Source organism: Mesoplodon bidens (assembly GCF_964165515.1).
Source record: "Mesoplodon bidens genome assembly, contig: HAP1_SCAFFOLD_390, whole genome shotgun sequence".
NCBI lineage: Eukaryota > Metazoa > Chordata > Mammalia > Artiodactyla > Ziphiidae > Mesoplodon > Mesoplodon bidens.
This window is the reverse complement of record NW_027671366.1, coordinates 154,169-226,257: the sequence shown is the minus strand read 5'-3', so window position 1 is coordinate 226,257 and position 72,089 is coordinate 154,169.

Genomic DNA, 72,089 nt, shown 5'->3' with positions numbered 1-72,089 from the left:
GCTACATAGATCACGTCTCAGACAATATCTGGGCTCAGTGGGGAAAGAGAGAGGTGGGTCCAGGAGGGGAAATGGTGGGTTAGGTTACATGGATGAACTTTGAAAGCCGCCCCATCTGGTCACTGGGAGAAAAAAGCACATCAGCAGATGTTGGTCACCAATATATTGTATATTCCCAAGTAGTGCACTCCTGGAAATTTTCCAGTCCTGGAAACCAAGACAATCTAATATTAGTTTTATTTCTTGACTCTTCTTTAATCTAATTGTTTCTCAAGGTGTGTCCACCTTGATAACATTTATCAGAGTCACCTGTAATTTTTGCCCAGAATGATATTTCCTGGAGCCTATTCCAAATGTAGTGAATTAGAGCTCTGAAAAATGGAGCCAGGAATCTGAATTTTAAATAAACATTCTGGTGGTACTTACTTATGCATAATAAAAATTTAAAAAAACAACTGCTCCAATAATTTGGTCCAGATATCGCCTGCCTATCAAAATATAGAGACTAGTGATAGACCTAATTTGTGGAAATGTAAGAAGTCCATGGCTAATGACTATTTTTATGTATCATTAGAAAAATCCTTGGACACTCTTTGACCAAGGTGGAAAATTCAACATTATTCCTCTGACTGGGTCTATATCTTATATCCAAATTCTTTCAAGTAGGTCCTTGATTTACCCCCCAGTAACCAAGTTCCTGGCTTATTGTTTTTATTCTTTTTTTGGGAGAAGTGGCAATCCTTAATCTCATGACTGTAGTTCAATATAACTCATTGTTTTTTTCTAACTAATGATCTATTCTAATATTCTTTATTAGCTGAATTCAAACCCTTATGTATTCATTATTTCAAGACACTTCATCACAGTATTTCACAGGTCTGATAGGATATGTCACTGTAATTCCTTAGTGAATTTTGCTATCACACATTGCCTGGTGTGCAACCTATTACCTGCTCCTGTATTCTGGGGATACTATGCCCCACATCTCAAAACTGGTCTTCTCTGGACTGCAGCTGGGTCTTCCCTCTTCCGTGTCCATATTTTACCCTGAAAGATATGGATTTTGTTTAAGATTCACCTACCACTCTGCATTCCAAACATACGAATCCTGTATCACACGCAGTACTTGGAACCAAAATAGACCCTGCTCAGACATACTTCATTATATGATAGGGTTGGTGATCCTTCCTTTAATACTTCTATTGATTCATTGCTTCTACATACAACTTTGTGTTCTCTTCACTGCCTTCCTGGATTACTGCAATAATTTCTTCTGAACCCTATTTCCACCTGTGCTTTTCTTTCCATAGGTTGATTCCTATGCCTGGAATGATGCCTTTTTGCAGAACACTCATCCTTGTGGGACAGGATTATTTTTTAACATAAAGGAAGTTTAAAAAAACAAAAAAATTTTGAGAATTAGCAAAATCAATCACGACTATATAAAACAGCTAAGACCAAAACAATGTGTCAACATGATTTTCTTAAATTGAATTTTATTCTGATGTTGGTCAATCCATGTACCTTTCTTCTACAAAACCCTGAGCAGCTTAGGACAGGGATTGTTTTCACTCATGTTTATATTTATGGAGCCTCACTCAATGACTGCACCCCTGAATGAATGCAGTTTAGCATCTGATACTAAATAAAACACTTACCATCCTTTAGTTGTAAAAACAAATGCATAAAATCCATCAGATTTATTAACACTTTATCTGAATTATTATTTTTCTTTCCTACCCAAATTCTAGATTGTACCAATGATCTGGTAATTATGCTTTGTAGAATTAATATTCTGTACAATTATACTTAAAATAATTTGTTTCAAATGGACATTTCTCCCATGATCATGCCACATGCCACCTTGCCATTTCTTTAGTCTTTAGTGTTCTATAATTAGTTAGATATCGTATTATCTATTGTGGACTTGTCTCCAAGTTTCTTTTATTTCTGGCTGGTTATTTAAATTTCTTAAATTAGTTGGAACTAAAGTCTTTTCACATTTTAAGTCTTTCCCCCCCCCTCTTTTACTACTAGTGTTCTGTGGTTTATTACTTCTGGGATTCTGTGATCCATAACATTCCCTGAGGATACCTTTTTTAATCATTAAATTCTACATATGTAAGTTAAAACACACCTTTTGGAAATAGAATTGTGTGATAAATTTCTCACATCTTCTTAAAAGAATATTCAAAACCTGTTAACAATGTTAATTCTAATTTGAATAAATACATCTCCTTTAAAAAAAAAAGTAGAACACAAATTCCCTTTATTCCTACTTATTGTTGAAATGCATATCTAAAGCACACAAGGGAAAAATGTGTCACAGATGACAAAACCAAAGCACTTTGGAATCAGATGGAAAGATTAGTTTTCAATAACACTGGAAAAGGCAATCAAGGAAGTATGGATATTAGCTAAAGGTATTGAAAGTTGCCTGTTGTCTGGCCTCAGTATTCAAATGGTTGGGACGTTCTCTTTCACTAGCATGTTCCCTGGGTTGCTTGTCTACCACTTGACAATCACTGAAGTTCTGTAGCCTCAGCATCCTGCACTGATTCTTGCTTTTCTGAAGATTGCTAGTGCTTATTCCACTCTACTTCACTTTAGAGCATGGGCCTTCCCAGGCTCACTCTGAATTTCTTTTGTAAAGCTTCACATTTTGTAACATAGTGCAAATTGTTTTTATCTAAAGTGATTTACTCTTTCAGACAAATATCATATGATATCACTTATATGTGGAATCTAAAAAATAATACAAATCAACTTATTTACAAAACAAAAGCAGACTCACAGACATAGAAAACAGACTTGTGATTGACAAGGGGGAGGGGGTTGGGGGAGTGATGGATTGGGAGTTTGGGGTTAGCAGATGCAAACTAGTATATATAGAATGGATAAACAACAAGATCCTACTGTATAGCACAGGGAACTATATTCAGTATCCTGTGATAAACCATAATGGAAAAGAATATGAAAAAACTGCATATATATGTATAACCGAATCACTTTGCTATACAGCAGAAATTAACGCAACATTGTAAAATACCTATACTTCAAAAAATAAATTTTAAAAAATGTGAAGTGGTTTACTCTTTCACTATTTCAGCCTCTCTGCCTAAGGAAATAGGAAATTCCTCTCTATATGTATAGCTGATTCACTTTGTTATAAAGCAGAAACTAACACACCATTGTAAAGCAATTATACTCCAATAAAGATGTTAAAAAAATAGACAAGGGAAGATCTTAAATAAGTAGTCTGCAAAAGAAATTTGCCTCTCTCCATGTGTTATCCATCTTATTTGGAAAATGTTCAAACTTTTTAAAATTTCTTTACATCCATTCAATGTGAGTTTCTACCTCTTTAGGGGATTACCTGACAGGCTCTGCAGTAGTTTTTTTTTTTTTTTCTTTGCGTTACGCGGGCCTCTCACTGTTGTGGCCTCTCCCGTTGCGGAGCACAGGCTCCGGACGCACAGGCTCAGCGGCCAAGGCTCACGGGCCCAGCCGCTCCGCGGCGCGTGGGATCCTCCCAGACCGGGGCACGAACCCGTGTCCCCTGCATCGGCAGGCAGACTCTCAACCACTGCGCCACCAGGGAGGCCCTGCAGTAGTTTTAAGATCAACCTTGATGCAGAAACTCAGTCCCTGGCAATTCTGTCCCTACCCAAGGGGATAGATGTTTGTGGAGACTCATTGAGAACTTATGTAAATAGAAAGCTATTATCCTGCCTGATAAACAGAAGAATATAGCAGCATATCTATAAATTATTGCCAATTCTGTGGTCCTATAAATGAAGTTTGAGCCTTTAGCTAGCACAGAACAGATATTAAAATAATAAAAGCACAAGAAGTTTTGACGTGTCACCTTGAGCTGAAAGTTACAATTCATTTTCATATGATTTAGGATCTCAGCATCTTTAACTTACTGTGATATTCTTTAAATGTTTTTCCTCAATTATTCATTCAAGAAAAATATTACTGGGTGCCTACTATGTATGCTATATTTTTCCATGCTTTGGGAATACATTAGTGAACTAAAGAGAGGAAAATCTTATACCTTATGAAGCTTACATTCTAGAGGAAACAGAAAGAAGATATAAAATAAACATAGCAATTAAGTCAATCACTTAACACTTTAGAGATTGAAATTACATTGTATGTAATGTAAGCTTAATACATTATTTCACTGTTTTTACATGTATTTAATATTTATAAATATTCGCCAACTTTTATAAACAGTTGTTGAATCCGCTATAGGAAAAATTTCAAAAAACCGATATGTTGCTTGGTCAAAGAAATACAAATCTACTTAGCACATTGGAGCTATGTTAAAACTCAGTTAACTTTCCACCATTGAAATCATGAATAGGACATTACAAATTTATTTTAATCACAACTTCATTTAATGCTCTTTAACTAACGTTTATTGAATATGCCCCCTTTTTCTCAGCAAACACCTACAAGTTCATTATTGGATAAATAGACACATCCTGAATCTAATCTGTTCAAATGAATGAATCATTGCTGTACCATCATTATCACTTCCAAAATGTTCTGAGCTTTTTATTTGAGATATAAATTACCACATGTGTTTTACAAAACACTCAGCTCACTTTATGAATATATCAGGATAATTATGACTATGTATTATTTCTGGGGAAAAAGTTGTATCATTATCCTAAAAAATTAATTAGCCCATTTTGACATATACCTTTAGAAATATTCAAAAGTGTTCAATAGAAAAGTTTTGTCTTGAAGCACCTGTAGTTATTTTCTTAATTAGTAGAATATTTTCTTAAAGGAGTATTTAGCCCTTAATATGAATATTAGTCATAATATTCTTCCTCCGTACCTTTCTCACAGCCAAAAATAACAAATAAAAATATTTGAATTACTGATTTCTGAAAACAAAATAAATGTCTTCATGATATAAGTAAAAGTAACTGATAAAAAGACAGTGACAAATTGGAAATATACTTGCAATACATGGCAAAAATATTAATTTCTGTGAGGAGAAAAACCGAATTTATAGGACACTAAGAATACAACTGGACATTAGACATGAAAACTTAACTTTGTTTATAATAAGATTAAATCCTACATTTCAAATTATTTTATCTAGAAAAGTGTGGGGAGGAAGAGTAGAAATGGGTGGAGATTGTAATAGGGGCGGGGCAGGCGTGAACCTACCCCTGTCCCTGCCTCGGTGACCTAATGGCAGCAGCGGTCCCCATGGGTCGTGGTGCCAAGAGGCCTCAGCACCTGGAGCACACGGACACTGTCATCCAGGTAAGAGCTTCAACCGGCTTCAGACTCTCTGCTCAAGTTTCAAAACTTGGGCCAACATGGACAAATTCTTAGAAATGCACAACCTGCCAAGACTGAATCAGGAAGAAATAGAAAATATGAATAGACCAATCACAAGCACTGAAATTGAAACTGTGATTAAAATCTTCCAACAAACAAAAGCACAGGACCAGATGGCTTCACAGGCAAATTCTATCAAACATTTAGAGAAGAGCTAACACCTATCCTTCTCAAACTCTTCCAAAATATAGCAGAGGGAGGAACACTCCCAAACTCATTCTACGAGGCCACCATCACCTTGATACCAAAACCAGGCAAGGATGTCACAAAGAAAGAAAACTACAGGCCAATCTCACTGATGAACATAGATGCAAAAATCCTCAACAAAATACTAGCAAACAGAATCCAACAGCACATTAAAAGGATCATACACCATGATCAAGTGGGGTTTATTCCAGGAATGCAAGGATTCTTCAATATACGCAAATCAATCAACGTGATACACCCTATTAACAAATTGAAGAAGAAAAACCATATGATCATCTCAATAGATGCAGAGAAAGCGTTCGACAAAATTCAACACCCATTTATGATAAAAACCCTGCAGAAAGTAAGCATAGAGGGAACTTTCCTCAACATAATAAAGGCCATATATGACAAACCCACAGCCAACATTGTCCTCAATGGTGAAAAACTGAAAGCATTTCCACTAAGATCAGGAACAAGACAAGGCTGCCCACTCTCACCACTCTTACTCAACTTAGTTTTGGAAGTTTTAGCCAGAGCAATCAGAGAAGAAAAGGAAATAAAAGGAATCCAAATTGGAAAAGAAGAAGTAAAGCTGTCACTGTTTGCAGATGACATGATACAATACATAGAGAAGCCTAAAGATGCTACCAGAAAACTACTAGAGCTAATCAATGAATTTGGTAAAGTAGCAGGATACAAAATTAATGCACAGAAATCTCTGGCATTCCTGTACACTAATGATGAAAAATCTGAAAGTGAAATCAAGAAAACACTCCCATTTACCATTGCAACAAAAAGAATAAAATATCTAGGAATAAACCTACCTAAGGAGACAAAAGACCTGTATGCAGAAAATTATAAGACACTGATGAAAGAAATTAAAGATGATACAAATAGATGGAGAGATATATCATGCTCCTGGATTGGAAGAATCAATATTGTGAAAATGACTCTACTACCCAAAGCAATCTACACATTCAATGCAATCCCTATCAAACTACCACTGGCATTTTTCACAGAACTAGAACAAAAAATTTCAAGATTTGTTTGGAGAAACAAAAGAGCCCGAATAGCCAAAGCAATCTTGAGAACGAAAAACGGAGCTGGAGGAATCAGGCTCCCTGACTTCAGACTATACTACAAAGCTACAGTAATCAAGACAGTGTGGTACTGGCACAAAAACAGAAATATAGATCAATGGAACAGGATAGAAAGCCCAGATATAAACCCATGCACATATGGTCAACTTATCTTTGATAAAGGAGGCAGGAATGTACAGTGGAGAAAGGACAGCCTCCTCAATAAGTGGTGCTGGGAAAACTGGACAGGGACATGTAAAAGTATGAGATTAGATCATTCCCTAAAAACATACACAAAAATAAGCTCCAAATGGATTAAAGACCTAAATGTAAGGCCAGAAACTATCAAACTCTTAGAGGAAAACATAGGCAGAACACTCTATGACATAAATCACAGCAAGATCACTTTGGACCCACCTCATAGAGAAATGGAAATAAAAACAAAGATAAACAAATGGGACCTAATGAAACTTAAAACTTTTGCGCAGCAAAGGAAACCATAAACAAGACCAAAAGACAACCCTCAGAATGGGAGAAGATATTTGCAAATGAAGCAACTGACAAAGGATTAATCTCCAAAATTTATAAACAGCTCATGCAGCTCAATAGCAAAAAAACAAACAACTCAATCCAAAAATGGGCAGAAGACTTCAATAGGCATTTCTCCAAAGAAGATATACAGACTGCCAACAAACACGTGAAAGAATGCTCAACATCGTTAATCATTAGAGAAATACAAATCAAAACTACAATGAGATAACATCTCACACCAGTCAGAATGGCCATCATCAAGAAATCTAGAAACAATAAATGCTGGAGAGGGTGTGGAGAAAAGGGAACACTCTTGCACTGCTGGTGGGAATGTGAATTGGTACAGCCACTATGGAGAACAGTATGGAGGTTCCTTAAAAAACTAAAAATAGAACTACCATATGAGCCAGCAATCCCACTACTAGGCATATACCCTGAGAAAACCATAATTCAAAAAGAGACATGTACCAAAATGTTCATTGCAGCTCTATTCACAATAGCCCGGAGATGGAAACAACCTAAGTGTCCATCATCGGATGAATGGATAAAGAAGATGTGGCACATATATACAGTGGAATATTACTCAGCCATAAAAAGAAACGAAACTGAGCTATTTATAATGAGGTGGATAGACCTAGAGTCTGTCATACAGAGTGAAGTAAGTCAGAAAGAGAAAGACAAATACTGTATGCTAACCCATATATATGGAATTTTAAAAAAAATGTCATGAAGGACCTAGGGGTAAAACGGGAATAAAGACACAGACCTACTTGAGAACGGACTTGAGGATATGGGGAGGGGGAAGGGTAAGTTGTGACAAAGTGAAAGAGAGGCATGGACATATATACAGTACCAAACATAAGGTACATAGCTAGTGGGAAGCAGCCGCAGAGCAAAGGGAGATCAGCTTGGTGCTTTGTGACCGCCTGGAGGGGTGGGATGGGGAGGGTGGGAGGGAGGGAGATGTATGAGGGAAAGGATGTGGGAACAGATGTATATGTATGACTGATTCACTTTGTTATAAAGCAGAAACTAAAAAAAAAAAAGACACAGACCTACGTGAGAATGGACTTGAGGATATGGAGAGGGGGAAGGGTAAGTTGTGACAAAGTGAAAGAGAGGCATGGACATATATACACTACCAAACGTAAGGTAGATAGATAGTGGGAAGCAGCCGCAGAGTACAGGGAATTCAGCTCGGTGCTTTGTGACCGCCTGGAGAGGTGGGATGGGGAGGGTGGGAGTGAGGGAGATGCATGAGGGATGGGAGGTGGGAACAGATGTATATGTATGACTGATTCACTTTGTTATAGAGCAGAAACTAATAAAATAAATAAATAAATAAATAAATAAATAAATAATAAATGGGACATAATGAAACTTCAAAGCTTTTGCAAAGCAAAGGAAACCATAAACAAGACCAAAAGACAGCCCACAGAATGGGAGAAAATATTTGCAAATGAAGCAACTGACAAAGGATTAATCTCCAAAATTTATAAGCACCACATGCAGCTCAATAGCAAAAAAACAAACAACCCAATCCAAAAATGGGCAGAAGACTTAAATAGGCATTTCTCCAAAGAAGATATACAGACTGCCAACAAACGTATGAAAGAATGCTCAAGATCATTAATCATTAGAGAAATGCAAATCAAAACTACAATGAGATATCATCTCACACCAGTCAGAATGGCCATCATCAAGAAATCTAGAAACAATAAAAGCTGGAGAGGGTGTGGAGAAAAGGGAACACTCTTGCACTGATGGTGAGAATGTGAATTGGTACAGCCACTATGGAGAACAGTATGGAGGTTCCTTAAAAAACTAAACATAGAACTACCATATGATCCAACAATCCCACTACTAGGCATATACCCTGAGAAAACCATAATTCAAAAAGAGACATGTACCAAAATGTTCATTGCAGCTCTATTTACAATAGCCTGGAGCTGGAAACAACCTAAGTGTCCATCATCGGATGAATGAATAAAGAAGATGTTGCACATATATACAGTGGAATATTACTCAGCCATAAAAAGAGAGAAAACTGAGCTATTTGTAATGAGGTGGATAGACCTAGAGTCTGTCATACAGAGTGAAGTAAGTCAGAAAGAGAAAGACAAATACGGTATGCTAAAACATATATATGGAATGTAAAAAAAATGTCATGAAGAACCTAGGGGTAAAAGGGGAATAAAGACACAGACCTACTTGAGAACGGACTTGAGGATATTGGGAGGGGGAAGGGTAAGCTGTGACAAAGCGAAAGAGAGGCATGGACATATATACAGTACCAAACATAAGGTAGATAGCTAGTGGGAAGCAGCCACAGAGCACAGGGAGATCAGCTCGGTGCCTTGTGACCGCCTGGAGGGGTGGGATGTGGAGGGTGGGAGGGAGGGAGATGCATGAGGGATGGGAGGTGGGAACAGATGTATATGTATGACTGATTCACTTTGTTATAGAGCAGAAACTAAGAAAAAAATAAAATAAATAAAAAAAATAAATAAAAAATAAACAAATGGGACCTAATGAAACTTCAGAGCTTTTGCAAAGCAAAGGAAACCATAAACAAGACCAAAAGACAGCCCTCAGAATGGGAGAAAATATTTGCAAATGAAGCAACTGACAAAGGATTAATCTCCCAAATTTATAAGCACCTCATGCAGCTCAATAGCAAAAAAACAAACAACCCAATTAAAAATGGGCAGAAGACTTCAATAGGCATTTCTCCAAAGAAGATATACAGACTGCCAACAAACACATGAAAGAATGCTCAAGATCATTAATCATTAGAGAAATGCAAATCAAAACTACAATGAGATATCATCTCACACCAGTCAGAATGGCCCTCATCAAGAAATCTAGAAAGAATAAATGCTGGAGAGGGTGTGGAGAAAAGGGAACACTCTTGCACTGCTGGTGGGAATGTGAATTGGTACAGCCACTATGGAGAACAGTACGGAGGTTCCTTAAAAAACTAAAAATAGAACTATCATATGATCCAGCTATCCCACTACCAGGCATATTTCCTGAGAAAATCATAATTCAAAAAGAGACATGTACCAAAATGTTCATAGCAGCCCAATTTACAATAGCCCGGAGATGGAAACAACCTAAGTGTCCATCATTGGATGAGTGGATAAAGAAGATGTGGCATATATATACAATGGTATATTACTCATTCATAAAAAGAAATGAAATTGAGCTCTTTGTAATGAGGTGGATGGATCTAGAGTCTGTCATACAGAGTGAAGTAAATCAGAAAGAGAAAGACAAATACTGTATGCTGACACATATATATGAAATTTAAGAAAAATAAATGTCATGAAGAATATAGGGGTAAGACAGGAAAAAGACACAGACCTACTAGAGAATGGACTTGAGGATATGGGGAGGGGGAAGGGTAAGCTCTGACAAAGTGAAAGAGTGGCATGGACATATATACACTACCAAACGTAAGGTAGATAGCTAGAGGGAAGCAGCCGCATAGCACAGGGAGATCAGCTCGGTGCTTTGTGACCGCGTGGAGGGGTGGGATAGGGAGGGTGGGAGGGAGACGAAAAAGGGAGGGGATATGGGAATGTATGTATATATATAACTGATTAAATTTGTTATAAAAAAAAACTACAGATAGAACTACCATATGATCCAGCAATCCCACTACTAGGCATATACCCTGAGAAAACCATAATTCAAAAAGAGACATGTACCAAAATGTTCATTGCAGCTCTATTCATAATAGCCCGGAGATGGAAACAGCCTAAGTGTCCATCATCGGATGAAAGGATAAAGAAAATGTGGCACATATATACAGTGGAATATTACTCAGCCATAAAAAGAAACAAATTGAGCTATTTGTAATGAGGTGGATGGACCTAGAGTCTGTCATACAGAGTGAAGTAAGTCAGAAAGAGAAAGACAAATACTGTATGCTGACACATATATATGAAATTTAAGAAAAAATAAATGTCATGAAGAACATAGGGGTAAGACAGGAAAAAGACACAGACCTACTAGAGAATGGACTTGAGGATATGGGGAGGGGGAAGGGTAAGCTCTGACAAAGTGAAAGAGTGGCATGGACATATATACACTACCAAACGTAAGGTAGATAGCTAGAGGGAAGAAGCCGCATAGCACAGGGAGATCAGCTCCGTGCTTTGTGATGGCCTGGAAGGGTGGGATAGGGAGGGTGGGAGGGAGACGCAAAAGGGAGGGGATATGGGAACATATGTATATTTATAACTGATTAAATTTGTTATAAAGCAAAAAATAAAAAAAATAAAAAAAAAGACAAAGACCTACTTGAGAATGGACTTGAGAATATGTGCAGGGGGAAGGGTAAGCTGTAACAAAGCGAAAGAGAGTCATGAACATATACACAGTAACAAATGTAAGGTAGATAGCTAGTGGGAAGCAGTTGCAGAGCACAGGGAGATCAGCTCGGTGCTTTGTGACCGTCTGGAGGGGTGGGATGGGGAGGGTGGGAGGGAGGGAGATGCATGAGGGAAGAGATGTGGGAACAGATGTATATGTATGACTGATTCACTTTGTTATAAACAGAAACTAATAAAAAAAATAAAAAAATAAAAATAAAAAAGACACAGACCTACTTGAAAATGGACTTGAGGATATGGGGAGGGGGAAGGGTAAGCTGTGACAAAGCGAAAGAGAGGCATGGACATATATACAGTACCAAACGTAAGGTAGATAGATATTGGGAAGCAGCCGCAGAGCATCGGGAGATCAGCTCGGTGCTTTGTGACCGCCTGGAGGGGTGGGATGGGGAGGGTGTGAGGGAGGGAGATGCATGAGGTAATGGATGTGGGAACAGATGTATATGTATGACTGATTCACTTTGTTATAGAGCAGAAACTAATAATAAATAAATAAATAAATAAATAAATAAATAAATAAACAAATAAACAAACGGGACCTCATGAAACTTCAAAGCTTTTGCACAGCAAAGGAAACCATAAACAAGACGAAAAGACAACCCTCAGAATGGGAGAAAATATTTGCAAATGAAGCAACTGACAAAGGATTAGTCTCCAAAATTTATAAGCAGCTCATGCAGCTCAATAGCAAAAAAACAAACAACCCAATCCAAAAATGGGCAGAAGACTTCAATAGGCATTTCTCCAAAGAAGATATACAGACTGCCAACAAACACATGAAAGAATGCTCAAGATCATTAATCATTAGAGAAATGCAAATCAAAACTACAATGAGATATCATCTCACACCAGTCAGAATGGCCATCATCAAGAAATCTAGAAACAATAAATGCTGGAGAGGGTGTGGAGAAAAGGGAACACTCTTGCACTGCTGGTGGGAATGTGAATTGGTACAGCCACTATGGAGAACAGTACGGAGGTTCCTTAAAAAACTAAAAATAGAACTACCATATGATCCAGCAATCCCACTACTAGGCATATACCCTGAGAAAACCATAATTCAAAAAGAGACATGTACCAAAATGTTCATTGCAGCTCTATTCACAATAGCCCGGAGAAGGAAACAACCTAAGTGTCCATCATCGGATGAATGGATAAAGAAGATGTGGCACATATATACAATGGAATATTACTCGGCCATAAAAAGAGAGAAAACTGAGCTATTTGTAATGAGGTGGATAGACCTAGAGTCTGTCATACAGAGTGAAGTAAGTCAGAAAGAGAAAGACAAATACCGTATGCTAACACATATATATGGAATTTAAGAAAAAAAATGTCATGAAGAACCTAGGGGTAAAATAGGAATAAAGACACAGACCTACTTGAGAATGGACTTGAGGATATGGGGAGGGGGAAGGGTAAGCTGTGACAAAACGAAAGAGAGGCATGGACATATATACACTACCAAACTTAGGGTAGATAGATAGTGGGAAACAGCCGCAGAGCACAGGGAAATCAGCTCGGTGCTTTGTGACCGCCTGGGGGCATGGGATGGGGAGGGTGGGAGGGAGGGAAACGCAAGAGGGAAGGGATGTGGGAACAGCTGTATATATATGACTGATTCAGTTTGTTGTAAAGCAGAAACTAATAAAAATAAAAAAATAAAAAAAATGCAAAAATAACCCCAAAACCTTGGTCCAGCTTTGATCAGTTGTCCACCCCAGGAGGAGGCCAGAGTTCAGGGTTCAGTTGCAAGGACTTTGCACATCATTACTTCAGGTCTGCCTCTGTGGTTGGTCTGTTCTCGAAAAAGGGCAGTCGTTGGCAGCTGGGAATTCACCTGACTGGTATTTGCCACAAATGATTCTCTCCAGTTTAAAGGAAAAGCCTGAGGGCCGGCAGGGTCCTGGGCGCCTGGCTCCCTCAGTGATGAAGGTTGGGCAGGGTCTGGGGACCTGGCCTGGAAGGCACCACCACCTGAGATCTGCTTCTTCAAGCAGGCCTGGGCACTGGTGGGCGGACCCAGACTGGTTGATGGACGGACACTCCCGGGCAGAGTAACTAGCCGGCACACAGACCCCTTCCTCTTGGCCAGGACCTGGACCCTGGAGAGCAAGAGTTGAGCCTTGGGACCTTGCCCTTTCTTGTCAGTACAGAGAGTAACATTTGTTTTGATGGAGGCTTACAGGAACATCGTGACCTGACCATGACCTGACCTCAAGAAAAAAGGATCTGACCTTAGAAGTTTGAAGCAACTAACCACACCTCTCTCTTACCTTTCCCATGAAAGGGCTTTGCTGAAAGCTTTTGGGGAGTTCAGGGTTTTCTAAGGCATGAGCCGCCCGTCTCCTCACCTGGCCCTGCAGTAAACCTTTCTCTGATCCAATGCTCCAAACTCGACATGTTGGTATTGTTTGGCCTCACTGTTTGTCAGGCACATGGACTTGCGTTCAGCAACAGGATGATATTTCCGTCAAGAATAGAACCTCTTTTTATTCTCAACGTGTTACCTTTGTCCAACTTCACCCTGAAATGTACACTATCAACTGTATTTGGGGGGCTGATCATTTTCTTCCATATAAATTATTTTCTTAATGAGAGAGTAAATTGTGCGCCTGGGATTCAATTTTGGAAATAAACTGTTTACTCTGAAGAGCCAAACTTGTCCTTGGAAACACACTTTCTATACAGCAGCAGTTGGACCCATCCTGTGCAGAGTCCAGTATGGTGACCTGTCACTATGGTAATATGATGACGGCCATCTTGGCATTCCGTGCCAACTGCCAACTGCCAACTGCCACTGTTAACTGAAACGTTCACATACAGTGGCAGGTGAGAAGCTCTCACTCTCACCCCTTGCGAGCTTGAAAATGGGCAATCTGAATTGTTCTGGAGGTAGGTTCATATTCATCCTCTGAAGGCTGTTCCTTCAAATGGGCTGGTTAACTTTTACTGATATATGTTCCTCATTTTTTTTCTTTTCTCATTTCTACCACATTTATCTACAGTTATAAATATATTTTATAGTTTGTTGTATTACTTAATTTATATTTTTGATTCTTCTGTCAAGCCAGCTGCCTTAAATATTTTCCTAAATTTAGGAAAACATACTATCTCCAAATGCCAATTTTGTACACACTCTACCAGAGAACAGATAAAGGGAACTCAGTCATTATGCTTTTACTGAAGCAGGAGAATTTTCATATCTCCTCAGCAATGGTCATTATAGGAGGAAAAGGGAATTACAGCTCAGCCTTTCTAAATGTAACTGTCAAAATCTGAAACCAGGGCTTCCCTGGTGGCAGAGTGGTTGAGAGTCCGCCGGCCGATGCAGGGGACGGGGGTTCGTGCCCCGGTCTGGGAAGATCCCACATGCCGTGGAGCGGCTGCACCCGTGAGCCATGGCCGTTGAGCCTGCGCGTCCGGAGCCCGTGCTCCTCAACGGGAGAGGCCACAACAGTGAGAGGCCCGTGTACCACACACAAAAAAATCAGAAACCAAATATTCAAGGTCTAAATCCAGAAAGTTTTATAAAGGAAAGAACCTGGGATTCACTGGTTGGATTTCCATGGGTTGCTGTGGACAAGATCACTGGCTGTTTGGCGGCTGCCAGGGAGTTTGGTGAGAAGGGCCAGTGCCATCACATTAGTGGAATGAACATTTGGTCACTGAGGGAAGGAGGGTCTGTCTGGTGATTCTCAAGGAGCATCCTGGGGTGGGGTCTCCAGCCTCTGAGTATGGAGATGACTTTCATAAAGAACGCCTTCCACTACAGGGTCTAGAGAATGATGAGTTTATAGAGCCAGAATTTTAGTGAGGAAAGACTTGAATGCTTGCCCATTCTTAGCAAGCTCTTGGTCCAGGCTGCTCGAATGGGTGCTCAGATCAATTTTACTTGGAGCCGTCAAATCCCTTCTCTGCTTTCAACAGTTACCAAATGTCCAGCTTATTCTTGCCATCATTCAGGATTGAACACTTATAGAGCATTTGTGAAGCACCGGTCCTTTATTTTTCCAACATTTTATCTGTATTCAGTCATTTTTGGCCACATGACATAATGCTAAAAGTAGGCCATATTAACATTTCTACATCTCAGAACAGGGAACTGAGGCAAAGAGGGATCTACATATCTTTCCCAAGTACATGCTTCTTCTAAACGGGATTTGAATCCAGTCCATCAGTCATGCTGCCAATGGTTTGCTGAGTTTCTAGACGTTCACAATTAAGTAAAGATATTTGCCCACAAAACCTGTCTGTTGGGTGTTTTCACTGCATACCAAACTGCAAGATCTTCCTAAGTCCCACTTTGATTCAGGAGGCTCTTCTGGGCAGCTGGTGAGGAAAGGGTCCAAAGGATTGAACTGTGAATAAATTATTGCTAATTTCCCCATGGTCTTCTGCCAGCAAGATGTCAATAGTTGTCTCTATTGTAATGCATTTCCCAGGAGGCTACTTCCAGAATGCGAGAAGAAGAATCACTCATTGGAGGTCAAGGATACCAATCCCAGGCTGGATGAGAAGGATCCACATCTGGCCACGTTTTAGAGTGGACCCTAAAAATGACCCAGCTGAAGGTACTGTGGAAAATTTCTCATTAGGTTCACTCAAGAATAATTATTCTAGTTTGTTCAGTGCCTCATACTGAAGAAAAAGCTATGAAATATTAAGCAGTATTCTTCTTTTATTTCATGTGTTCAAATTGAAACTCACTAAGCCAGCTGGTACTGTTTTAACCATGGAAGTAAACATGCATTTAAAATTCAACATTTGGTTCATGTTTAAGAGGGAAGATGGTCTCTAGTTATGGTTTAGACATCAGCTGATTTTTGAACGTTAGCAACAACACATCCCTCCCTGAAACCATGTTTTGAGATTTCTTTAAATTATTAGACATTATTTAAAACAGGATTATATTGACATAAAAGTTGTACAGGCAATACAGAAAATTCCTGTATCCTATCACTCCAGTTTCAGCTATTAATAATATATAATATAGGTAAGGTACATTTGGAACAGTTAGTGAAAAATTGTAAGTATATTTTTACTAATGAAAAGTCCATAGTTCACCTCAGAGTCACACCTTGTGTTGTTATATTCAATGATATTTGAAATATGTACAATATTATTTGTCACCATTATGGTGCCATACAGAAATGTGTACACTAATGTTCATAGTCGCATTATTCATAGTAGCCAAAAGATAGAAACAATCCAAAGTCCATGAGGTGATGAATGGATAAATAAAATGTGATATATACACAGAATGGAATAATTTTCAACCATAAAAAGGAATTAAAGATTGACTTATGCTACAAAATGAATGATCCAAATAATATAAAAAATATATTATTGTTAGTGAAATAAGGCAGGCGCAGAAAGACAAATATTATATGATTCCACTTGTATGAGGTACCTAGTGTAGGCAAAACCACAGACACCGGAAGTAGAAATGACCAAGGTCAGGAGGCAGGAGTAAGGTGGATTATGATTTAATGGGTACAGAGGTTACGTTGAAATGATGAAAAAGATTAAGATGTAGATTGTGTTGATGGGTACACAGCATTGTGAAAGTAAGAAATGCTAGTGAACTGTATACTTAAAAATTATGAAAAGCATAAATATTATGTATATTTCACCACAATAAAATAAGTCAACAATCCAACAGAATGGACGATGAATGAAGGAGCAACATATTTGATTAGAAGGAAGCTGAAAGAGTCTTGTAACATTTCAAGAAGAAGGGGGATTTGGAGGGACTTTCAAATGGGCAGAGGGGCCGTGGGACTCTATACTGAAACATAGTGCAATGTTAGTGTTTAAGCTTTTTCAGACTGACACTTTCAAATTGATTAGGTTCCCTACAGCTAGAAAGCTAAAGGTTCTCTTCCTCATTTCTGAAATATTCCTCCCCTTTGCCTTCCTCCACCCACCAGGGAGGTTTGTCCAACAGCACCTCAGTCCACACTCAGTAACCACCTGCATCCATACACTCCCACCCTGTGTCCACATTAACGAGGCTCTCTGAGTAATTCCTGAGCAGCATCACCAGTGTCCTGACACTTACTCTGTGTCCTCCTAGAGCCCCCTGAGGACCGGTTGGAGGAACTGCCCTACGGGAGGATAATTAAAGTGGCTCCTGCTACCTCCAGGGTAAGCTCCCCTTATTTATCAGAGATTAAAAGTTTGCTTCATTTCTTTCTTTTCCATTTGATTTCAGATATGAAGATCTACAATGTTCAAGACAGCTGATGTATACAGTTTTGCTTGGTTGGATGAATGCTGATTGAAGGTCTTTCCTAACAGATAACTCATTCAAAAGGCCATTTAAAAAATGGCAACATCAGTTAGAAACTGTAGAGTCAGACACACTTTCCTCAGCAGAAAATTTCCCTCCTTGAAGTAGACTTTTGTATTTGCTCCTCAAAGTGGACCTGAGAGATCTTCCAGGCAAAGCTCCAGCCTTTCTCACAGCTGTCTTCTCTGGTTTCTTTTGGGGCCATTGGCTCAACAACAGTTTCCCATTTGGTTTTCTGAGGACAAAAAAAGAGATGAAATACCTGTGTCCACAGAGCACAGGATGCTGAGATCCTTACACTGTTTTCTCTTCTCTAATCACAGGTGGATTGGACAGCAAACAAAAACGGTATGCATTCAGAGGTCACCCCTGTGCTGAGGAACAATCTAGATGATGAAGAAGGTGGGACTCTCTTGCTGGCTTTGCTTGGAGAGACACCCTGATTCAGGGTCCCTACAGGGATGATGGCTGGGGGTGTAGAGCTAGAGACAGATTTCCCAGTAAAGAGCCATGCCCAAGTTCTATGGCCCTGGAAGTAACTGCATCATTTAGATGATGTGGGTTTGTGTGTATCAGGGTTGGGGTGGGGTCCATGTGTGAGCCTATGTGGTGTGATTGTGAACCTGCATGCGTGAGCGTGTGTGTGTTTCCTGAGGAGATATTTCCCTCTTACACAGCACAACTCACCTGTCAACAAAGCTCGTCACCACTGCACACTGTCTGTACACTACCTTGTTCTTCCCTCAACACAGCTGTTGCACAGATTTGGTTAATATTCCTTTTCCTCAGAAGGAGATGGTGCAGAGATAAATGTTCTCAGCTCTTGACCTCCTAAGTGGAAAAGCCAAACTGAGAACCCAGGGGTGGGTCCCAATGTGGGTGCTCTGGATCCCTGACCTGCACTTACCACTCAGCCAAGGGATCCTCAGTCATGGAGCAAGGGAGTCTCTGCATCCGTATACTTGGCTGGAAGTCCTAGCATCTCCAACGGTCCAGACCTTGCCCATCAGGTGGCCTTAGTGGTCACAGAATCCAGGGCAGCTATGGGTGGACTTATCAGTTGACTTTGGCACAGTCATTAATGTGAAATTCACCTCAGGACCTGCATTCTCCTGGTCAGCTCCCAGATTCTGAGAGGTGTGAGACCCCATGTATACAGTACAGGTCATATCTGTCAGTGCTGGTGTCATTGCTTAAACAAGACCAAAAGCAGATAAGAATCAGGGAGCTATTTTATTGTATTGGATAACATTACCATAAGCCTTAGCATTGGTCAATTCCTGTAGCCCACACCGAAGGACTCAAAGTGGAACCTGACTGTTAGCCTGTACACTTCTCCTGCACAGCTGGGTTAGAGACAGGCTGTGCTCAGTCCGGGCTCCCTCTTCATAACGAAGTGTCCCACTTATGGAACAGCTCCCTAGAGTATGGGCAGACCCTGACTCAGTGGGCATACGTACATTGTATAGAAAACAAAGACTGGGCGAAAAATATGATACGATTGATAGTGGCTGTATCTAAATGGTAGGATTTCAGTTTTGTCAAATCTTGTGTATTTGATTTTCTTTAAGACAAGTGATTAGTGAATAAATATAGCATATTTTGTCTAGGATGGAATTCAGTCCTTTAATAGAGGTTGCTGTTAATCAAGTATAAAATATTATACAATAGAAGACATGACAAATGCAGTAGCTGGCCTTGTGGATGCTGGGGAAAGAGTGATCTGGGAAAAATCAAGAGACAGTGGCAATTTAGCAGAAGCTCAAAAGAGGCAGGATGGGTCATGGGTCTCTGTCATTGAAACAGAGCATGCATTTTAGTGTTTACCATTTTTAAGATCGACCCTTCCCTTCTGATGAGGCTCCCCTTAGCTAGAAAGCCAAAGCTCTGTTTTCATTTCCTTCCTCTTGTCCTTTGCCTTCCTTCATCCCCCAAAGAGGATGGCCCAACACCAGCTCAGCCCACACTTACTAACCTCCCACATCCATACACACCACCCCATGTCCTCATCGAGAAGAAAGCCCCTGAGTAATTCCTGAGCCGCATCACCAGTGTCCTGACAGTTACTCTGTGTCCCTCCAGGTCTCCCTGAGGATGTGGCGGATGACCTGCACCGTGATAGGACAGAAGAAAAGCCTCCGTGGAAAATCAAGGTAATCTGGATTTTTTCTGGCCTGAGATAGAAATATTGCTTTATTTCTCTTTCAATAGATTTAAGTTATGAATATTTGAGGGTATTCCTTCCAGATACATACAATTCCCTTGGTTGGGAGAATGTGGAGTGAGAGTCTATTACCAACTCATGGTGCCTGATTCCACAGGACATTACAATTGACAGCATCCATTACAGCCTGTAGAGTACGGAGCTCTCTGTCCTGCAGCGATTTTTCGTCTAGGAAAAGAATTCTGTAATTTCCAACCTAAATGGACTTGGAAGTTCCATCCTCCCAGCACAGTTCTTGGCTTTCAGCCTGAGTAGGTTTGCTCTGATAACCCTTGCTGGGTTCCCTGGACCACTGTTTCTTATGAGGTTTTCTGCTGTCAGCAAATGAACAAAAGACCTGAGCATTACTGTGATCTTATCCTCATAGTGTTTTCTCTTCTGTAATTGCAGGTGGCCTGCCCAGAACGTGAAAACGGTATGTATTCTGGAATCAGTCGCTTGGGGAGGAAGAACTTTGAAGATGAGAAAGTGGGATATTCTTGCTGGTTTTAGTGTAGAGGGCAAACTGATTCAAAATTTGCGCTGGGAATGAGAGTAGGGGACCTGGTGGTAGAAAGTGATTTACAAGTAATGTGACCAATTACTATAGTCCCAGGAATAAGCTGTATTACTGTTAGGTGGTGTAGGTTTGTGTGCATGAGACTGGGTGTGTCTGTATGTGAAATGAGTGGTATGATGCTGTGTGTGTATGTGAACTTTTTGTGTTGTGTTTCCCTTGATTTATGTTCCCCTAAACATCACTGTTACTGGTGCCAACTTTCTAAAAAATACTCCCATCACCACTGCATCATGAATGGGTATTGATATAAAAGTAAATAAACTGTACACTTTCAATGTGTGCATGGATTTTATACCAAGTGAGCCTCACTTAACCTGGAAAACAAATCCTATCACCAACGAGGCAAATATTTACTGGATTCTTTTTTTTGGCTGTGTTGGGTCTTCTTTGCAGTGCGCGGGCTTCTCATTTCGGTGTCTTCTGTTGTTCCAGAGCACGGGCCCTAGGTGCATGGGCTTCAATAGTTGTGGCACGTGGGCTCAGTAGTTGTGACTTGTGGGCTCTAGAGCACAAGCTTAGTAGTTGTGGTGCACGGGCTTAGTTGTTCCATGGCTGGATTCTTAGTGAACAAAACTGGGTTTCGGTATCCCTACTACTGGGTCAATTACAACTTCATTTAATAAGAAATCTCATCTCTTAGTAGGTCTCATAGCATTCTGAATTGGTATGATACATCTCTCTGCCACTTCCCTCATTTTAACTGTTTCCTATTAGAGCCTCGGGATGAGTCCTCCCCCCTTACCTGAAGCACCTAGTGCTAGGCAGGCCTCCTTCTTTTTGAAGGGAGCCCATGCTTGTACCCACATGCCACACCCAGTTCTGGTGGAGTCCAAGAAAGAAGGCCCCTCCGGGAGTAGATGGAGGAAATTCACTCCACCTTTCTCCTTTGTGGCTAATATTCACTATCGGATTCTGTGCTAAGGAAACGAAATGTCCTTCTCCTGTGGAAAGTCTGTCTTCCATCACTTGTGCCAGCCCTGTTTCTGTGTGCTGGGCAAGAAACACTGCATACAGTGAAGACAGAACCAAGAGATCTACCCCAGGGATTGAGCTCAGGGTGGGCACTGGTTCCCTTCCCAGGAGGGCGGAGAGGAGGTTGTGCTTTGCAAGGTGGGACAGAGAAACCAAGCAGTGTGACAAGAGCATCTCCACTCATGTTGCTGGGCAAACTGCCAGGTGAAGTAGGTTCTTGGTATTTTCTGAAGGCTTTGGCAAGCAAACAAGTCTGGGAGTAAAGTCAATTAAAACATGGAAAGTTATACTTAAAAATTCTTTTTCGATAGTGAGTCCTTTGAGAAATACATACTTTAATAGAATAGGATTGCCTTATATGTGTCAATATTTTCCCCACCAAAGAAAACACTGAAAATGCTTGATTGTAAAATGTCACTTGTTTACCCAAGAGACTGTCTATGAGTAAAGTTGTTCTAGAAATCCTCAATCTTAGGTCGTAGTTCCCTGATGGTGCTGAGGGGAACCCTGGTGTGCGATTCAGTGCCTGCTACTCACAGGGAGGCTCTTAAGAACTCAGAGACCCGCCCAGTGGACCCACGTGTGAGGACAGGATTGGAGCCTTGGGCTGGACTTGAAGAGGGAAATGCTTTAGAGAAGTGGAAGGAGATACAGGAAGGGCACCTGAGCCATGGGGAGTCAGGGGTGTTTGGTTTAGAGATCAAGGAAAAGTGTACACCTGAGCACAGCCTGGGCCACACTTAGGATGCTATTGGCACTTCTGGTTGAATGGGGAAGAGAAAGGACACCCCCCTCTTCCTGGAGTGAACTCTGGAGAGATGTCTTCTTTAAAGCCTGGGGAGAGGAGCTTCTCTCCCATTATCTCTTGACACCTGTGTACATTCGAGACCCTTCGTCCTTTCTTCTTTCCCTCTGTTGACTCCCTTTCCTTATTTTTCTTCTTTTTTCCCCTTTTTCTACTTTGTATTTATTTTACATATGTACATTTTATTGTTGTAAAAGTACTCATACAATGAAATCCAACGTCTTAACAAGTTTTGAAATGTCCAGTCAGTCCTGTTGACTACATGCGCCTTGATGTACAGCATGTGTCTAGAACTTTTCCATTTTGCAAATAACACATTCTAACCATTGAACAGAGACTTCCCATGTCAACCTCCTGCCAGCTCTTGGAACCACCCTTCTACTCTCTGCTTCTCGGAGTTTTCTTTCAGTTTTTGACCTTCTGTGACTGGCTTATTTCACTCTTACAAATGTCCCCAAGTTCTTTCGTGTTTCTGCAAATGACAGGATTTCCTTCTTTTGCAAAGACTGAATGACATTCCACTGTATGTATACACCACATTTTCTTTATTAATTCATCTTCCCATGGACACTAGGCAGTTTTCCTATGTTGTGTATTGTGTATAATGCTGCAATGGACATGAGACTGTAGATATCTCTTGGCAATTCTTGTTTTATCTCCTTTGTATATAAAGCTAAATGAGTGATGGCTGGATTTTATGAGAGTTCTCTTAATAATTTTCGGAGGACCTCCATTCGGTTTTCCATAATGGCTACACCATTTTACATTACGACAGGGTACAAAACAGGGTACAGAAGTTCCACTTCTTCACATCTTTGCCAACATCCATTAATTTTCTTTCTTTTCTTTTCTTTTCTTTCTTTTTTTTTTTTTTGCAGTACACAGGCCTCTCATTGTTGTGGGCTCTCCCGTTGTGGAGCACAGGCTCCAAACGCACAGGCTCAGCGGCCATGGCTCATGGGCCCAGCTGCGCAGCGGCATGTGGGTTCCTCCCAGACCGGGGCACGAACATGTGTCCCTTGCATCGGCAGGCGGACTCTCAACCACTGTGCCACCAGGGAAGCCCTAATTGTCTTTTTATAATACACATTGTAAGAGGTGTGAGTGATATCTCCTTGTGGCTTCATTTCCATTTCCCTGATGCTTAGCAATGTTTAGCAAATTTTCATATGCAGATTGACCACTTGTATGTCTTTATGGAGAAATGCCTAGTGAAGCTTTTTACCCATTTTTTTTTTTTTTTTGGTGGTACGCGGGCCTCTCACTGTTGTGGTCTCTCCCATTGCGGAGAAAAGGCTCCGGACGTGCAGGCCCATCGGCTCAGCTCACGGGCCCAGCCGCTCCGCGGCATGCGGGATCCTCCCGGGCTGGGGGACGAACCCACGTACCCTGCATCGGCAGGCAGACTCCCAACCACTGCGCCACCAGGGAAGCACTTTTTTACCCATGTTTAAGCTCAGTTATTTGCCTGCTGTTTTTCTGAAACTGACTTGTATTAGTCTCTTATATATTCTGGATATTGGTCCGTTATTCAGATACAAGGTTTATACATATTTCCACCAATCCTATAGGTTGCCTTTTCATTCTGTTGATTGTTGAAGAGACTATCCTTTCTTCACTTGGTAATCTTAGAACCTTGGCAAAGATCAGTAGGCCATATATATGTGTGTTTATTTGGGGTCTCTCTATTATATTTCAATGTTCTATCTCACTGTCTTGATGCCAGTAGCAGACTGTTTTGACTACTGTGACATTGTTATGTGCTTTGGGTTCAGGAAGTGTTAATCTCCATCATTGCTCTTTGCTCTCAAGATTGTTTTATCTACTTGGGGTGGTTCCACATGTATTTTAGGATTCTGTCCACTTCTATAATAATGACATGGAATTTTGTGGGTTGTTGCGATATATGTGTACATCACTTTATGTAGTATAGAAATGCCAACAGTATTTAATAATCCAGTCTATGAACGTGGTATGTCATTCCAATTACTTGTCTCTTCTTTAATTTCTTTCCGCAATGTCCTGTAGTTTTCAGTATACAAATTTTTCACCTCCTGTGGGGCCTTTTCCACTGCCTTCCTCAGGTCTTGTAGAGTCAGGGGTGAGAAGGATGGACTCATGGAGAGAGTGAAATCCCTCCCTCCCCTCTGCACCTACTCTCTGATTATGTCTAATACAGGTGTACTGGGCCATGCCCTTCACCTCTGTCTACAAGTGGGCCCCTTGCTGGGAATTCCTCTTGGATCTGAGTGTTGACTGTACTATTTCAGTGTCCACAAGGACTCTCGCAATGCCTGACGTGGGTCCAAGAGCCCAAGATATACCTACATACGAATGAACAGATCAGGCCATCAAATTTTCTGCAGTAAAGAACAACCAGGGGAGGGGTGGCTGGTTGCCTCTTTCTCATCTTTGGATTTCTTAGAGCTGAGCTTTCCAGTGTGGTAGCCACTAACCAAATGTGTCTATTTATGATTAATTTATTTTTTTTTTATTTTATTTTTTTTTTGCGGTATGCGGGCCTCTCACTGTTGTGGCCTCTCCCGTTGCGGAGCACAGGCTCCGGATGCGCAGGCCCAGCGGCCATGGCCCACGGGCCCAGCCGCTCCGCGGCATATGGGATCCTTCCAGACCAGGGCACGAACCCGTATCCCCTGCATCGGCAGGCGGACTCTCAACCACTGCGCCACCAAGGAGGCCCTATGATTAATTTAGTTCAAACAATAATTAACTCATTCTATTAAAAAATGCAAAAAGCACACAATTGCTTGGTCACACTAGCCATGTTTCAAGTGTTTCTGTAACATCTGGAATTTCAGGTTGGTAAGGTTGACGGTGAAAGCTATAAATGGGTCTATAGAAGTGAGGGGTCGAAAGGTGATTTTCTCAGCATCTCTCCCTCATTTGAAATTTTCAACGGTGATCAATATCTTATTGAAGGACTCTGTCTGCACAGAGCACAGGGGAGGTCTGAGAACCTGGAGGGAAGACCAGGGGGATGCTGTGTGAGCCAGCAAGTTGAGAAGGAGAAATGGGTGGGTCAACTTGTATAATAACTTTATGCTCATGGTTGTGTTTGTACAGAATGCGTCTTGGAGAGCATACATAGCAGCGATGCTGATGACGATTCAGGTAGGGAACAACTCTCAGGTAGGATCTAAAGCGAGAAAATTCCTAGAACACTTGGTTTCCACCCACTTCTTTAGAAACTAAGGAAGGTGAATATGAAATCAGGAAGAAGAAGGAAATATGTGTAGAATTCTGATTTGTTCTTTCCAAATTTTAATGAAATAATAGAGTTATGGTGTCCATGTCCTTTGACTGTACTGTGCTTATAGTCATCTTTTCTTGCTTTTCCATTCAGAAATTTTCTTTCTCACAAGAGTACTCTTTCATTGCTTTTTCACTGCCAAAAATGAAAGCTTCGTTTCTGTTTGTTATCTGGAGGGTATTTTGCACCAGGGATTTTGGTTTCCTTTTTACATTCACGTATGATGGCCATATCTTAGTGGGAAGAAAACTCTCATAGTCAGTTGCACTGGAGAACAAGTTCTTATAGTGAGTGTCAGGTGGTGGATGAGACTTGAACTCTCTCCCTCTACACTTTCAGGACTTGTAGCTTCACCTTACTTTTGTCCTCAATATTTATTCTTCATGGAAAGCGCACTCCCAGAGGTGGATGAGTCAGAGAACACATGCTTTGGGATCACTGCATGTGCTCAGTCTCCTCATTTCAGCCTCAGCACCTCCCAAGTCTGATGTGCTGACATGCTTCCATTTGAGAGGGCTCCGCGTCCAGCTGCCCCTAAAGACCCTTCATGGCCGGCAGGAATTCTAGAGGACTGTGTGAAGGGGCTGCTGGGCTCGCTTCACACACTGGCTCTCACAGCCCTGCTAACCTGGTCTCTTGGAATTGACCAGGCCCAGGACAAAGACTCAGGGCATCAGGACCCAGGGTCACTGCTCTTCTTACAACCCACTGCTCCATCCGGACAGCCCTGCCCCTGCTCCCCACACTCCCGTTCTGCCCACCCTCTGACCTTTCCTCAGGCCTACCTTCGTCTTATCCTTCCCAGTTCTTCCAAGGCTGGGGTAAACCCTGGCAGGTGCTGTGTGTTTATGAGTCTTCCCCTGCTGTAGAACTTTTGTTTCATTATTCCAGACTAAGGGAATTGGGACAAGTTAGTTTTAACTGTAATATTGCTTTCATGCTCTCTAAGGGGCTAAGAGACTTACGGAGTTGTTTTGAAGTACCTAAGGTTAGCTCAGGCACAGGACACTTACTTGTTTTGTGAAGTTGGTTGCATATCTAGGCTATTTTGGAGAATGCTACAATGAACCTCAGTTCAACTCATTGTGATACTGATTTAATTTCCTTTGGATATATACCCAGAACTGTGATTGCTGAATCATATGATATTTCTGTTTATAATTTTATAAGGAATCCCCATCCTCTTTTTCATAATAGCTGCACCATTTTACATTCCCACAGGCAGTGTACAAAGTTTCCAATTCACCACATCTTGGCCTTAAACTGTTAATTTTTTTCTTTATAATACACAGCCTAACAGGTATGAGGTGTTGATTAGCATTGCCGTGATGATTAGTGTGGTTGAGAACCTTTTCCTATATTTGTTAGCCATTTGTATGTCTTTTTCAGGAAATGTCTTATTTAAGTCTTTGCACATTTCTGAACCCAGTTATTTGCCCTTTTTCATTTTTTAACTTAGTTTGCATTTGAGTTGTAGTGTTTTTCTTATATGTTTTGGACATTAACTCCTTTTCTGATATATGTTTGTTATCTTTCTGTAAGTTATATTTTCATCCTATTGACTGTTGAAAAAACTATACTCTCCCTATTTGTTGTCTTAGAAGCTTGGTGAATTTCATTTGGGCATGTATCTATGAGTTTTCTTGGGGGTTATTTATTCTGGTCTTTAGGGCTATGTATCTGTTTCTATGTCAGTACCATACAGTTTTGATTCCAATGGCTTTGTAATGTGTTTTGAAATCAGGAAGTGAGAAGACTCAGTCTATGTTCTTTGATCTCAGGATTGTTTTGTCTGTTTGGAGTCCTTAATGGTTCCATACGTATGTTAGGATCTTTTTTTTTTATTTCTTTGAAAATGACATTGGGATCTTGATAGGTATTACAATGAATTTATACTTACCTTTGGGTAGTGTAGAAATGTCAACAATAATAAGTCTCCAGTCTATGAATATGATATATCATTTCAATTATTTGTTCCTTGTTTAATTCTTCAGCAGTGGTTTGTAGTTTTCAGTGTACAGGCCATTTACCTTCTAAGGGCATTTTGTCCCTTCCTTCCCTGGATGTTTCAGAAGCAGTGGTGCGAAGGATGGCCTCATGAAGTGAGTGAATGTCCCTCCCTCCCTTCTGCACCTGCTCGCTGATTATGTCTAGCACAGGTGCACTGGGCCATGCTCATTACCTCTCCCGTCAAGTGGAACACCTGTCGGGAATTCCTCTAGGATCTGGGTGTTGACATTACTGTTTCAGTGTCCCCAAGGTCTCATGAGTGCCTGGCAAGTGTGCATGAGCCTAGGAAACACCTACAAATGAATCATCAAACCTGGCCAGCAAACTGCCCTGCAGAAGGTGTTGGGCTGCACCTCTCACGCCTGCAAGCCCTGTACTTGTTCAGCCTCAGGGCTAAAGAAAGAGCCCGGAGTCAGGGACAGAGACATTCATGGTTTAATAGATGGGAGATCTTTCACGTCAGAAGCAAAGTAGTCCTGGAGAGACATCCCACTGTAGATAGCCGATGGCAGGCAGAACGCAGCAGCAGCAGTAGCAGCATGCTTCTCTCTGGGCGGAATAGGCAGGCTACCAGTTAAAGGGGGAGTTGACAGCAGATGGGCTCATCGGTTACCAGGGAAACCAGCAGAGGGACGCATCCCTCTTACCCCTTGGGCTAAGTACTTCACGGGGCAGAGGTTTTTCCTTTGGTAAACCATCAGCAAACAGCCATCTTGAATGGGTAGACCATACAGAGGGGAATAACCAGGGGAGCGGTGGTAACATCCTCCATATACTTTATATATATATATATACACATATATATATATATATATGGAGAGAGAGAGAGAGAGAGAGAGAGAGAGAGAGAGAGAGAGAGAGAGAGAGGTATGTGTATTACAGTGTGGTAGCCACTAGCTTGATGTGCCTGTTATAATTTATTTAATTCAATCAATGATTAACTCAGTGTATTAAAATAAAACAAATAAAATATCCAATTACACAGTCACATTAGTCACATTTTACTGTATCCATAAGACTTGTAAATTCATGTTCGTGTTTCTACAGTATCTACTTTGGATAGCATTTGTGGCCGTGATAAGGAAAAGGATACAGGTAAGAACAACACTTAGGTAGGATCTAATGGCAGAGGGTTCCTGGAACTTTAGAGTTATATCTCCTGCTTTGGAGACTGAGGAAGGTGGATATGAAATCAGAAAGAAAAATAAAATATGTGTAGTGTTCTGGCTTGTCTTTTTCATATTTTAATGACACAATAGAGAGAAATTGTGTCCTTAGACGTGACTGTGCTCTATAATAACCTTTTCTTGGTTTGCTCATGAAAAATGATCTTTTGCACATGAGCTGCTCTTTCTTGTGCTTGTCACTGCCTAATATGGAAGTTTGTTTTCTGGTTAGCACATCTAGGATATTGTGCACAGGAGAGTTTGTTTTCTTTTGCATATTGACCTATGATGGACAGAACCTGTGGGTCAAAACTCTCATGGGCCCTTGAAACTTGAGACCAAGTTGTTCTAGAAAGGGTGAGGTGGTGGATGAGAAGAGAACTGTCTCCATCTGCACTTTTAGGACTTGTGGCTTCACCTCATGTTTTGTCCTCACTGTTTGTTCCTCTTGTAAAGGACAGTCCCTGAGATGGATGAGTCACAGAACATGTGCTCTGGGATCACTGCATGTGTTCAGTCTCCTTGAGCTCATCTCAGCCTCTGAACTTCGCCAAGGCTGATGTGTTGTCATGCTTCCATTTGAGAGGGGTCCACGTCCACCTGTCCCTAAAGACCCTTCATGGCTGGCAGGAATTCTAGAGGACTGTGTGAATGGGCTACTGGGCTCGCTTCACACACTTGCTTTCAGAGCCCTGCTGACCTGGTCTCCTGGGGTTGACCAGGCCCAGGACAGAGACTCAGGGCTGCAGGACCCAGGGTCACTGCTCTTCTTACAACCCACTGCTCCATCCGGACAGCCATGCCCCTGCTCCCCATACCTCAGTCCTGCCTACCCTCTGACCTTCCTCAGGCCTGCCTTGGTCTTATCCTTCCCAGTTCTTCCAAGGCTGGGGTAAACCCTGGCAGGTGCTGTGTGTTTATGAGGCTTCCCCTGCTGTAGAATTTTGTTTCAGTATTCCAGAATAAGGGAATTGGGACAAGTTACTTTTAACTCTAATATTGCTTTCATCCGCTCTAAGGGGCTAAGAGACTTACGGAGTTGTTTTGAAGTACCTAAGGTTAGCTCAGGCACAGGACCCTTACTGGTTTTGTGAAGTTGTTTGCATGTTCTTCCCTCAACACAGCTGTTGCCCAGTTTTGGTTAATATTCGTTTTCCTCAGAAGGAGATGGTGCAGAGATAAATGTTCTAAGCTCTTGACCTCCTAAGTGGAAAAGCCAAACTGAGAACCCAGGGGTGGGTCCCAATGTGGATGCTCTGGATCCCTGACCTGCACTTACCACTCAGCCAAAGGATCCTCAGTCATGGAGCAAGGGAGTCCCTGCATCCGTATCCTTGGCTGGAAATCCTAGAATCTCCAAAGGTCCGGAACTTGCACATCAGGTGGCCTTAGTGGTCACAGAATCCAGGGCAGCTATGGGTGGACTTATCAGTTGACTTTGGCACAGTCATTAATGTGAAATTCACCTCAGGACCTGCATTCTCCTGGTCAGCTCCCAGATTCTGAGAGGTGTGAGACCCCATGTATACAGTACAGGTCATATCTGTCAGTGCTGGTGTCATTGCTTAAACAAGGCCAAAAGCAGATAAGAATCAGGGAGCTATTTTATTGTATTGGATAACATTACCATAAGCCTTAGCATTGGTCAATTCCTGTAGCCCACACCGAAGGACTCAAAGTGGAACCTGACTGTTAGCCTGTACACTTCTACTGCACAGCTGGGTTAGAGACAGGCTGTGCTCAGTCTGGGCTCCCTCTTCATAACGAAGTGTCCCACTTATGGAAGAGCTCCCTAGAGTATGGACAGCCCCTGACTCAGTGGGTATACGTACATTGTATAGAAAACAAAGACTGGGTGAAAAATATGATACGATTGATAGTGGCTGTATCTAAATGGTAGGATTTCAGTTTTGTCAAATCTTGTGTATTTGATTTTCTTTAAGACAAGTGATTAGTGAATAAATATAGCATATTTTGTCTAGGATTGAATTCAGTCCTTTAATAGAGGTTGCTGTTAATCAAGTATAAAATATTATACAATAGAAGACATGACAAATGCAGTAGCTGGCATTGTGGATGCTGGGGAAAGAGTGATCTGGGAAAACTCAAGAGACAGTGGCAATTTAGCAGAAGCTCAAAAGAGGAAGGATGGGTCATGGGTCTGTGTCATTGAAACAGAGCATGCATTTTAGTGTTTACCATTTTTTAGATCGACCCTTCCCTTCTGATGAGGCTCCCCTTAGCTAGAAAGCCAAAGCTCTGTTTTCATTTCCTTCCTCTTGTCCTTTGCCTTCCTTCATCCCCCAAAGAGGATGGCCCAACACCAGCTCAGCCCACACTTACTAACCTCCCACATCCATACACACCACCCCATGTCCTCATCGAGAAGAAAGCCCCTGAGTAATTCCTGAGCCGCATCACCAGTGTCCTGACAGTTACTCTGTGTCCCTCCAGGTCTCCCTGAGGATGTGGCGGATGACCTGCACCGTGATAGGACAGAAGAAAAGCCTCCGTGGAAAATCAAGGTAAGCTGGATTTTTTCTGGCCTGAGATAGAAATATTGCTTTATTTCTCTTTCAATAGATTTAAGTTATGAATATTTGAGGGTATTCCTTCCAGATACATACAATTCCCTTGGTTGGGAGAATGTGGAGTGAGAGTCTATTACCAACTCATGGTGCCTGATTCCACAGGACATTAAAATTGACAGCATCCATTGCAGCCTGTAGAGCATGGAGCTCTCTCTCCTGCATCGATTTTTCCTCTAGGAAAAGAATTCTGTAATTTCCAACTTAAATGGACTTGGAAGTTCCATCCTCCCAGCAAAGTTCTTGCCTTTCAGCCTGAGTAGGTTTGCTCTGATAACCCTTGCTGGGTTCCCTGGACCACTGTTTCTTATGAGGTTTTCTGCTGTCAGCAAATGAACAAAAGACCTGAGCATCACTGTGATCTTATCCTCATAGTGTTTTCTCTTCTGTAATTGCAGGTGGCCTTCACAGAACGTGAAAACGGTATGTATTTTGGGATCAGTCACTTGGGGAGGAAGAACTTTGAAGATGAGAAAGTGGGACATTCTTGCTGGTTTTAGTGTAGAGGGCAAACTGATTCCAAATTTATGCTGGGAATGACAGTAGCTGTCCTGGTGATAGAAAGTGATTTACAAGTAATGTGACCAATTACTATAGTCCAAGGAAGAAGCTGTATTACGGTTAGGTGGTTTAGGTTTGTGTGCAAGAGACTGGGTGTGTCTGTATGTGAAATGAGTGGTATGATGCTGTGTGTGTATGTGAACTTTTTATGTATTGTATCCCTTGATTTATGTTCCCCTAAACATCATTGTTACTGGTGCCAACTTTCTAAAAAATATTCCCATCACCACTGCATCATGAATGGGTATGGATATAAAAGTAAATGAACTGTACACTTTCAGTGTGTGCATTGATTTTATACCAAGTGAGCCTCATCTAACCAGGAAAACAAATACGATCACAACCCAGGCAAATGTTTATTGGATTCTTTTTTTTTTTTTTTGGCTGTGTTGTGTCTTCTTTGCAGTGCGTGGGCTGCTCATTTGGTGGCGTCTGTTGTTCCAGAGCACAGGCTCTAGGTGCATGGGCTTCAATAGTTGTGGCACGTGGGCTCAGTAGTTGTGACTTGCGGGCTCTAGAGCACAGGCTTAGTAGTTGTGGTGCAAGGATTTAGTTGCTCCATGGCTGGATTCTTAGTGAACAAACTGGGTTTCAGCATCCCTACTACTGGGTCAATTACAACTTCATTTAATAAGAAATCTCATCTCTTAGTAGTTCTCATAGCATTCTGAATGGTTATGATACATCTCTCTGCCACTTCCCTCATTCTAACTGTTTCCTATTAGAGCCTCGGGATGTGTCCTCCCCCATTACCTGATGCACCTAGTGCTAGGCAGACCTCTTCTTTTTGCAGGGAGCCCATGGTTGTACCCACATGCCACACCCAGTTCTGGAACAGACCGAGAAAGACGAGGCCTCCAGGAATAGATGGATGAAATTCACTCCACCTTTCTCCTTTGAGGCTAATATTCACTATAGGATTCTGTGCTAAGGAAACGAAATGTCCTTCTCCTGTGGAAAGTTTGTCTTCCACCATTTGTGCCGGACGTGTTTCTGTGTGCTGGGCAAGGAACACTGCATACAATGAAGACAGAACCAAGAGATCTACCCCAGGGATTGAGCTCAGGGTGGGCACTGGCTCCCTTCCCAGGCGGGCGGAGAGGAGGTTGTGCTTTGCAAGGTGGGACAGAGAAACGAAGCAGTGTGACAAGAGCATCTCCACTCATGTTGCTGTGCAAACTGCCAGATGAAGTAGGTTCTTGGTATTTTCTGAAGGCTTTGGCAAGCAAACAAGTCTGGGAGTAAAGTCAATTAAAACATGGAAAGTTATACTTAAAAATTTTTTTTCGATAGTGAGTCCTTTGAGAAATACATACTTTAATAGAATAGGATTGCCTTATATGTGTCAATATTTTCCCCACCAAAGAAAACACTGAAAATGCTTGATTGTAAAATGTCACTTGTTTACCCAAGAGACTGTCTATGAGTAAAGTTGTTCTAGAAATCCTCAATCCCTAGGTCGTAGTTTCCTGATGGTGCTGAGGGGAACCCTGGTGTGCGATTCAGTGCCTGCTACTCACAGGGAGGCTCTTAAGAACTCAGGGACCCGCTCAGTGGACCCCACGTGTGAGGACAGGATTGGAGACTCGGGCTGGACTTGAAGAGGGAAATGCTTTAGAGAAGTGGAAGGAGATACAGGAAGGGCACCAGAGCCATGGGGAGTCCGGGGTGGTTGGTTTAGAGATCAAGGAAAAGTGTACACCTGAGCACAGCCTGGGCCACACTTAGGATGCTATTGGCACTTCTGGTTGAATGGGGAAGAGAAAGGACAGCCCCCTCTTGCTGGAGTGAACTCTGGAGAGATGTCTTCTTTAAAGCCTGGGGAGAGGAGCTTCTCTCCCATTATCTCCTGATACCTGTGTACATTCGAGAACCTTCCTCCTTTCTTCTTTCCCTCTGTTGACTCCCTTTCCTTATTTTTCTTCTTTTTTCCCCTTTTTCCACTTTGTATTTATTTTACATATGTATATTTTTTGTTGTAAAAGTACACATACGATGAAATCCAACTTCTTAACAAGTTTTCAAATGTCCAGTCAGTCCTGTTGACTACATGCACCTTGTTGTACAGCATGTGTCTAGAACTTTTCCGTTTTGCAAATAACACATTCTAACCATTGAACAGAGACTTCCCATGTCAACCTCCTGCCAGCTCTTGGAACCACTCTTCTACTCTCTGCTTCTCGGAGTTTTCTTTCAGTTTTTGAACTTCTGTGACTGGCTTATGTCACTCTTACAAATGTCCTCCAAGTTCTTTCGTGTTGCTGCAAATGGCAGGATTTCCTTCTTTTTCAAAGACTGAATGACATTCCACTGTATGTGTACACCACATTTTCTTTATTAATTCATCTTCCCATGGACACTAGACAGTTTTCCTATGTTGTGTATTGTGTATAATGCTGCAATGGACATGAGATTGTAGATATCTGTTGGACATTCTTGTTTTATCTCCTTTGTATATAAACCTAAATGAGTGATTGCTGGATTTTATGAGAGTTCTCTTAATAAGTTTTAGGGGACATTCATTCTGTTTTCCATAATGGCTACAACATTTTACATTACTACAGGGTACAAAACAGGGTACAGAAGTTCCATTTCTTCACATCTTTGCCAGCATCCATTAATTTTCTTACTTTTTTTTTTTGCGGTACACGGGCCTCTCATCGTTGTGGGCTCTCCTGTTGCTTGATTTCCATTTCCCTGATGCTTAGCGATGTTGAGCAAATTTTCATATGTAGATTGACCACTTGTATGTCTTTATGGAGAAATGTCTAGTGAAGCTTTTTACCCATTTTGAAACTCAGTTATTTGCCCGCTGTTTTTCTGAAATTGCCTTGTAGTAGTTTCTTTTATATTCTGGATATTGGTCCCTTATTCACATGCAAGTTTTACACATATTCCCTCCCATCCTATAGGTTGCCTTTTCATTCTGTTGTTTGTTGAAGAGACTATCCTTTCTTCACTTGGTAATCTTCGAACCTTGGCCAAGATCAGTTGGCCATATATATGTGCGTTTATTTGGCGTCTCTCTATTATATTTCATTGGTCTATCTCACTGTCTTGATGCCAGTATCAGACTGTTTAGACTACTGTGGCATTGTTATGTGTTTTGAGTTCAGGAAGTGTTAATCTCCATCATTGCTCTTTGCTCTCAAGGTTGTTTTATCTACTTGGGGGAGTTCCATATGCATTTTAGGATTCTCTCCACTTCTATAATAATGACATGGAATTTTGTGCGTTGTTGCGATATATGTGTACATCACTTTATGTAGTATAGAAATGCCAACAGTATTTAATAATCCAGTCTATGAACGTAGTATGTCATTCCAATTACTTGTCTCTTCTTTAATGTCTTTCCTCAATGTCCTGTAGTTTTCAGTATACAAATTTTTCACCTCCTACGGGGCCTTTTCCACTGCCTTCCTCAGGTCTTCTAGAGTCAGGGGTGAGAAGGATGGACTCGTGCAGAGAGTGAAATCCCTCCCTCCCCTCTGCACCTACTCTCTGATTATGTCTAATACAGGTGTACTGGGCCATGCCCTTCACCTCTGTCTACAAGTGGGCCCCTTGCTGGGAATTCCTCTTGGATCTGAGTGTTGACTGTACTATTTCAGTGTCCACAAGGACTCTCGCAATGCCTGGCGTGGTCCAAGAGCCCAAGACATACCTACATACGAATGATCAGATTAGGCCATCAAATTTTGTGCAGTAAAGAACAACCAGGGGAGGGGTGGCTGGTTGCCTCTTTCTCATCTTTGGATTTCTTAGAGCTGAGCTTTCCAGTGTGGTAGCCACTAACCAAATGTGTCTATTTATGATTAATTTAGTTCCAACAATAATTAACTCATTCTATTAAAAAATGCAAAAAACACACAATTGCTTGGTCACGCTAGCCATGTTTCAAGTGTGTCTGTAACATCTGGAATTTCAGGTTGGTAAGGTTGACGGTGAAAGCTGTAAATGGGTCTATAGAAGTGAGGGGTCGAAAGGTGATTTTCTCAGCCTCTCTCCCTCATTTGAAATTTTCAACGGTGATCAATATCTTATTGAAGGACTCTGTCTGCACAGAGCACAGGGGAGGTCTGAGTGCCTGGAGGGAAAACCAGGGGGATGCTGTATGAGCCTGCAAGTCGAGGAGGAGAAATGGGTGGGTCAACTTGTATAATAACTTTTTGCTCATGGTTGTGTTTGTACAGAATGGATCGTGGAGAGCATACATAACAGCGATGCTGATGACGATTCACGTAGCGAACAACTCTCAGGTAGGATCTAAAGCGAGACAGTTCCTAGAACACTTGGGTTCCACTCGGTTCTTTAGAAACTAAGGAAGGTGAATATGAAATCAGGAAGAAGAAGGAAATATGTGTAGAATTCTGATTTGTTCTTTCCAAATTTTAATGATATAATAGAGTTATAGTGTCCATGTCCTTTGACTGTACTGTGCTTATAGTCATCTTTTCTTGCTTTTCCATTCAGAAATTTTCTTTCTCACAAGACTACTCTTTCATTGCTTTTTTACTGCCAAAGATGAAAGGTTCATTTCTGTTTGGTATCTGGAGGGTATTTTGCACCAGGGATTTTGGTTTCCTTTTTACATTCACGTATGATGGCCATATCCTAGTGGGAACAAAACTCTCATAATCACTTGACACTGGAGAACAAGTCCTTATAGTGAGTGTCAGGTGGTGCATGAGACTTGAACTCTCTCCCTCTACACTTTCTGGACTTGTAGCTTCACCTTAGGTTTGTCCTCACTGTTTATTCCTCATGGAAATGGCTCTCCCAGAGGTGGATGAGTCAGAGAACACATGCTTTGGGATCACTGCATGTGCTCAGACTCCTCATTTCAGCCTCAGCACCTCCCAAGGCTGATGTGCTGACATGCTTCCATTTGACAGGAGTCCACGTCCAGCTGCCCTAGACACCCTCCATGGGCGGCAGAAATTCTAGAGGGCTGTGTGAAGGGGGTGCTGGGCTCGTTTCACACAGTGGCTCTCACAGCCCTGCTAACCTGGTCTCTTGGAATTGACCAGGCCCAGGACAAAGACTCAGGGCAGCAGGACCCAGGGTCACTGCTCTTCTTACAACCCACTGCTCCATCCGGACAGCCCTGCCCCTGCTCCCCACACTCCCGTCCTGCCGACCCTCTGTCCTTTCCTCGGGCCTGCCTTGGTCTTATCCTTCCCAGTTCTTCCAAGGCTGGGGTAAACTCTGGCAGGTGCTGTGTGTTTATAAGGCTTCCCCTGCTGTAGAACTTTTGTTTCAGTATTCCAGACTAAGGGAATTGGGATAAGTTACTTTTACTGTAATATTGCTTTCATCCTCTCCAAGGGGCTAAGAGACTTACAGAGTTGTTTTGAAGCACCTAAGGTTAGCTCAGGCACAGGACACTTACTTCTTTTGTGAAGTTGGTTGCATATCTAGGCTATTGTGGAGAATGCTGCAATGAACCTATGTTCAACTCATTGTGATACTGATTTAATTTCCTTTGGATATATACCCAGAACTGTGATTGCTGAATCATATGATATATCTGTTTATAATTTTATAAGGAATCCCCATACTCTTTTTCATAATAGCTGCACCATTTTACATTCCCACAGGCAGTGTACAAATTTTCCAATACCCCACATCTTGGCCTTGACTTGTGGGCTCTAGAGCACAGGCTTAGTAGTTGTGGTGCACGGGCTTAGTTGCTCCATGGCTGGATTCTTAGTGAACAAAACTGGGTTTCAGCATGCCTACTACTGGGTCAATTACAACTTCATTTAATAAGAAATCTCATCCCTTAGTAGGTCTCATAGCCTTCTGAATGGTTATTATACATCTCTCTGCCACTTCCCTCATTCTAACTGTTTCCTATTAGAGTCTCGGGATGAGTCCTCCCCCCTTACCTGAAGCACCTAGTGCTAGGCAGGCCACCTTCTTTTTGCAGGGAGCCCATGGTTGTACCCACATGCCACACCCAGTTCTGGAGGAGTCCGAGAAAGAAGGAGCCTTCAGGAGTAGATGGAGGAAATTCACTCCACCTTTCTCCTTTGAGGCTAATATTCACTATCGGATTCTGTGCTAAGGAAACGAAATGTCCTTCTCCTGTGGAAAGTCTGTCTTCCATCACTTGTGCCGGCCCTGTTTCTGTGTGCTGGGCAAGAAACACTGCATACAGTGAAGACAGAACCAAGAGATCTACCCCAGGGATTGAGCTCAGGGTGGGCACTGACTCCCTTCCCAGGAGGGCGGAGAGGAGGTTGTGCTTTGCAAGGTGGGAAAGAGAAACCAAGCAGTGTGACAAGAGCATCTCCACTCATGTTGCTGTGCAAACTGCCAGATGAAGTAGGTTCTTGGTATTTTCTGAAGGCTTTGTCAAGCAAACAAGTCTGGGAGTAAAGTCAATTAAAACATGGAAAGTTATACTTAAAAATTTTTTTTCGATAGTGAGTCCTTTGAGAAATACATACTTTAATAGAATAGGATTGCCTTGTATGTGTCAATACTTTCCCCACCAAAGAAAACACTGAAAATGCTTGATTGTAAAATGTCACTTGTTTACCCAAGAGACTGTCTATGAGTAAAGTTGTTCTAGAAATCCTCAATCCCTAGGTCGTAGTTTCCTGATGGTGCTGAGGGGAACCCTGGTGTGCGATTCAGTGCCTGCTACTCACAGGGAGGCTCTTAAGAACTCAGAGACCCGCCCAGTGGACCCCACGAGTGAGGACACGATTGGAGCCTCGGGCTGGACTTGAAGAGGGAAATGCTTTAGAGTAGTGGAAGGAGATACAGGAAGGGCACCTGAGCCATGGGGAGTCAGGGGTGGTTGGTTTAGAGATCAAGGAAAAGTGTACACCTGAGCACAGCCTGGGCCACACTTAGGATGCTATTGGCACTTCTGCTTGAATGGGGAAGAGAAAGGACAGCCCCCTCTTGCTGGAGTGAACTCTGGAGAGATGTCTTCTTTAAAGCCTGGGGAGAGGAGCTTCTCTCCCATTATCTCTTGATACCTGTGTACATTCGAGACCCTTCCTCCTTTCTTCTTTCCCTCTGTTGACTCCCTTTCCTTATTTTTCTTCTTTTTTCCCCTTTTTCCACTTTGTATTTATTTTACATATGTATATTTTATTGTTGTAAAAGTACACATACGATGAAATCCAACTTCTTAACAAGTTTGGAAATGTCCAGTCAGTCCTGTTGACTACATGCACCTTGTTGTACAGCATGTGTCTAGAACTTTTCCATTTTGAAATAACACATTCTAACCATTGAACAGAGACTTCCCATGTCAACCTCCTGCCAGCTCTTGGAACCACCTTTCTACTCTCTGCTTCTCGGAGTTTTCCTTCAGTTTTTGACCTTCTGTGACTGGCTTATTTCACTCTTACAAATGTCCTCCAAGTTCTTTCGTGTTGCTGCAAATGGCAGGATTTCCTTCTTTTGCAAAGACTGAATGACATTCCACTGTATGTGTACACCACATTTTCTTTATTAATTCATCTTCCCATGGACACTAGGCAGTTTTCCTATGTTGTGTATTGTGTATAATGCTGCAATGGACATGAGATTGTAGATATCTCTTGGACATTCTTGTTTTATCTCCTTTGTATATAAACCTAAATGAGTGATTGCTGGATTTTATGAGAGTTCTCTTAATAATTTTTGGGGGACCTCCATTCTGTTTCCCATAATGGCTACACCACTTTACATTACTACAGGGTACAAAACAGGGTACAGAAGTTCCACTTCTTCACATCTTTGCCAGCATCCATTAATTTTCTTCCTTTTCTTCTTCTATTTTTTTTGTTGTTGTTGTTCGCAGCACACGGGCCTCTCATTGTTGTGAGGTCTCCCGTTGCGGAGCACAGGCTCCAAACGCACAGGCTCAGTGGCCATGTTTCATGGGCCAATCCGCTCAGCGGCATGTGGGATCCTCTCAAACCGGGGCACGAACATGTGTCCCCTGCATCGGCAGGCGGACTCTCAACCACTGTGCCACCAGGGAAGCCCTAATTGTCTTTTTATACTACACATTCTAACAGTTGTGTGTGATATCTCCTTGTGGCTTGATTTCCATTTCCCTGTTGCTTAGCGATGTTGAGCAAATTTTCATATGTAGATCGACCACTTGTATGTCTTTATGGAGAAATGTCTAGTGAAGCTTTTTACCCATTTTTTTCTTTTTTTTCTTTTAATCAGTTATTCATATACATATTTTCCCATATCCCCTCCCTTTTGCGTCTCCCTCCCACTCTCCCTATCCCACCCCTCCAGGCGGTCACAACGCACCGAGCTGATCTCCCTGTGCTATGCAGCTGCTTCCCACTAGCTATCTACCTTACGGTTGGTAGTGTATACATGTCCATGTCGCTCTTTCACTTTGTCACAGCTTACCCTTCCCCCTCCCCATATCCTCAAGTCCATTCTCTAGTAGGTCTGTGTCTTTATTCCTGTCTTACCCCTATGTTCTTCATGACATTTATTTTTCTTAAATTTCATATATATGTGTCAGCATACAGTATTTGTCTTTCTCTTTCTGACTTACTTCACTCTGTATGACAGACTCTAAATCCATCCACCTCATTACAAATAGCTCAATTTCATTTCTTTTTATGGCTGAGTAATATTCCATTGTATGTATATGCCACATCTTCTTTACTCATTCATTTGATGATGGGCACTTAGGTTGTTTCCATCTCCGGGCTATTGTAAATAGTGCTGCAATGAACATTTTGGTACATGTCTCTTTTTTTTTTTTTTTTAAGTTTATTTATTTATTTTTTTAATTAGTTTCTGCTTTATAACAAAGTGAATCAGTCATACATATACATCTGTTCCCACATCCCTTCCCTCATGCATCTCCCTCCCTCCCACCCTCCCCATCCCACCCCTCCAGACGGTCACAAAGCACCGAGCTGATCTCCCTGTGCTCTGCGGCTGCTTCCCACTATCTGTCTACCTTACGTTTGGTAGTGTATACACGTCCATGCCTCTCTTTCGCCTTGTCACAGCCCACCCTTCCCCCTCCCCATATCCTCAAGTCCATTCTCAAGTAGGTCTGCGTCTTCATTTCCGTTTTGCCCCTAGGTTCTTCATGACATTTTTTTTTAAGTTCCGTATATACGTGTTAGCATACGGTATTTGTCTTTCTCTTTCTGACTAACTTCACTCTGTATGACAGACTCTAGGTCTATCCACCTCATTACAAATAGCTCAGTTTCGTTTCTTTTTATGGCTGAGTAATATTCCATTGTATATATGTGCCACATCTTCTTTATCCATTCATCCGATGATGGACACTTAGGTTGTTTCCAGCTCCGGGCTATTGTGAATAGAGCTGCAATGAACATTTTGGTACATGTCTCTTTTTGAATTATGGTTTTCTCAGGGTATATGCCTAGTAGTGGGATTGCTGGGTCATATGGTAGTTCTATTTGTAGTTTTTTAAGGCACCTCCATACCGTTCTCCATAGTGGCTGTACTAATTCACATTCCCACCAGCAGTGCAAGAGTGTTCCCTTTTTTCCACACCCTCTCCAGCATTTATTGTTTCTAGATTTTTTGATGATGGCCATTCTGACTGGTGTGAGATGATATCTCATTGTAGTTTTGATTTGCATTTCTCTAATGAGTAAAGATGTTGAGCATCCTTTCTTGTGTTTGTTGGCAGTCTGTATATCTTCTGTGGAGAAATGTCTATTTAGGTCTTCTTCCCATTTTTGGATTGGGTTGTTTGTTTTTTTGTTATTGAGCTGCATGGGCTGCTTATAAATTTTGGAGATTAATCCTTTGTCAGTTGCTTCATTTGTAAATATTTTCTCCCATTCTGAGGGTTGTATTTTCATCTTGTTTATGTTTTCCTTTGCTGTGCAAAAGCTTTTAAGTTTCATTAGGTCCCATTTGTTTATTTTTGTCTTTATTTCCATTTCTCTAGGAGGTGGGTCCAAAAGGATCTTGCTGTGATTTATGTCATAGAGTGTTCTGCCTATGTTTTCCTCTAAGAGTTTGATAGTGTCTGGCCTCACATTTAGGTCTTTAATCCATTTTGAGCTTATTTTTGTGTATGGTGTTAGGGAGTGATCTAATCTCATACTTTTGCATGTCCCTGTCCAGTTTTCCCAGCACCACTTATTGAAGAGACTGTCCTTTCTCCACTGTACATTCCTGCCTCCTTTATCAAAGATAAGGTGACTATATGTCCGTGGGTTTATCTCTGGGCTTTCTATCCTGTTCCATTGATCTATATTTCTGTTTTTGTGCCAATACCATACTGTCTTGATTACTGTAGTTTTGTAGTATAGTCTGAAGTCAGGGAGCCTGATTCCTCCAGCTCCATTTTTCGTCCTCAAGATTGCTTTGGCTATTCGGGGTCTTTTGTGTTTCCATACAAATTGTGAAATTTTCTGTTCTAGTTCTGTGAAAAATGCCAGTGGTAGTTTGATAGGGATTGCTTTGAATCTGTAGATTGCTTTGGGTAGTAGAGTCATTTTCACAATGTTGATTCTTCCAATCCAAGAACATGGTACATCTCTCCATCTATTTGTATCATCTTTAATTTCTTTCATCAGTGTCTTATAATTTTCTGCACACAGGTTTTTGTCTCCTTAGGTAGGTTTATTCCTAGATATTTTATTCTTTTTGTTGCAATGGTAAATGGGAGTGTTTCCTTGATTTCGCTTCCAGATTTTTCATCATTAGTATATAGGAATGCCAGAGATTTCTGTGCATTAATTTTGTATCCTGCAACTTTACCAAATTCATTGATTAGCTCTAGTAGTTTTCTGGTAGCTTCTTTAGGATTCTCTATGTATAGTATCATGTCATCTGCAAACAGTGACAGCTTTACTTCTTCTTTTCCGATGTGGATTCCTTTTATTTCCTTTTCTTCTCTGATTGCTGTGGCTAAAACTTCCAAAACTATGTTGAATAAGAGTGATTAGAGTGGGCAACCTTGCCTTGTTCCTGATCTTAGTGGAAATGCTTTCAGTTTTTCACCATTGAGGACAATGTTGGCTGTGGGTTTGTCATATATGGCCTTTATTATGTTGAGGAAATTTCCCTCTATGCCTACTTTCTGCAGGGTTTTTATCATAAATGGGTGTTGAATTTTGTCGAACGCTTTCTCTGCATCTATTGAGATGATCATATGGTTTTTCTCCTTCAACTTGTTAATATGGTGTATCACATTGATTGATTTGCATATATTGAAGAATCCTTGCATTCCTGGAATAAACCCCACTTGATCATGGTGTATGATCCTTTTAATGTGCTGTTGGATTCTGTTTGCTAGTATTTTATTGAGGATTTTTGCATCTATGTTCATCAGTGATATTGGCCTGTAGTTTTCTTTCTTTGTGACATCCTTGTCTGGTTTTGGTATCAAGGTGATGGTGGCCTCGTCGAATGAGTTTGGGAGTGTTCCTTCCACTGAAATTGTTTGGAAGAGTTTGAGAAGGATGGGTGTCAGCTCTTCTCTAAATGTTTGATAGAATTCGCCTGTGAAGCCATCTGGTCCTGGGCTTTTGTTTGTTGGAAGATTTTTAATCACAGTTTCAATTTCAGTGCTTGTGATTGGTCTACTCATATTTTCTATTTCTCCCTGATTCAGTCTTGGCAGGTTGTGCATTTCTAAGAATTTGTCCATTTCTTCCAGGTTGTCCATTTTATTGGCATAGAGTTGCTTGTAGTAATCTCTCATGATCTTTTGTATTTCTGCAGTGTCAGTTGTTACTTCTCCTTTTTCATTTCTAATTCTATTGATTTGAGTCTTCTCCCTTCTTTTCTTGATGAGTCTGGCTAATGGTTTGTCAATTTTGTTTATCTTCTCAAAGAACCAGCTTTTAGTTTTATTGATCTTTGCTATCGTTTCCTTCATTTCTTTTTCATTTATTTCTGATCTGATCTTTATGCTTTCTTTCCTTCTGCTAGCTTTGGGGGTTTTTTGTTCTTCTTTCTCTAATTGCTTTAGGTGCAGGGTCAGGTTGTTTACTCGAGACGTTTCCTGTTTCTTAAGGTGGGATTGTACTGCTATAAACTTCCCCCTTAGAACTGCTTTTGCTGCGTCCCATGGGTTTTGGGTCGTCGTGTCTCCATTGTCATTTGTTTCTAGGTATTTTTTTATTTCCTCTTTGATTTCTTCAGTGATCACTTCATTATTGAGTAGTGTATTGTTTAGCCTCCATGTGTTTGTATTTTTTACAGATCTTTTCCTGTAATTGATGTCTAGTCTCATAGCATTGTGTTCGGAAAAGACTCTTGATACAATTTCAATTTTCTTAAATTTACCAAGGCTTGATTTGTGACACAAGATATGATCTATCTGGGAGAATGTTCCATGAGCACTTGAGAAAAATATGTATTCTGTTGTTTTTGGATGGAATGTCCTATAAATATCAACTAAGTCCATCTTGTTTAATGTATCATTTAAAGCTTGTGTTTCCTTATTTATTTTCATTTTGGATGATCTGTCCATTGGTGAAAGTGGGGTGTTAAAGTCCCCTACTATGAGTGTGTTACTGTCGATTTCTCCTTTTATGGCTGTTAGTATTTGCCTTATGTATTGAGGTGCTCCTATGTTGGGTGCATAAATATTTACAATTGTTATATCTTCTTCTTGGTTCGATCCCTTTATCATTATGTAGTGTCCTTCTTTGTCTCTTCTAGTGGTCTTTATTTTAAAGTCTATTTTGTCTGATATAAGAATTGCTACTCCAGCTTTCTTTTGATTTCCATTTGCATGGAATATCTTTTTCCATCCCCTCACTTTCAGTCTGTATGTGTCTCTAGGTCTGAAGTGGGTCTCTTGTAGACAGCATATATATTGGTCTTGTTTTTGTATCCATTCAGCCAATCTGTGTCTTTTGGTGGGGGCATTTAGTCCATTTACATTTAAGGTAATTATCGATATGTATGTTCCTATTCCCATTTCCTTTTGCTTTGGGCTCGTTATTGTAAGTATATTCCTTCTGTTGTGTTTCTTGCCTAGAGAAGTTCCTTTAGCATTTGTTGTAAAGCTGGTTTGGTGGTGCTGAACTCTCTCAGCTTTTGCTTGTCTGTAAAGGTTTTAATTTCTCCATCAAACCTGAATGTGATCCTTGCTGGGTAGAGTAATCTTGGTTGCAGGTTTCTCTCCTTCATCACTTTAATTATGTCCTGCCACTCCCTTCTGGCTTGTAGAGTTTCTGCTGAGAGTTCAGCTGTTAACCTGATGGGGATTCCCTGTGTGTTATTTGTTGTTTTTCCCTTGCTGCTTTTAATATGATTTCTTTGTGTTTAATTTTTGACAGTTTGATTAATATGTGTCTTGGCGAATTTCTCCTTGGATTTATTCTGTATGGGACTCTCTGTGCCTCCTGGACTTGATTAACTATTTCCTTTCCCATATTAGGGAAGTTTTCAACTACAATCTCTTCAAATATTTTCTCAGTCCCTTTCTTTATCTCTTCTTCTTCTGGAACCCCTATAATTCGAATGTTGGTGCATTTAATGTTGTCCCAGAGGTCTCTGAGACTGTCCTCTGTTCTTTTCATTCTTTTTTCTTTATTTTGCTCTGCATCACTTATTTCCACTATTTTATCTTCCACCTCACTTATCCGTTCTTCTGCCTCAGTTATTCTGCTATTGATCCCATCTAGAGTATTTTTCATTTCATTTATTGTGTTTTTAATCGATGCTTGATTCATCTTTAGTTCTTCTAGGTCCTTGTTAACTGTTTCTTGCATTTTGTCTATTCCAGTTCCAAGATTTTGGATCTTGGAAATAGAATCTTGGATCATCTTTACTATCATTATTCTGAATTCTTTTTCAGGTAGACTACCTATTACCTCTTCATTTGTTAGGTCTGGTAGGTTTTTATCTTGCTCCTTCACCTGCTGTGTGTTTTTCTATCTTCTCATTTTGCTTATCTTACTGTGTTTGGGGTCTCCTTTTTGCAGGCTGCAGATTCGTAGTTCCCGTTGTTTTTGGTGTCTGTCCCCAATGGCTAAGTTTGTTTCAGTAGGTTGTGTAGGCTTCCTGCTGGGGGGGACTAGTGCCTTTGTTCTGGTGGTTGAGGCTCGATCTTGTCTTTCTTGTGTACATGTCCACATCTGGTGGTGTGTTTTGGGGTTCCTGTGGCCTTATTATGTTTTTAGGCAGCCTCTCTGTTAATGGGTGGGGTTGTGTTCCTGCCTTGCTAGTTGCTTGGCATAGGTTGAGCAGCACTGTAGTTTGCTGGTCGTTGACTGAAGCTGGGTGCTGGTGTTGAGATGGAGATCTCTGGGAGATTTTCGCTGCTTGATATTATGTGGAGCTGGGAGGTCTCTTGTGGATCCGTGTCCTGAAGTTGGCTCTCCCACTTCAGAGGCACAGCACTGACTCCAGGCTGCAGCACCAAGAGCCTTTCATCTACCCAGCTCAGAATAAAAGGGACAAAAAGTATAAAGAAAGAATTAGTAGAAGAAAGAAAGAGAGAGAGAAAGAAAGGAAGAAGGAAAGAAAGGAAGGAAGGAAGGAAGAAAGAAAGAAAGGAGGGAGAGAGGAAGGATGGAAAGAAAGAAAGAAAGGAGGGAGGGAGGAATGAAAGAAAAAGGAAGAGTGAATGGAAGAAGGGAGTGAGGGAGGAAGGAAAGAAAGAAAGAAAGAAAGAAAGAAAGACAGGAGTGAGGGAGGGAGGAAGGAAAGAAAAAGAAAGAGTGAAAGGAAGAAGGGAGGGAGGGAGGAAGGAAGGAAAGAAAGAAAGAAAGACAGGAATGAGGGAGGGAGGAAGGAAAGAAAAGAAAGTGAAAGGAAGAAGGGTGGGAGGGAGGGAGGAAGGAAAGAAAGACAGGAGGGAGGGAAGGAGGGAGGGAGGAAGGAAAGAAAGAGAGAAGGAAAGGAGGGGCGGAGGGAGGGAGGAGGAAGGGAAGGTAGGAAAAAAAGAAAGAGCAGGTAAAGTAAAATTATTTAAAGTATGAAATATAGTAGCGTTATTAAAATTAAAAAGTAATTATTGAAATAAAAACGGACAGATAGAACCCTGGGACATATGGTGGAAGCAAAGCTATACAGAGAGAATCTCACACAGAAGAATACACATACACATTCACAAAAAGAGAGCAGGGGGAAAATTCAAAAATCTTGCTCTCCAAGTCCACCTCCTCAATTTGGGATAATTCGTTGTAAAAAAAGGAAAAGGGCGAGAAGTCTGAAATCTTGCTCTCTAAGTCCACCTCCTTAATTTGGGATAATTCGTTGTAAAAAGAGGAAAAAGGGGGAAAGTCTTAAGTCTTGTCCTCAAAGTCCACTTCCTCAATTTGGGATGATTCGCTGTCCATTTATGCACTCCACAGACGCAGGGCACATCAAATGGACCGTGCAGCTTTAATCCGCTGCCTCCGAGGCTGCACAGAGAGATTTCCCTGTCTCTGCTCTCACAGCTCCCGGGTCTCAGCCTTGGACCTGGCCACGCCTCTGCGCGTAGGTCGCCGGAGGGCGTCAGTTCTTCACTCAGACAGGACGGGTTTAAAGGAGCCGCTGTTTCGGTGGCTCTGGCTCACTCAGGCAGAGGGGAGGGAGGGGCGCGCAGTGTGGGGCGGGCCTGCGGCGGCAGAGGCCGGCGTGACGTTGCACCAGACCGAGGCACTCCGTGCACTTTCCCGGGAAAGCCGTCCCCGGGTCCCGGGACCCCGGCAGTGGTGGGGTACACAGGCCCCCCGGAAGGCGGGGCGGACAGTGACCCGCGCTCGCACACAGGCCCCGCGGCAGTGGCAGCAGCAGCCCCAGCTTCCCACGCCCGTCTCCGGCGCTTCCCCAAGCAGCCCTCTTAATGCCCTCTCCTCGCGCACCAGGAAACAAAAGGGAAGAAAAAGTCTCTTGCCTCTTCGGCAGCTCCAGACTTTTTCCCCGGACTCCCTCTGGGCTAGCCGTGGTGCACTAACCCCTTCAGGCTCTCTTCCTGCCGCCAGCCCCAGTCCTCTCCCTGCGCTCCGACTGAAAGCCGATACCCGAGCCTCAGCTCCCAGCCCCGCCCGCCCCGGCGGCCGAGCACACAAGCCTCTCGGGCTGGTGTGTGCCTGAGGGCACCGATCCAATGTCCCGGAATCTCTCCACTTTGCCCTCTGCACACCTGTTGCTGTGCTCTCCTCTGCTACTCCGAAGCTTTCCCCCTCCGCCACCTGCAGTCTCCGCCCGCGAAGGGGCTTGTAGTGTGTGGAAACCTTTCCTCCTTCACGGCTCCCTCCCACTGGTGCAGGTCCCGTCCCTATCCTTTTGTCTCTGTTTATTCTATTTTCTTTTGCCCTACCCAGGTATGTGGGGAGTTTCTCGCCTTTTGGGGATCTGAGGTCTTCTGTCAGCGCTCAGTAGGTGTTCTGTAGGAGTTGTTCCACGTGTAGATGAATTTCTGATGTATCTGTGGGGAGGAAGGTGATCCCCACGTCTTACTCTTCCGCCATCTTCCTCCGGGTCCCATGGCTGGATTCTTAATGAACAAAACTGGGTTTCAGAATCCCTACTACTGGGTCAATTACAACTTCATTTAATAAAAAATCTCATCTCTTAGTAGGTCTCATAGCATTCTGAATGGTTATGATACATCTCTCTGCCACTTCCCTCATTCTAACTGTTTCCTATTAGAGCCTCGGGATGAGTCCTCCCCCCTTACCTGAAGCACCTAGTGCTAGGCAGGCCTCCTTCCTTTTGCAGGGAGCCCATGCTTGTACCCACATGCCACACCCAGTTCTGGAGGAGTCCGAGAAAGAAGGAGCCTTCAGGAGTAGATGGAGGAAATTCACTCCACCTCTCTCCTTTGAGGCTAATATTCACTATCGGATTCTGTGCTAAGGAAACGAAATGTCCTTCTCCTGTGGAAAGTCTGTCTTCCATCACTTGTGCCGGCCCTGTTTCTGTGTGCTGGGCAAGAAACACTGCATACAGTGAAGACAGAACCAAGAGACCTACCCCAGGGATTGAGCTCAGGGTAGGCACTGGCTCTGTCTGTCCTGTCCGTGATCCATCATTCATCATGGTTGTGACTCTTGGACAGTCACTTATCTCTCTAAATTTCCACACCCTCCACCATAACACATGGGTTACAGCACCCCACTTTGCCCTCCCCTTCACCCCCAACAGGGCTGGGTGTCAGACATGATAATGGATATTCTTCATGAGCTGTAAAGCATTGTTCCCATGAAAAAGCTGAAGAGTAAGCTTGAAACCCCCTTTACTTGGAGTCATCAAATCCCTTCTCTGCTTTCAACAGCTACGAAATATCCAGCTTCTTCTTGCCATCATTCAGGATTGAACACTTATGGAGCATTTGTGAAGCACCGGTCCTTTATTTTTCAAACATTTTACCTGCATTCAATCATTTTTGGCCACATGACATAATGCTAAAAGTAGGCCATATTAACATTCCTACATCTCAGAACAGGGAACTGAGGCAAAGAGGGATCTACATATCTTTCCCAAGTACATGCTTCTTCTAAACGGGATTTGAATCCAGTCCATCAGTCATGGTCCCAATGGTTTGCTGAGTTTCTAGACATTCTCAGTTAAATAAAGATATTTGCCCACAAAACCTGTCTGTTGGGTGTTTTCACTGCATACCAAACTGCAAGATCTTCCTAAGTCCAACTTTGATTCAGGAGGCTCTGCTGGGCCGCTGGTGAGGAAAGGGACCAAAGGATTGAACTGTGAATAAATTATTCCTAATTTCCCCATGGTCTTCTGCCAGCAAGATGTCAATAGTTGTCTCTATTGTAATGCATTTCCCAGGATGCTGCTTCCAGAATGCGAGAAGAAGAAACACTCATCAGAGGTCAAGAATATCAACCCCAGGCTGGCTGAAAAAGATCCGCATCCGGCCACATTTTAGGGTGCACCCTATAAATGACCCAGCTGAAGGTACTGTGGAAAATGTCTCATTCGGTTCACTCAAGAATAATTATTCTAGTTGATTCAGTGCCTCATATTGAAGAAAAAGCTATGAAATATTAAGCAGTATTCTTCTTTTATTCCATGTGTTCAAATTGAAACTTACTAAGCCAGATGGTACTGTTTTAACCATGGAAGTAAACATACATTTAAAATTCAACATTTGGTTCATGTTTAAGAGGGAAGATGGTCTCTAGTTACGGTTTAGACATTAGCTGATTTTTGAACGTTAGCAACAACACATCCCTCCCTGAAACCATGTTTCGAGATTTCTTTAAATTATTAGACATTATTTAGAACAGGATTATATTGACATAAATGTTGTACATGCAATACAGAAAATTCCTGTATCCTATCGCTCCAGTTTCAGCTATTAATAATATATAACATAGGTGGAGTACATTTGTTACAATTAGTGAAACAATGTAAGTGTATTTTTACTAATTAAAAGTCCATAGTTCACCTAAGAGTCACACTTTGTGTTGTTATATTCAATGATATTTGAAATATGTACAATATTATTTGTCACCATTATGGTGCCATACAGAAATCTGTACACTAATGTGCATAGTAGCATTATTCTTAGTAGCCCAAAGATACAAACAATCCAAAGTCCGTCAGGTGATAAATGGATAAATAAAATGTGATATATACACAGAATGGAATAATTTTCAACCATAAAAAGGAATTAAAGATTGACTTATGCTACAAAATGAATGATCCAAATAATATAAAAAATATATTATTGTTAGTGAAATAAGGCAGGCGCAGAAAGACAAATATTATATGATTCCACTTGTTTGAGGTACCTAGTGTAGGCAAAACCACAGACACCGGAAGCAGAAATTACCAAGGTCAGTAGGCAGGAGTAAGGTGGATTATGATTTAATGGGTACAGAGGTTACGTTGAAATGATGAAAAAGATTAAGATGTAGATTGTGTTGATGGCTACACAGCATTGTGAAAGTAAGAAATGCTAGTGAACTGTATACTTCAAAATTATGAAAAGCATAAATATGTATATTTCATCACAATAAAATAAGTCAAAAATCCAACAGAATGGACGATGAATGAAGGAGCAACATATTTGATTAGAAGGAAGCTGAAAGAGTCTTGTAACATTTCAAGAAGAAGGGGGATTTGGAGGGACTTTCAAATGGGCAGAGGGGCTGTGGGACTCTATACTGAAACATAGTGCAATGTTAGTGTTTAAGCTTTTTCAGACTGACACTTTCAAATTGATTAGGTTCCCTACAGCTAGAAAGCTAAAGGTTCTCTTCCTCATTTCTGAAATGTTCCTCCCCTTTGCCTTCCTCCACCCACCAGGGAGGTTTGTCCAACAGCACCTCAGTCCACACTCAGTAACCACCTGCATCCATACACTCCCACCCTGTGTCCACATTAACGAGGCTCTCTGAGTAATTCCTGAGCAGCATCACCAGTGTCCTGACACTTACTCTGTGTCCTCCTAGAGCCCCCTGAGGACCGGTTGGAGGAACTGCCCTACGGGAGGATAATTAAAGTGGCTCCTGCTACCTCCAGGGTAAGCTCCCCTTATTTATCAGAGATTAAAAGTTTGCTCCATTTCTTTCTTTTCCAATTGATTTCAGATCTCAAGATCTACAGTGTTCAAGACAGCTGATGTAAACAATTTTGCTTGGTTGGATGAATGCTGATTGAAGGTCTTTCCCATTCAAAAGGCCATTTAAAAAATGGCAACATCAGTTAGAAACTGTATAGTCAGACACAATTTCCTCAGCAGAAAATTTCCCTCCTTGAAGTAGACTTTTGTATTTGCTCCTCAAAGTGGACCTGAGAGATCTTCCAGGCAAAGATCCAGCCTTTCCCACAGCTGTCTTCTCTGGTTTCTTTTGGGGACATTGACTAAACAACAGTTCCCAATTTGGTTTTCTGAGGACAAAAAAAGAGATGAAATAACTGTGTCCACAGAGCACAGGATGCTGAGATCCTTACACTGTTTTCTCTTCTCTAATCACAGGTGGATTGGACAGCAAACAAAAACGGTATGTATTCAGAGATCACCCCTCTGCTGAGGAACAATCTAGATGATGAAGACGGTGGGACTCTCTTGCTGGCTTTGCTTGGAGAGACACCCTGATTCAGGGTCCCTACAGGGATGAGGGATGGGGGTGTAGAGCTAGAGACTGATTTCCCAGTAAAGAGCCATGCCCAAGTTCTATGGCCCTGGAAGTAACTGCATCATTTAGATGATGTGGGTTTGTGTGTATCAGGGTTGGGGTGGGGTCCATGTGTGAGCCTATGTGGTGTGATTGTGAACCTGCATGTGTGAGCGTGTGTGTGTTTCCTCAGGAGATATTTCCCTCTTACACAGCACAATTCACCTGTCAACAAAGCTCATCACCACTGCACACTGTCTGTACACTACCTTGTTCTTCCCTCAACACAGCTGTTGCCCAGATTTGGTTAATATTCCTTTTCCTCAGAAGGAGATGGTGCAGAGATAAATGTTCTCAGCTCTTGACCTCCTAAGTGGAAAAGCCAAACTGAGAACCCAGGGGTGGGTCCCAATGTGGATGCTCTGGATCCCTGACCTGCACTTACCACTCAGCCAAAGGATCCTCAGTCATGGAGCAAGGGAGTCCCTGCATCCGTATCCTTGGCTGGAAGTCCTAGCATCTCCAACGGTCCAGACCTTGCCCATCAGGTGGCCTTAGTGGTCACAGAATCCAGGGCAGCTTTGGGTGGAATTATCAGTTGACTTTGGCACAGTCATTAATGTGAAATTCACCTCAAGACCTGCATTCTCCTGGTCAGCTCACAGATTCTGAGAGGTGTGAGACCCCATGTATAGACTACAGGTCATATCTGTCAGTGCTGGTGTCATTGCTTAAAGAAGGCCAAAAGCAGATAAGAATCAGGGGGATATTTCATTGTATTGCATAACATTACCATAAGCCTTATAATTGGTCAATTCCTGTAGCCCAAACCCAAGGACCCATGTGGAACCTGACTGTTAGCCTGTACACTTCTCCTGCACAGCTGAGTTAGAGACAGGCTGTGCTCAGTCCGGGCTCCCTCTTCATAACGAAGTGTCCCTCTTATGGAACAGCTCCCTAGAGTATGGACAGCGCCAGACTCAGTGGGCATATGTACATTGTATAGAAAACAAAGACTGGAGAAAAATATGATACGATTGATAGTGGCTGTATCTAAGTGGTAGGATTTCAGTTTTGTCAAATCTTGTGTATTTGAATTTCTTTAAGACAAGTGATTAGTGAATAAATATAGCATATTTTGTCTAGGATTGAATTCAGTCCTTTAATAGAGGTTGCTGTTAATCAAGTATAAAATATTATACAATAGAAGACATGACAAATGCAGTAGCTGGCATTGTGGATGCTGGGGAAAAAGTGATCTGGGAAAAATCAAGAGACAGTGGCAATTTAGCAGAAGCTCAAAAGAGGCAGGATGTGTCATGTGTCTCTGTAATTGAAACAGAGCATGCATTTTAGTGTTTACCATTTTTAAGATCGACCCTTCTCTTCTGATTAGGCTCCCCTTAGCTAGAAAGCCAAAGCTCTGTTTTCATTTCCTTCCTCTTGTCCTTTGCTTTCCTTCATCCCCCAAAGAGGATGGCCCAACACCAGCTCAATAGATGTAACACGTGGGCTCAGTAGTTGTGACTTGCGGGCTCTAGAGCAAAGGCTTAGTAGTTGTGGTGCAGGGACTTACTTGCTCCATGGCTGGATTCTTAATGAACACAACTGTGTTTCAGAATCCCTAAGACTGCGTCAATTACAACTTCATTTAATAAGAAATCTCATCTCTTAGTAGGCCTCATAGCATTCTGAATGGTTAGGATACATCTCTCTGCCACTTCCCTCATTCTAACTGTTTCCTATTAGAGTCTCGGGATGAGTCCTCCCCCCTTACCTGAAGCACCTAGTGCTAGGCAGGCCACCTTCTTTTTGCAGGGAGCCCATGGTTGTACCCACATGCCACACCCAGTTCTGGAGGAGTCCGAGAAAGAAGGAGCCTTCAGGAGTAGATGGAGGAAATTCACTCCACCTTTCTCCTTTGAGGCTAATATTCACTATCGCATTCTGTGCTAAGGAAACGAAATGTCCTTCTCCTGTGGAAAGTCTGTCTTCCATCACTTGTGCCGGCCCTGTTTCTGTGTGCTGGGCAAGAAACACTGCATACAGTGAAGACAGAACCAAGAGATCTACCCCAGGGATTGAGCTCAGGGTGGGCACTGACTCCCTTCCCAGGAGGGCGGAGAGGAGGTTGTGCTTCGCAAGGTGGGACAGAGAAACCAAGCAGTGTGACAAGAGCATCTCCACTCTTGTTGCTGTGCAAACTGCCAGATGAAGTAGGTTCTTGGTATTTTCTGAAGGCTTTGGCAAGCAAACAAGTCTGGGAGTAAAGTCAATTAAAACATGGAAAGATATACTTAAAATTTTTTTCGATAGTGAGTCCTTTGAGAAATACATACTTTAATAGAATAGGATTGCCTTACATGTGTCAATATTTTCCCCACCAAAGAAAACACTGAAAATGCTTGATTGTAAAATGTCACTTGTTTACCCAAGAGACTGTCTATGAGTAAGGTTGTTCGAGAAATCCTCAATTCCTAGGTCGTAGTTTCCTGATGGTGCTGAGGGGAACCCTGGTGTGCGATTCAGTGCCTGCTACTCACAGGGAGGCTCTGAAGAACTCAGAGACCCGACCAGTGGACCCCACGTGTGAGGACAGGATTGGAGCCTCAGGCTGGACTTGAAGAGGGAAATGCTTTAGAGAAGTGGAAGGAGATACAGGAAGGGCACCTGAGCCATGGGGAGTCAGGGGTGGTTGGTTTAGAGATCAAGGAAAAGGGTACACCTGAGCACAGCCTGGGCCACACTTAGGATGCTATTGGCACTTCTGCTTGAATGGGGAAGAGAAAGGACAGCCCCTCTTGCTGGAGTGAACTCTGGAGAGATGTCTTCTTTAAAGCCTGGGGAGAGGAGCTTCTCTCCCATTATCTCCTGATACCTGTGTACATTCGAGACCCTTCCTCCTTTCTTTTTTCCCTCTGTTGAATCCCTTTCCTTATTTTTCTTCTTTTTTCGCCTTTTTCCACTTTGTATTTATTTTACATATGTATATTTTATTGTTGTAAAAGTACACATACGATGAAATCCAACTTCTTAACAAGTTTGGAAATGTCCAGTCAGTCCTGTTGACTACATGCACCTTGTTGTACAGCATGTGTCTAGAACTTTTCCATTTTGAAATAACACATTCTAACCATTGAACAGAGACTTCCCATGTCAACCTCCTGCCAGCTCTTGGAACCACCCTTCTACTCTCTGCTTCTCGGAGTTTTCTCTCAGTTTTTGACCTTCCGTGACTGGCTTATTTCACTCTTACAAACGTCCTCAAGTTCTTTCGTGTTGCTGCAAATGGCAGGATTTCCTTCTTTTGCAAAGACTGAATGACATTCCACTGTATGTGTACACCACATTTTCTTTATTAATTCATCTTCCCATGGACACTAGGCAGTTTTCCTATGTTGTGTATTGTGTATAATGCTGCAATGGACATGAGATTGTAGATATCTCTTGGACATTCTTGTTTTATCTCCTTTGTATATAAACCTAAATGAGTGATTGCTGGATTTTATGAGAGTTCTCTTAATAATTTTTGGGGGACCTCCATTCTGTTTTCCATAATGGCTACACGATTTTACATTACGACAGGGTACAAAACAGGGTACAGAAGTTCCACTTCTTCACATCTTTGCCAGCATCCATTAATTTTCTTTCTTTTCTTCTTTTTCTTTCTTTTTTTTTTTGTTTGCATCACACGGGCCTCTCATTGTTGTGAGGTCTCCCGTCGCGGAGCACAGGCTCCAAACGCACAGGCTCAGCGGCCATGGTTCATGGGCCAAGCCGCTCAGCGGCATGTGGGATCCTCTCAAACCGGGGCATGAACATGTGTCCCCTGCATCGGCAGGCGGACTCTCAACCACTGTGCCACCAGGGAAGCCCTAATTGTCTTTTTATAATACACATCCTAACAGGTGTGAGTGATATCTCCTTGTGGCTTGATTTCCATTTCCCTGATGCTTAGCGATGTTGAGCAAATTTTCATATGTAGATTGACCACTTGTATGTCTTTATGGAGAAATGTCTAGTGAAGCTTTTTACCCATTTTGAAACTCAGTTATTTGCCCACTGCTTTTCTGAAATTGCCTTGTAGTAGTTTCTTTTATATTCTGGATATTGGTCCCTTATTCACATGCAAGTTTTACACATATTTCCTCCCTTCTTATAGGTTGCCTTTTCATTCTATTGATTGTTGAGGAGACTATCCTTTCTTCACTTGGTAATCTTCGAACCTTGGCCAAGATCAGTTGGCCATATATATGTGCGTTTATTTGGCGTCTCTCTATTATATTTCATTGGTCTATCTCACTGTCTTGATGCCAGTAGCAGACTGTTTTGACAACTGTGGCATTGTTATGGGTTTTGAGTTCAGGAAGTGTTAATCTCCATCATTGCTCTTTGCTCTCAAGGTTGTTTTATCTACTTGGGGGGGTTCCATATGTATTTTAGGATTCTCTCCGCTTCTATAATAATGACATGGAATTTTGTGCGTTGTTGCGATATATGTGTACATCACTTTATGTAGTATAGAAATGCCAACAGTATTTAATAATCCAGTCTTTGAACGTGGTATGTCATTCCAATTACTTGTCTCTTCTTTCATTTCTTTCTGCAATGTCGTTTAGTTTTCAGTACACAAATTTTTCACCTCCTACGGGACATTTTCCACTGCCTTCCTCAGGTCTTCTAGAGTCGGGGTGAGAAGGATGGACTCATGCAGAGAGTGAAATCCCTCCCTCCCTCTGCACCTACTCTCTGATTATGTCTAATACAGGTGTACTGGGCCATGCCCTTCACCTCTGTCTACAAGTGGGCCCTTTGCTGGGAATTCCTCTTGGATCTGAGTGTTGACTGTACTATTTCCGTGTCCACAGGGACTCTCGCAATGCCTGGCGTGGGTCCAAGAGCCCAAGATATACCTACATACGAATGATCAATTCAGGGCATTAAATTTTCTGCAGTAAAGAACAACCAGGGGAGGGGTGGCTGGTTGCCTCTTTCTCATCTTTGGATTTCTTAGAGTTGAGCTTTCCAGTGTGGTAGCCACTAACCAAATGTGTCTATTTATAATTAATTTACTTCCAACAATAATTAACTCATTCTATTAAAAAAATGCAAAAAACACACAATTGCTTGGTCACACTAGCCATGTTTCAAGTGTGTCTGTAACATCTGGAATTTCAGGTTGGTAAGGTTGACGGGGAAAGCTATAAGTGGGTCTGTATAAGTGAGGGGTCGAAAGGTGATTTTCTCAGCATCTCTCCCTCATTTGAAATTTTCAACGGTGATCAATATCTTATTGAAGGACTCTGTCTGCACAGAGCACAGGGGAGGTCTGAGAACCTGGAGGGAAGACCAGGGGGATGCTGTGTGATCCAGCAAGTCGAGTAGGAGAAATTGGTGGGTCAATTTGTATAATAACTTTATGCTCATGGTTGTGTTTGTACAGAATGCCTCGTGCAGAGCATACATAACAGCGATGCTGATGACGATTCACGTAGCGAACAACTCTCAGGTAGGATCTAAAGCGAGACAATTCCTAGAACACTTGGGTTCCACCCGGTTCTTTAGAAACTAAGGAAGGTGATTATGAAATCAGGAAGAAGAAGGAACTATGTGTAGAATTCTGATTTGTTCTTTCCAAATTTTATTGATATAATAGAGTTATGGTGTCCATGTCCTTTGACTGTACTGTGCTTATAGTCATCTTTTCTTGCTTTGACATACAGAAATTTTCTTTCTCACAAGACTACTCGTTCATTGCTTTTTCAGTGCCAAAGATGAAAGGTTCATTTCTGTTTGATACCGGGAGGGTATTTTGCACCAGGATTTTGGTTTCCTTGTTACATTCACGTATGATGGCCATATCCTAGTGGGAACAAAACTCTCATAATCACTTGACACTGGAGAACAAGTTCTTATAGTGAGTGTCAGGTGGTGGATGAGACTTGAACTCTCTCCCTCTACACTTTCAGGACTTGTAGCTTCACCTTAGGTTTGTCCTCACTGTTTATTCCTCATGGAAAGGGCGCTCCCAGAGCTGGATGAGTCAGAGAACACATGCTTTGGGATCACTGCATGTGCTCAGTCTCCTCATTTCATCCTCAGCACCTCCCAAGGCTGATGTGCTGACATGCTTCCATTTGAGAGGGCTCCACGTCCAGCTGCCCCTAAAGACCCTTCACGGCCGGCAGGAATTCTAGAGGACTGTGTGAAGGGGCTGCTGGGCTCGCTTCACACACTGGCTCTCACAGCCCTGCTAACCTGGTCTCCTGGGATTGACCAGGCACAGGACAAAGACTCAGGGCAGCAGGACCCAGGGTCACTGCTCTTCTTACAACCCACTGCTCCATCCGGACAGCCCTGCCCCTGCCCCCCACACTCCCGTCCTGCCCACCCTCTGACCTTTCCTCAGGCCTGCCTTGGTCTTATCCTTCCCAGTTCTTCCAAGGCTGGGTTAAACCCTGGCAGGTGCTGTGTGTTTATGAGTCTTCCCCTGCTGTAGAACTTTTGTTTCAGTATTCCAGACTAAGGGAATCGGGACAAGTTACTTTTAACTGCAATATTGCTTTCATCCTCTCTAAGGGGCTAAGAGACTTACAGAGTTGTTTTGAAGCACCTAAGGTTAGCTCAGGCACAGGTCACTTACTTCTTTTGTGAAGTTGGTTGCATATCTAGGCTATTGTGGAGAATGCTGCAATGAACCTAAGTTCAACTCATTGTGATACTGATTTAATTTCCTTTGGATATATACCCAGAACTGTGATTGCTGAATCATATGATATTTCTGTTTATAATTTTATAAGGAATCCCCATCCTCTTTTTCATAATAGCTGCACCATTTTACATTCCCACAGGCAGTGTACAAATTTTCCAATACCCCACATCTTGGCCTTGACTTGTGGGCTCTAGAGCACAGGCTTAGTAGTTGTGGTGCACGGGCTTAGTTGCTCCATGGCTGGATTCTTAGTGAACAAAACTGGGTTTCAGCATGCCTACTACTGGGTCAATTAGAACTTCATTTAATAAGAAATCTCATCCCTTAGTAGGTCTCATAGCATTCTGAATGGTTATGATACATCTCTCTGCCACTTCCCTCATTCTAACTGTTTCCTATTAGAGTCTCGGGATGAGTCCTCCCCCCTTACCTGAAGCACCTAGTGCTAGGCAGGCCTCCTTCTTTTTGCAGGGAGCCCATGGTTGTACCCACATGCCACACCCAGTTCTGGAGGAGTCCGAGAAAGAAGGAGCCTTCAGGAGTAGATGGAGGAAATTCACTCCACCTTTCTCCTTTGAGGCTAATATTCACTATCGCATTCTGTGCTAAGGAAACGAAATGTCCTTCTCCTGTGGAAAGTCTGTCTTCCATCACTTGTGCCGGCCCTGTTTCTGTGTGCTGGGCAAGAAACACTGCATACAGTGAAGACAGAACCAAGAGATCTACCCCAGGGATTGAGCTCAGGGTGGGCACTGACTCCCTTCCCAGGAGGGCGGAGAGGAGGTTGTGCTTCGCAAGGTGGGACAGAGAAACCAAGCAGTGTGACAAGAGCAAATCCACTCATGTTGCTGTGCAAACTGCCAGATGAAGTAGGTTCTTGGTATTTTCTGAAGGCTTTGGCAAGCAAACAAGTCTGGGAGTAAAGTCAATTAAAACATGGAAAGATACTTAAAATTTTTTTTTCGATAGTGAGTCCTTTGAGAAATACATACTTTAATAGAATAGGTTTGCCTTACATGTGTCAATATTTTCCCCACCTAAGAAAACACTGAAAATGCTTGATTGTAAAATGTCACTTGTTTACCCAAGAGACTGTCTATGAGTAAGGTTGTTCTAGAAATCCTCAATTCCTAGGTCGTAGTTTTCTGATGGTGCTGAGGGGAACCCTGGTGTGCGATTCAGTGCCTGCTACTCACAGGGAGGCTCTGAAGAACTCAGAGACCCGCCCAGTGGACCCCACGTGTGAGGAGAGGATTGGAGCCTCGGGCTGGACTTGAAGAGGGAAATGCTTTAGAGAAGTGGAAGGAGATACAGGAAGGGCACCTGAGCCATGGGGAGTCAGGGGGGGTTGGTTTAGAGATCAAGGAAAAGGGTACACCTGAGCACAGCCTGGGCCACACTTAGGATGCTATTGGCACTTCTGCTTGAATGGGGAAGAGAAAAGACAGCCCCCTCTTGCTGGAGTGAACTCTGGAGAGATGTCTTCTTTAAAGCCTGGGGAGAGGAGCTTCTCTCCCATTATCTCCTGATACCTGTGTACATTCGAGACCCTTCCTCCTTTCTTTTTTCCCTCTGTTGACTCCCTTTCCTTATTTTTCTTCTTTTTTCGCCTTTTTCCACTTTGTATTTATTTTACATATGTATATTTTATTGTTGTAAAAGTACACATACGATGAAATCCAACTTCTTAACAAGTTTTGAAATGTCCAGTCAGTCCTGTTGACTACATGCACCTTGTTGTACAGCATGTGTCTAGAACTTTTCCATTTTGAAATAACACATTCTAACCATTGAACAGAGACTTCCCATGTCAACCTCCTGCCAGCTCTTGGAACCACCCTTCTACTCTCTGCTTCTCGGAGTTTTCTCTCAGTTTTTGACCTTCCGTGACTGGCTTATTTCACTCTTACAAACGTCCTCAAGTTCTTTCGTGTTGCTGCAAATGGCAGGATTTCCTTCTTTTGCAAAGACTGAATGACATTCCACTGTATGTGTACACCACATTTTCTTTATTAATTCATCTTCCCATGGACACTAGGCAGTTTTCTATGTTGTGTATTGTGTATAATGCTGCAATGGACATGAGATTGTAGATATCTCTTGGACATTCTTGTTTTATCTCCTTTGTATATAAACCTAAATGAGTGATTGCTGGATTTTATGAGAGTTCTCTTAATAATTTTTGGGGGACCTCCATTCTGTTTTCCATAATGGCTACACCATTTTACATTACGACAGGGTACAAAACAGGGTACAGAAGTTCCACTTCTTCACATCTTTGCCAGCATCCATTAATTTTCTTTCTTTTCTTCTTTTTCTTTCTTTTTTTTTTTTGTTCGCAGTACACGGGCCTCTCATTGTTGTGAGGTCTCCCGTCGCGAAGCACAGGCTCCAAACGCACAGGCTCAGCGGCCATGGTTCATGGGCCAAGCCGCTCAGCGGCATGTGGGATCCTCTCAAACCGGGGCACGAACATGTGTCCCCTGCATCGGCAGGCGGACTCTCAACCACTGTGCCACCAGGGAAGCCCTAATTGTCTTTTTATAATACACATCCTAACAGGTGTGAGTGATATCTCCTTGTGGCTTGATTTCCATTTCCCTGATGCTTAGCGATGTTGAGCAAATTTTCATATGTAGATTGACCACTTGTATGTCTTTATGGAGAAATGTCTAGTGAAGCTTTTTACCCATTTTGAAACTCAGTTATTTGCCCGCTGTTTTTCTGAAATTGCCTTGTAGTAGTTTCTTTTATATTCTGGATATTGGTCCCTTATTCACATGCAAGTTTTACACATATTTCCTCCCTTCTTATAGGTTGCCTTTTCATTCTATTGTTTGTTGAAGAGACTATCCTTTCTTCACTTGGTAATCTTCGAACCTTGGCCAAGATCAGTTGGCCATATATATGTGCGTTTATTTGGCGTCTCTCTATTATATTTCATTGGTCTATCTCACTGTCTTGATGCCAGTAGCAGACTGTTTTGACAACTGTGGCATTGTTATGTGTTTTGAGTTCAGGAAGTGTTAATCTCCATCATTGCTCTTTGCTCTCAAGATTGTTTTATCTACTTTTGGGGGTTCCATTGTATTTTAGGATTCTCTCCGCTTCTATAATAATGACATGGAATTTTGTGCGTTGTTGCGATATATGTGTACATCACTTTATGTAGTATAGAAACGCCAACAGTATTTAATAATCCAGTCTATGAACGTGGTATGTCATTCCAATTACTTGTCTCTTCTTTCATTTCTTTCTGCAATGTCGTTTAGTTTTCAGTACACAAATTTTTCACCTCCTACGGGACCTTTTCCACTGCCTTCCTCAGGTCTTCTAGAGTCGGGGTGAGAAGGATGGACTCGTGCAGAGAGTGAAATCCCTCCCTCCCTCTGCACCTACTCTCTGATTATGTCTAATACAGGTGTACTGGGCCATGCCCTTCACCTCTGTCTACAAGTGGTCCCCTTGCTGGGAATTCCTCTTGGATCTGAGTGTTGACTGTACTATTTCCGTGTCCACAGGGACTCTCGCAATGCCTGGCGTGGGTCCAAGAGCCCAAGATATACCTACATACGAATGATCAATTCAGGGCATTAAATTTTCTGCAGTAAAGAACAACCAGGGGAGGGGTGGCTGGTTGCCTCTTTCTCATCTTTGGATTTCTTAGAGCTGAGCTTTCCAGTGTGGTAGCCACTAACCAAATGTGTCTATTTATAATTAATTTACTTCCAACAATAATTAACTCATTCTATTAAAAAAATGCAAAAAACACACAATTGCTTGGTCACACTAGCCATGTTTCAAGTGTGTCTGTAACATCTGGAATTTCAGGTTGGTAAGGTTGACGGGGAAAGCTATAAGTGGGTCTATATAAGTGAGGGGTCGAAAGGTGATTTTCTCAGCATCTCTCCCTCATTTGAAATTTTCAACGGTGATCAATAACTTATTGAAGGACTCTGTCTGCACAGAGCACAGGGGAGGTCTGAGAACCTGGAGGGAAGACCAGGGTGATGCTGTGTGAGCCAGCAAGTTGAGTAGGAGAAATGGGTGCGTCAACTTGTATAATAACTTTATGCTCATGGTTGTGTTTGTACAGAATGCATCGTGCAGAGAATACATAACAGCGATGCTGATGACGATTCACGTAGCGAACAACTCTCAGGTAGGATCTAAAGCGAGACAATTCCTAGAACACTTGGGTTCCACCCGGTTCTTTAGAAACTAAGGAAGGTGAATATGAAATCAGGAAGAAGAAGGAAATATGTGTAGAATTCTGATTTGTTCTTTCCAAATTTTATTGATATAATAGAGTTATGGTGTCCATGTCCTTTGACTGTACTGTGCTTATTGTCATCTTTTCTTGCTTTCCCATTCAGAAATTGTCTTTCTCACAAGACTACTCGTTCATTGCTTTTTCAGTGCCAAAGATGAAAGTTTCATTTCTGTTTGATACCGGGAGGGTATTTTGCACCAGGATTTTGGTTTCCTTGTTACATTCACATATGATGGCCATATCCTAGTGGGAACAAAACTCTCATAATCACTTGACACTGGAGAACAAGTTCTTATAGTGAGTGTCAGGTGGTGGATGAGACTTGAAGTCTCTCCCTCTACACTTTCAGGACTTGTAGCTTCACCTTAGGTTTGTCCTCACTGTTTATTCCTCATGGAAAGGGCACTCCCAGAGGTGCATGAGTCAGAGAACACATGCTTTGGGATCACTGCATGTGCTCAGTCTCCTCATTTCATCCTCAGCACCTCCCACGGCTGATGTGCTGACATGCTTCCATTCGAGAGGGCTCCACGTCCAGCTGCCCCTAAAGACCCTTCACGGCCGGCAGGAATTCTAGAGGACTGTGTGAAGGGGCTGCTGGGCTCGCTTCACACACTAGCTCTCACAGCCATGCTAACCTGATCTCCTGGGATTGACCAGGCACAGGACAAAGACTCAGAGCAGCAGGACCCAGGGTCACTGCTCTTCTTACAACCCACTGCTCCATCCGGACAGCCCTGCCCCTGCCCCCCACACTCCCGTCCTGCCCACCCTCTGACCTTTCCTCAGGCCTGCCTTGGTCTTATCCTTCCCAGTTCTTCCAAGGCTGGGGTAAACCCTGGCAGGTGCTGTGTGTTTATGAGGCTTCCCCTGCTGTAGAACTTTTGTTTCGGTATTCCAGACTAAGGGAATCGGGACAAGTTACTTTTAACTGCAATATTGCTTTCATCCTCTCTAAGGGGCTAAGAGACTTACAGAGTTGTTTTGAAGCACCTAAGGTTAGCTCAGGCACAGGACACTTACTTCTTTTGTGAAGTTGGTTGCATATCTAGGCTATTGTGGAGAATGCTGCAATGAACCTAAGTTCAACTCATTGTGATACTGATTTAATTTCCTTTGGATATATACCCAGAACTGTGATTGCTGAATCATAAGATATTTCTGTTTATAATTTTATAAGGAATCCCCATCCTCTTTTTCATAATAGCTGCACCATTTTACATTCCCACAGGCAGTGTACAAATTTTCCAATACCCCACATCTTGGCCTTGACTTGTGGGCTCTAGAGCACAGGCTTAGTAGTTGTGGTGCACGGGCTTAGTTGCTCCATGGCTGGATTCTTAGTGAACAAAACTGGGTTTCAGCATGCCTACTACTGGGTCAATTAGAACTTCATTTAATAAGAAATCTCATCCCTTAGTAGGTCTCATAGCATTCTGAATGGTTATGATACATCTCTCTGCCACTTCCCTCATTCTAACTGTTTCCTATTAGAGTCTCGGGATGAGTCCTCCCCCCTTACCTGAAGCACCTAGTGCTAGGCAGGCCTCCTTCTTTTTGCAGGGAGCCCATGGTTGTACCCACATGCCACACCCAGTTCTGGAGGAGTCCGAGAAAGAAGGAGCCTTCAGGAGTAGATGGAGGAAATTCACTCCACCTTTCTCCTTTGAGGCTAATATTCACTATCGCATTCTGTGCTAAGGAAACGAAATGTCCTTCTCCTGTGGAAAGTGTGTCTTCCATCACTTGTGCCGGCCCTGTTTCTGTGTGCTGGGCAAGAAACACTGCATACAGTGAAGACAGAACCAAGAGATCTACCCCAGGGATTGAGCTCAGGGTGGGCACTGACTCCCTTCCCAGGAGGGCGGAGAGGAGGTTGTGATTTGCAAGGTGGGACAGAGAAACCAAGCAGTGTGACAAGAGCATCTCCACTCATGTTGCTGTGCAAACTGCCAGATGAAGTAGGTTCTTGTTATTTTCTGAAGGCTTTGGCAAGCAAACAAGTCTGGGAGTAAAGTCAATTAAAACATGGAAAGATACTTAAAATTTTTTTTTCGATAGTGAGTCCTTTGAGAAATACATACTTTAATAGAATAGGTTTGCCTTACATGTGTCAATATTTTCCCCACCTAAGAAAACACTGAAAATGCTTGATTGTAAAATGTCACTTGTTTACCCAAGAGACTGTCTATGAGTAAAGTTGTTCTTGAAATCCTCAATCCCTAGGTCGTAGTTTGCTGATGGTGCTGAGGGGAACCCTGGTGTGCGATTCAGTGCCTGCTACTCACAGGGAGGCTCTTAAGAACTCAGAGAGCCGCACAGTGGACCCCACGTGTGAGGACAGGATTGGAGCCTCGGGCTGGACTTGAAGAGGGAAATGCTTTAGAGAAGTGGAAGGAGATACAGGAAGGGCACCTGAGCCATGGGGAGTTATGGGTGTTTGGTTTAGAGATCAAGGAAAAGTGTACACCTGAGCACAGCCTGGGCCACACTTAGGATGCTATTGGCACTTCTGCTTGAATGGGGAAGAGAAAGGACAGCCCCCTTTTGCTGGAGTGGACTCTGGAGAGATGTCTTCTTTAAAGCCTGGGGAGAGGAGCTTCTCTCCCATTATCTCCTGATACCTGTGTACATTCGAGACCCTTCCTCCTTTCTTTTTTCCCTCTGTTGACTCCCTTTCCTTATTTTTCTTCTTTTTTCGCCTTTTTCCACTTTGTATTTATTTTACATATGTATATTTTATTGTTGTAAAAGTACACATACGATGAAATCCAACTTCTTAACAAGTTTGGAAATGTCCAGTCAGTCCTGTTGACTACATGCACCTTGTTGTACAGCATGTGTCTAGAACTTTTCCATTTTGAAATAACACATTCTAACCATTGAACAGAGACTTCCCATGTCAACCTCCTGCCAGCTCTTGGAACCACCCTTCTACTCTCTGCTTCTCGGAGTTTTCCTTCAGTTTTTGACCTTCTGCGACTGGCTTATTTCACTCTTACAAATGTCCTCCAAGTTCTTTCGTGTTGCTGCAAATGGCAGGATTTCCTTCTTTTGCAAAGACTGAATGACATTCCACTGTATGTGTACACCACATTTTCTTTATTAATTCATCTTCCCATGGACACTAGGCAGTTTTCCTATGTTGTGTATTGTGTATAATGCTGCAATGGACATGAGATTGTAGATATCTCTTGGACATTCTTGTTTTATCTCCTTTGTATATAAACCTAAATGAGTGATTGCTGGATTTTATGAGAGTTCTCTTAATAATTTTTGGGGGACCTCCATTCTGTTTTCCATAATGGCTACACCATTTTACATTACGACAGGGTACAAAACAGGGTACAGAAGTTCCACTTCTTCACATCTTTGCCAGCGTCCATTAATTTTCTTTCTTTTCTTCTTTTTCTTTCTTTTTTTTTTTTGTTTGCAGCACACGGGCCTCTCATTGTTGTGAAGTCTCCCGCAGCAGAGCACAGGCTCCAAAAGCACAGGCTCAGCGGCCATGGTTCATGGGCCAAGCCGCTCAGCGGCATGTGGGATCCTCTCAAACAGGGGCACGAACATGTGTCCCCTGCATCGGCAGGTGGACTCTCAACCACTGTGCCACCAGGGAAGCCCTAATTGTCTTTTTATACTACACATTCTAACAGGTGTGAGTGATATCTCCTTGTGGCTTGATTTCCATTTCCCTGATGCTTAGCGATGTTGAGCAAATTTTCATATGTAGATTGACCACTTGTATGTCTTTATGGAGAAATGTCTAGTGAAGCTTTTTACCCATTTTGAAACTCAGTTATTTGCCCGCTGTTTTTCTGAAATTGCCTTGTAGTAGTTTCTTTTATATTCTGGATATTGGTCCCTTATTCACATGCAAGTTTTACACATATTCCCTCCCATCCTATAGGTTGCCTGTTCATTCTGTTGATTGTTGAAGAGACTATCCTTTCTTCACTTGGTAATCTTCGAACCTTGGCCAAATCAGTTGGCCATATATATGTGCGTTTATTTGGTGTCTCTCTATTATATTTCATTGGTCTATCTCACTGTCTTGATGCCAGTAGCAGACTGTTTTGACTACTGTGGCATTGTTATGTGTTTTGAGTTCAGGAAGTGTTAATCTCCATCATTGCTCTTTGCTCTCAAGAATGTTTTATCTACTTGGGGTGATTCCATATGTATTTTAGGATTCTGTCCGCTTCTATAATAATGACATGGAATTTTGTGCGTTGTTGCGATATATGTGTACATCACTTTATGTAGTATAGAAATGCCAACATTATTTAATAATCCAGTCTATGAACGTGGTATGTCATTCCAGTTAATTGTCTCTTCTTTAATTTCTTTCCGCAATGTCCTGTAGTTTTCAGTATACAAATTTTTCACCTCCTACGGGGCCTTTTCCACTGCCTTCCTCAGGTCTTCTAGAGTCAGGGGTGAGAAGGATGGACTCATGCAGAGAGTGAAATCCCTCCCTCCCCTCTGCACCTACTCTCTGATTATGTCTAATACAGGTGTACTGGGCCATGCCCTTCACCTCTGTCTACAAGTGGGCCCCTTGCTGGGAATTCCTCTTGGATCTGAGTGTTGACTGTACTATTTCAGTGTCCACAAGGACTCTCCCAATGTGTGGCGTGGGTCCAAGAGCCCAAGATATACCTACATACAAATGATCAGATCAGGCCATCAAATATTCTGCAGTAAAGAACAACCAGGGGAGGGGTGGCTGGTTGCCTCTTTCTCATCTTTGGATTTCTTAGAGCTGAGCTTTCTAGTGTGGTAGCCACGAACCAAATGTGTCTATTTATAATTAATTTAGTTCAAACAATAATTAACTCATTCTATTAAAAAATGCAAAAACCACACAAGTGCTTGGTCACACTAGCCATGTTTGAAGTGTGTCTGTAACATCTGGAATTTCAGGTTGGTAAGGTTGACGGTGAAAGCTATAAATGGGTCTATAGAAGTGAGGGGTCGAAAGGTGATTTTCTCAGCATCTCTCCCTCATTTGCAATTTTCAACTGTGATCAAGATCTTATTGAAGGACTCTGTCTGCACAGAGCACAGGGGAGGTCTGAGAACCTGGAGGGAAGACCAGGGTGATGCTGTGTGAGCCAGCAAGTTGAGAAGGAGAAATGGGTGGGTCAACTTGTATAATAACTTTATGCTCATGGTTGTGTTTGTACAGAATGCATCGTGCAGAGAATACATAACAGCGATGCTGATGACGATTCACGTAGCGAACAACTCTCAGGTAGGATCTAAAGCGAGACAATTCCTAGAACACTTGGGTTCCACCCGGTTCTTTAGAAACTAAGGAAGGTGAATATGAAATCAGGAAGAAGAGGAAATATGTGTAGAATTCTGATTTGTTCTTTCCAAATTTTATTGATATAATAGAGTTAAGGTGTCCATGTCCTTTGACTGTACTGTGCTTATAGTCATCTTTTCTTGCTTTGCCATTCAGAAATTTTCTTTCTCACAAGACTACTCGTTCATTGCTTTTTCAGTGCCAAAGATGAAAGGTTCATTTCTGTTTGATACCGGGAGGGTATTTTGCACCAGGATTTTGGTTTCCTTGTTACATTCACGTATGATGGCCATATTCTAGTGGGAACAAAACTCTCATAATCACTTGACACTGGAGATCAAGTTCTTATAGTGAGTGTCAGGTGGTGGATGAGACTTGAACTCTCTCCCTCTACAATTTCAGGACTTGTAGCTTCACCTTAGGTTTGTCCTCACTGTTTATTCCTCATGGAAAGGGCACTCCCAGAGGTGGATGAGTCAGAGAACACATGCTTTGGGATCACTGCATGTGCTCAGTCTCCTCATTTCAGCCTCAGCACCTCCCAAGGCTGATGTGCTGACATGCTTCCATTTGAGAGGGTTCCACGTCCAGCTGCCCCTAAAGACCCTTCACGGCCGGCAGGAATTCTAGAGGACTGTGTGAAGGGGCTGCTGGGCTCGCGTCACACACTGTCTCTCACAGCCCTGCTAACCTGGTCTCCTGGGATTGACCAGGCCCAGGACAAAGACTCAGGGCAGCAGGACCCAGGGTCACTGCTCTTCTTACAACCCACTTCTCCATCCGGACAGCCCTGCCCCTGCACCCCACACTCCCGTCCTGCCCACCCTCTGACCTTTCCTCAGGCCTGCCTTCGTCTTATCCTTCCCAGTTCTTCCAAGGCTGGGGTAAACCCTGGCAGGTGCTGTGTGTTTATGAGGCTTCCCCTGCTGTAGAACTTTTGTTTCAGTATTCTAGACTAAGGAAATTGGGACGAGTTACTTTTAACTGGTATATTGCTTTCATCCTCTCTAAGGGGCTAAGAGACTTACAGAGTTGTTTTGAAGCACCTAAGGTTAGCTCAGGCACAGGACACTTACTTCTTTTGTGAAGTTGGTTGCATATCTTGGCTATTGTGGAGAATGCTGCAATGAACCTAAGTTCAACTCATTGTGATACTGATTTAATTTCCTTTGGATATATACCCAGAACTGTGATTGCTGAATCATATGATATTTCTCTTTATAATTTTATAAGGAATCCCCATCCTCTTTTTCATAATAGCTGCACCATTTTACATTCCCACAGGCAGTGTACAAATTTTACAATACCCCACACCTTGGCCTTGACTTGCGGGCTCTAGATCACAGGCTTAGTAGTTGTGGTGCTCGGGCTTAGTTGCTCCATGGCTGGATTCTTAGTGAACAAAACTGGGTTTCAGCATGCCTACTACTGGGTCAATTACAACTTCATTTAATAAGAAATCTCATCCCTTAGTAGGTCTCATAGCATTCTGAATGGTTATGATACATCTCTCTGCCACTTCCCTCATTCTAACTGTTTCCTATTAGAGTCTCGGGATGAGTCCTCCCCCCTTACCTGAAGCACCTAGTGCTAGGCAGGCCTCCTTCTTTTTGCAGGGAGCCCATGGTTGTACCCACATGCCACACCCAGTTCTGGAGGAGTCTGAGAAAGAAGGAGCCTTCAGGAGTAGATGGAGGAAATTCACTCCACCTTTCTCCTTTGAGGATAATATTCACTATCGGATTCTGTGCTAAGGAAACGAAATGTCCTTCTCCTGTGGAAAGTCTGTCTTCCATCACTTGTGCCGGCCCTGTTTCTGTGTGCTGGGCAAGAAACACTGCATACAGTGAAGACAGAACCAAGAGATCTACCCCAGGGATTGAGCTCAGGGTGGGCACTGACTCCCTTCCCAGGAGGGCGGAGAGGAGGTTGTGCTTTGCAAGGTGGGACACAGATACCAAGCAGTGTGAGAAGAGCATCTCCACTCATGTTGCTGTGCAAACTGCCAGATAAAGTAGGTTCTTGGTATTTTCTGAAGGCTTTGGCAAGCAAACAAGTCTGGGAGTAAAGTCAATTAAAACATGGAAAGTTATACTTAAAATTTTTTTTCATTAGTGAGTCCTTTGAGAAATACATATTTTAACAGAATAGGATTGCCTTACATGTGTCAATATTTTCCCCACCAAAGAAAACACTGAAAATGCTTGATTGTAAAATGTCTCTTGTTTACCCAAGAGAGTGTCTATGAGTAAAGTTGTTCTAGAAATCCTCAATCCCTAGGTTGTAGTTTGCTGATGGTGCTGAGGGGAACCCTGGTGTGCGATTCAGTGCCTGCTACTCACAGGGAGGCTCTTAAGAACTCAGAGACCCGCCCAGTGGACCCCACGTGTGAGGACAGGATTGGAGCCTCGGGCTGGACTTGAAGAGGGAAATGCTTTAGAGAAGTGGAAGGAGATACAGGAAGGGCACCTGAGCCATGGGGAGTCAGGGGTGTTTGGTTTAGAGATCAAGGAAAAGTGTACACCTGAGCACAGCCTGGGCCACACTTAGGATGCTATTGGCACTTCTGCTTGAATGGGGAAGAGAAAGGACAGCCCCCTCTTGCTGGAGTGAACTCTGGGGAGATGTCTTCTTTAAAGCCTGGGGAGAGGAGCTTCTCTCCCATTATCTCCTGATACCTGTGTACATTCGAGACCCTTCCTCCTTTCTTCTTTCCCTCTGTTGACTCCCTTTCCTTATTTTTCTTCTTTTTTCCCCTTTTTCCACTTTGTATTTATTTTACATATGTATATTTTATTGTTGTAAAAGTACACATACGATGAAATCCAACTTCTTAACAAGTTTGGAAATGTCCAGTCAGTCCTGTTGACTACATGCACCTTGTTGTACAGCATGTGTCTAGAACTTTTCCATTTTGAAATAACACATTCTAACTATTGAACAGAGACTTCCCATGTCAACCTCCTGCCAGCTCTTGGAACCACCCTTCTACTCTCTGCTTCTCGGAGTTTTCCTTCAGTTTTTGACCTTCTGCGACTGGCTTATTTCACTCTTACAAATGTTCTCCAAGTTCTTTCGTGTTGCTGCAAATGGCAGGATTTCCTTCTTTTGCAAAGACTGAATGACATTCCACTGTATGTGTACACCACATTTACTTTACTAATTCATCTTCCCATGGACACTAGGCAGTTTTCCTATGTTGTGTATTGTGTATAATGCTGCAATGGACATGAGATTGTAGATATCTCTTGGACATTCTTGTTTTATCTCCTTTGTATATAAACCTAAATGAGTGATTGCTGGATTTTATGAGAGTTCTCTTAATAATTTTTGGGGGACCTCCATTCTGTTTTCCATAATGGCTACACCATTTTACATTACGACAGGGTACAAAACAGGGTACAGAAGTTCCACTTCTTCACATCTTTGCCAGCATCCATTAATTTTCTTTCTTTTCTTCTTTTATTTTCTTTTTTTTTTTTGTTTGCATCACACGGGCCTCTCATTGTTGTGAGGTCTCCCGTCGCGGAGCACAGGCTCCAAACGCACAAGCTCAGCGGCCATGGTTCATGGGCCAAGCCGCTCAGCGGCATGTGGGATCCTCTCAAACCGGGGCATGAACATGTGTCCCCTGCATCGGCAGGCGGACTCTCAACCACTGTGCCACCAGGGAAGCCCTAATTGTCTTTTTATAATACACATCCTAACAGGTGTGAGTGATATCTCCTTGTGGCTTGATTTCCATTTCCCTGATG